Here is a 51,963-nt window from a genome sequence, read left to right as displayed (position 1 = left end):
TCTCTTGACGATTATTTCGTAAACCTGTCATCACCTTCTTTCGGTATCCTTTACACTTGTTACCTCGCATAGGCCCTTTACATCATCATGAAAAAGAAGCCTAGGTCTACACGTAAAAAATATCCCGAAAGGAAAATTACAAATCGTCAAGTTAAGAAAAAGATGCACGATAGTCTCGCTATTGCAAATCGCACACAATCAAAGTCACGCACCTCTGCGCCTATAATACAGATACCAGCGGTGAGTGAAATGGTAAACAATGTCGAAATTCATCGCAATCAATCACTCAATAGCTCATCTCACTTTCATAGGGATGAATGCCAAGTCATAACTTGCGACTTAAGTGAGATTGGGAATGCGAGCCAGCAACCCAAAATCTGTATTTCTGAAAAATGCACCGATATACCAGAAAGAGAGGAAGGGAATGCGAACCAGCAACCCAGACCTTTTAATTCTGAGTTATATAAGGAAGCATTAGACGAAATACTTGCGGAAATTTTCGAATCTACTTGGGACTGGAATGATTCGCTCCAGCACCAAGTAGAGGAAAATCACGCAACACTCACGATGCAAAATGACTTGACATCCGACATAGCCATTGCAAATAAAATCGCATTGGAAGAAGTGAGTGATGGTGTGATGGATTTAGACAATCGCGTAAGCAAACTCATAGATATTCAGGAAAATTTCGCGACAAATATTGACCACACTTCGGATATTCTGGAAAATCATACTAGCAGATTCGCGAAATATGATGAAAATTTCGTGTCCAAATCGGATTTCGAAAGTTTCAACCAGAATTATTCAAAGTATAAAGAAAACTCTGCTCTCGAACTTACGAAACGAGACAGTGGTATTCGTAAAATTTGTAACGAAATTCAAATCCTTAAACAGAAAACCGACAATCACACCTGTAATCAGGATGAAGGGTATGCAACCGTGCTAATCGATGCAGGCACAATTTATAATGCAGGCATCTATTTTTCCGATGATAAATCATACTTTCCACACCAATTTGTCACCGAGATCGAAGATTATTTTAAAGGCACCCGCATCCCCGAATCCCAAAAAATCTTAGGAATGCAAGGTGTGATTCTCACGTCAAATAGGTCTAAATTTTTCGAATTTTCATTCGATGCAAATACTTTCGAGGAGTTTAAAGCAAAATTCTTCGGATATTATTGGGATGTCAAAACACAAAATGAAGCTTGGAAAGCATTCTGTTTGACCTACACGTCGGCAGAAAGTATTCAAGATTTGGCTGTTCGTATGAAATATTGGATAAATAGCCTTCGTCATTTTCGAATGAATCCTGACAAGGAACTTATCCGTATTATCACTGCGAAAACACCACCAGAATATCGCTACATTCTTCATCATCCAGGACAAACATTAGATGAGTTCATTCAAAAATTGACTTACATCACGTCAATTCAAGAAGACCCTCTCAATGAAGTCCCAGTAGTGATTCGAGGTCCCAATAATACTCCGAATGAATGCAAATGTAAAATACGAAAAATTTCTGAGAAAAAACATAACCAATTTTTTCCGGATTGGCATGCCAAAGCTCAGAAGTTCAAAATCCGAAAACCCCTCGCTTGTACTCAAACTAATTTTAGACCGACGAAAAAACCTAATATTGACTTTTTACACACTGCTCCGAACTATCCTATCAGTAAAAACTTCAGCCCAGCCGTTCATATAAACGATAGAAACGAGCTGAAGTTAAACGATTTTAAGCCTAATATTCTCTCTCGTAAGTTAGATGCAAATGTGCATACGATCCATATAGACCCTCTCACTAACGAAATTTCGCTATTAGATGAGGAAGACGACCTTCGAGAACAGGAATATTTAGAATATTTGAACTCCGTGGTAGGTAGGGTAGGTCCTGGCAGTATGGCTGTAAACTCACTTTCAACCGAGTTACAAGGTTCAAAAATATTCCTAGATGAAAAACGAGGTTCATTGACTCCTCCTGGGGCAAATGACACTCGCGATTCACCTAGGAATATTTTTGAAGATTACATTTGGGTTGGCGATGGGATTGCTCACTTTCTCCGGAGAGGCGAGTCAACCTCGATTGCTGATGTACCCTCGTACCTACGAGACCAAATGTACCTTGAAAGCTTATTCGCTCGACTCAAAGACATACCTTTTCCAAAACACGCCAGATACATTCTCTCATTTGGATCTCTCGAAATAAATTATAGTAGGAAACCATTTCACGTAATAGAAAAACAGATGCAAAAAATTTTACGTCTGTTAATCGAAAAGAAAAAAGCGGACAGAATCATTCTTCTTTTTCCCATTATTAAACCTAAAATAGGAGACGAAAAAGGAGTTTCCCTGGCCCGCTATATACTATTTCGTAGGATGTTTATACGTTTATCGGTAGATCCGAGAATTGTTTTTAGACGTGAACCAGCTTTAATGTTCCTAAAGGCGGAAAGCCATTTTGATTCCGACAACAAAGAATTGTTTCGACCAATAACAGATCCTGAAAAGTTCGTAATTCCACTACAAAACAGATTTCGTTTTATACCAACAGTCCAACGCTATTTTCTTTCACTCAATATGTATTACGAGGTATATACCGCCGTCTGCATAATGGTTCATCAAACGGAACAGATATGGGAGAAATACGCCTGTTTAAACACGAAAACAGCAAATCCAGGTAAAATGAAATCTTTGTTCTATCCAAACAATTCGAATTATATCGATCCAGGTCCAATCACGAGGATGGAACTGGACAAATGTGACATTTTAGCTAATAATATCGATCCAGAAGACGATTACGAACCAGCTCCCCTTAGAACTAGCTTTATTCCTAAACAATATTATATGCCAACTGAAAATCTCGCGCCTGCACATCGCAAATACGTAATTGAGCGCGACTTAAATAATAGGCTTAAAGAAGACCCGATTTTAAAAGAAAAACTAAATATTTCTACTGCTCCTCTCGAAGAAGATAAAAAAGTCACTTTTCAATTTCCGCTTAAAGTATCCCGAAATTTGCAAAAGAAATTTACAAAGCGAGAAAGTAAGCGTCTTAGAATTGAACCAAAAGTTCACGCTATAGATGCTATTGATAACGCATCTGTGAAAATTGACAATTCTATGACGGATGTTTCTTCTCATTTTGTAACAGAAAATACTGATGATCCCACATGTGTAATACCTGTCTTGATCGGCGAACGCAAATTCGCATTACAGATAGACTCAGGTGCACTCCCGAACGTATTATCGAAAACCATTGTGGAAACCCTTTTACGAGAGTCGCCACAATGGCTAAAATTTGTTCGATTGCAGAAAAGAGTGCAACTGAGAATGGCTAACAATGACTTATCTTACGCAGGTACTCACATGGTGATTATCCAAATGCTCATAGGTGAAGAGTACATCAGAGCGCCTTTTTACATCATTGACGCTCCTGGTTGTACATTCATCATGGGCAGGATTTCGATGGATAAATTAAACATCAAATTGAACATTCGTAAAAGGCGAGCAAAATGCAAACCTGAATTTTGTGAAAAATTCGTCATTCCCTTTATGCATCCTGATGAATTCCAAGACTCTCTGACCGTTTTTGCTGTCAGAGAAGTAGATGGATTTGGAAACGAAATTCGTTACGCAATGCGCAATTATACCAAATTCTCCGAGGTAAATAAGGAAATTGAAGAAGAGAGGCGTAGGGCTATTAAAATCTTCAAGTCTAATCTTAAGAAAGATTTAGGAGAAGCTGTCGAGAATGGTTCAATAACACGTAGTCAGATGGATAAGGCCATCAGGGAGTTAGAAACTTTCGAAGATATATTTTCATTAAATCCAGGCAAATATGCTGGAGAACAAGTTTCGTTCAATTTTCAACCAGGTACTGATCATCTCAAACCATGGCGAGGTGAAAAATTTAGGCCAAGTAAAAAATTGCTCCCTGGATTACGTAAAGCCGTCACTAAAATGTTAGCATTAGGAATCATCCGTCCGTCTCACTCACCGTACATCAATACTTTAGCTCCTGTAGTTAAGAAAAATGGTGAGATCCGATTATGTCTTGATGCCGATGAACTTAATAAATTCCTAGTAAATGTACTCACCGAACCGAATACAATTTCCAGTATGCTGTTTGACAATGCGGGAGATAAATTTTTCTGTACGCTGGATTTCACTGCTGGATTTTGGCAACTCGTATTGGAGGAGCAATCTCGTAAATTTACTGCTTTTCAAATCGAAGGGCAAGTTTATGAGTTTTGCCGCCTCCCTTATGGCCTAAAAATTTCGAGCGGCGAGTTCGTTATGATGATAAACGAGGTCATCGATAACGAAGATGGAATTACTAAGTACGTCGACGACATCAAAATTTCAGGCACAACGTTTGAAGAAACGTTGGGTCATTTAGTTAAGGTCTTTTTACTGATACGTAAATTTGGTCTGAAGCTCAACCCCAATAAAACGCAATTCTTCAAGCGTCGAGCTGATCATCTCGGATTCGTGATTTCAGATGAGGGAATCGCCAAGCAGAGTGAAAAAATTAGAAAGCTTGACGATTTCGAAAAGAAACACACGAAACGAGGTAAATTTTCACTGAATAAGAAAAACGACATTTTAGCTCTTGTAGGGAATACTGGTCTCTATAGGGATTTCATTCCTGAGTATTCTCAAATAGTTAACCCAATTTACAAGCTGACAAAAGGTGAAGCTATAGTAGAATGGGAGGAAGCTCAGCAGAAAGCTTTCGAGAAATTAAAAACTGAGTTTCGAAAAGATTTCAAATTACAACCGCCTCCCAGAGAGGGCGATCTATTTTTGGATACTCAACTTTCTAGCGATGCTATGAATGGAGTTCTGTTTCATGTTAAAAATGGCGAGAAATGTATTATTATGTTTGTCTCCACTGCTTTCAAAGAACATCAAAAGAATTTCACTCTGTTTGATCGTGAGATAATGTGCTTAGTTAAGTGTATACAAAAACTACAGATGTGGCTTCATGGGCGCATTATTCACGTACGAGCCAATCTTCTTCCCATTATAAATCGATTTAGGGAATTAGCTCAAACGCATCGCAAGGCGGCACATTGGATCACTGTCCTAAATTGTTACGAGATAATTTATGACATGGTTCTTTCAAATAGGGCACTTTATAACGTAAAAGCGCCAGAATTAGAAATTAACAACTTCGAAACAAAAATCACACCTCTCGAAGTGCGATTTTTGCAAGAAAATGTGCCAGCTTTGCATCGAAAGTTAAAAAATCTTGAAATCTCTCAACAATCTGATCCTGCTTGTAAAAGGATAATTGCTATTCTCAAGGAAAGAGTCCCTGCGAATAACAAAAAGCAGCTTGACATACAAAAACAAAAAAGAGAGAAATTTGAGATTATTACCAACCACTTAGGAAAAGAAATTCTACATAGAAAACTGGAAAATGGGGCAAAGGTTCCATTTTTACCCGACGATCTTTTTTACGATACAGTAGAATACCTACATAGCTCTTATGGTCACTGTGGTGCCGTAAAATTGGATATGATTTTTCGACGCATTTTTTACCACAATAATTCTTTAGCCTACATACGAGACATATGTAACGTATGCATCGTGTGTAAAGTTAATAAGAATTATGCAATGCATAAACAATTAGAATATGCACAAGTCGAGGCGTATGCGTTAGGCGACGTCATTTCTGTCGATCTTTATGGACCCTTACCGGCCATGAAGAACAAACCGAAATATCTTCTTGTTGCTAAAGACGTCTTTTCAGGTAGGATATGGCTAAAGACCCTTTATCAAATCAAAAAGAAAGACGTTTGCGCGAAAATGAAAACAATTTTAGAAGACATTAGAAAATATGGTGTCGTGATAAAAAAGGTTATCACCGATAACGGCTCACAATTTATCTCCGAATCTTGGTACAACTTATTTGAGTCTTATGACATAAAGGTAGCCCATACAAATGTTTATAATCCCCAGTCTTCGTCAGTTGAACGCACGATGCGGTGTTTAGGTGACAAGATTCGGGTGAAAATAAACACTTACCATGATCCCTTCAGATCTCATCTAGGATGGCAAAATTTGATTTGCGACATCCAAAATGAGCTGAATAATACGCCTACGTCATTTGGCTTCAAACCGAACGAAGCATGGGGTATTTGGGATAAGACTGTGAACACCATTCCTCACGAAAATTTCAGGTTCAACTTTGTGCATGAATTATTGAAACTTCGTGAGAAAATGGCCAAGCAGGAACTCCCATCTACCACAAGCACTTACTGTCTAGAGAACAAATTAAATCACTTAACCGACTTAATATTTGATACAGACGGATACGTTAGGGTCACTGCGGATGGAGCTTGCTCCAAAAACGGTGATGAAAAAGCGATAGCAGGTATAGGTATTTGCTTCGCGCCTGAGTCAAAATCGAACGTCTCAGAACGTATTACGAGTTCGAATTATGCAATTTCAAATAACCTCGCGGAACTGATTGCTATAATCCAGGCTCTCGAGATTTTGAAATTTAACGAAATAAAAAAAGTGAAACTCCTAAGTGATAGCAATTATGCTATCAAAGCCTTAAACAACACTTGTTCTCTATGGCAAACTAACAACTGGAAAAATTCTCGTGGCAAACCTGTTCACCATGAACACCTTTTTAAGCAAATTTTGGAACTTAAAACGTGTTTTGAAAAAATCGAATTTATCCATGTCTATGCTCGTAAACACGAATATACGAACATAGTGGCGGATAGTCTAGCTAAAAAAGCGGTGTACACTGTTGAACAGGGGAGACAAAAGGTTAGTGAAATGACAAATAAACAGGTCATTGAAACTTACATTCGAGAACGTAGACGATTAAAAAGGATAGACGAGGAATATGCTTTTAATAAATCTCATCGTGATCCCACCTTGCTAAACGAGGGTGATTGGGTCCTTATGACGAATCATAAACAATCTAGCTTCGAGAAGAAAACATCAGGTAAATTGTATGAAAAGAAAACAGGTCCCTTCATTGTGCTTCAACGCAATGGACACAATTGCTATTTGTTACAACCAACAGATGGAACAACCATCAACAGGGTTGCTAACATACGTCAGCTTACTCTTTTCATCACGAAAGCCAATTTACAAAAACTCGAAAGCGAATCTTGTCTTAAGTCTCACTTAGACTCTCGTTCACTGCAAGATAGGATAAAGGAATTTCTATTGAAATATCAGGAAGAGATTTCTGACGAAAGTGACGACGATGTACGTCAATTAGGCAACACTAAGCAGAAAGATAGTCCTAATATTTCTAATAGCGATTTCAAAAAGGCTTCTAACGTCGTTCTGTCAAAAATAGTCGAGTCTACTCGTGAACAACGCGCTTTAATAAGGGAAAAGAATAAACAAAAAACTCAAAATGACTCCTGTAAACCATTCATCTTTACAGCAACTCTCCCCCCTTCCCCCCCGACTGGGGCAAGTGCGTCTAATATCATCAAACGAAGTAGAGGTCGACCACGTAAAGATAGATCCCATGAAGTGAATAATCTTATAGGGACAGATCCGATTCCGTCTACCAGTAAAGCGAACCTAACCACTGATCATATGCCACTTGTTAGTACTAATAACTCAACTAAGACAATAACTATCCTAACTAAAAATAAAAATAACGAAACCAAAAAACCTAACGTTACTAAAAATTCCAAAAAACTACAAAACAAGACCAGACGTTCAGAAAGAATTCGTGATCGCATATCTCGACTAGGGCAAGAGGCGATTCGCCTTAAAAACTCGAAACTTGAAGTTAATTGTATTACTTACGATTCGGATGGTGACGAGCCACCCTACGCGAGATTTTACGACATGGAATCTGATGAGCTGTCTGAGTCAGAACTTAGCAACGAAAATGACGAAACTCTTGGGTTCATTTCACCCTCTGATCACTCGGATCAGCGAGTGGGAGAAACCCAAGCGATTGGTAAAATTACATTGGCCATTAGTATTGTGAAAGATTGGTTTCACTCTGACAAAAACCAATGTAATCCACCAGTCAAATAACGAACCTAACTATAACAAATTGCTAGGGCATGAGATTGCATACCCGGTAAGGTGAAGGCGTTTCCCAATCTCAATGCAAATTGAGGGGCGGGGCGTGGTCACCTGCTCATGATATGCAATTTTTACCCGAACTGGCTATTTTTCCGATCCCATGCACCTGCGAAAAATGTTAGCATTTTCCGTGTGTGTATTGGAGTTGGAAAATTAACCCTGCAATATAACGAAACAAATCATTTTCTCGAGCCTCATACATGCAAAAAATTCATTTTTCGTGTGTATCAGAGTTGAGAAAAATGATCATAACTAACGAAACTATGCATCGGTCAAACTTTCAAAGGGATTATTTTTCCCGACCTCCTACACATATCACAAGTCTTTTCTTGCGCCTTGGTATGTGTGTGCGTGGCTCGGGAAAAATATTCCAATCATCGAAGCTATTTGGGCGATGTGATGTAAAAATCGCGTCGCCGAAAGAATTTCGAGAATTTGAAATTTGACTCGGAAGTGTATTCGGGTTGACTACCTGTGTAAAAATCTGAGATGAAAGCAAATACCTTAAGATTTTGTCACAGTTGGTCAACTCCGAATATACACTTCGTCGTATGCACAATAACTGCTTCCTCAATAAACAAATAACAGCCTAACAAAATATAGTCGAAAACGCCTACTCATTCATAGAAAAGAACGAAAAGATACATAATAGCGCTATGTTTTATTGCTCTCGTGTCGCGTTGAGTGAGAAATAACATCGTCGAATATGCCCTTTGCTTGCAACTGGTCCTCGACATGTTCCGCGAGCATGTGAATGTGACGTCACGACTCTGGAGTTGAAAACCTCTCGATGAATGTTATCACTACTCACCACTACAACAACGCGGGGCAATAAAATTTCGCCTATTATGTGTTTTTTTTTGAGTATTTTGTATGGTGGTCCTAGAACCAATCAGAACCAGCGATCGAAAATATCGGCTGATATCCTTGGCAAACAGGACGACGACATTTGACTTGTGTTCTTCTATGCGTCGAGGCAACTTCATTGCTATTATTCGTGCCGATTAACGTATCATTTCCGAGTATACTTTGCATCATTATCGCGTAATTTCATCATTTTTTGAAATACCTGTAACTTGTCGGGAGTGCGAATAATTTAGTTCAAATACTTGTGCTTAAAATAATAAAAATCGAGTGAAATGGCAGATAATATCAACAATAATGGCGAGAATATCAACGTAAACGACGACCCTCAAATGGTACCTCCACCACCGCCACCTTCACCTGAACCTCAGGCAGAGGACCCAAATCAGAATCTAAACGTACCTCTATTCGTGCCAGTTCCGCTCCCAGATTATTATAGAAATAATCTGGGCAATATCACATTCGAAACACGCCAAGATCCCGCTGGATCGGGATACACTCAGAGAAAGATAGAGTACCTGAGACCAGATGGAACACTCGATCACACCTGGGTCCTGGATTATTACATCCACATCTTCATGGACCTTATGAATGTCCCAAGAGAGGAGCGCCGGTTCTGAGATTCAACGAAATAAATAGGTATCATCTTCGATTTAATTTACGCATCGATCGTTCGTGTTGGTTTTATTGTTTTCCTGCATGTTGTTATTTTCTAGTTAGCTTACCTTTTACCTAGATTTAATTAGACACATTCCAGTAACAATTAACGCAATATCCGATTCATTTTTTTTTTATTATTCAAATTTTCGAATTTCAACTTTTCAATACTCAATATATGTCCGATTTTCTCACTATATGCCCTTGATAATTTTCATTCAAAGAATTTTCCATAGCTTTTTATCAACTCAATATGCCCTATAATTTTTTTTTTTTATCGAACTGCAATAGTAATCTAGACAGAATGTGTATAGTTTAAGTTTTGTGATTTTCTACAATTTGTACAAATTTCAACTTGTTACCTAAGTACTCGTGATTATTGATGTTTTAGTTATTGTTTCGATCTCTATTTCGTAATTTTCTGTTTCAATAACTCAAAAATTCAAACTGTTATTTTGTTTTTTGCATTTATTCCCTCTACATGTCCATTTTTTAGCATATAATTTTCTTTTACAATAGCCCAAACCAGTAACTTTTCAGCAATCTGTGTCATAGTTATCAAATTTCGTGATTATTGTGTTCAAAAACCCTTGTGATATCGTTAAGTTTTTCCTAATAGTTAAGTTCCTGATAAGTCTTAAGATGTTTCGTGACGAATTTTATTACAATAGTACCATAATATGCCCTACCTCTTATAATAGAATTTATACCTTGTTTTAATTTCAAAACCAATAGTCATACTCTAAAAAATCCATAGCATATACCAGTTTTTTCAATTTGTTACATTTTTTTTTACCTTCACGAAACATACCACTAGCCTATAAGTTGTTACTATTTTTTCTCTCGTTTGTTCTCCTATTTTCTATATTTTTTAAGAAAGAGATGATACCGTGTACATACGTTTTAATTGTCGTTACAATACATTTGTTTGAATCGTATTTATCATATGTGTCGTCTATTTATTGGTAGAAAATATGTAAAGATAAAATATTCGAACGTCTGAATAGGGCAACTTTGTTAGGGATTAACTAATATGATGCAACCGCCGCGCCATATCTACGACGAAGCGGCGGTGCATACAATCAATATCAAGTACACAAAGAACTGGTTCACGCTTGCTAGGGGTATTGTATTGAAGGATACATTGTATCCAATTTCGACGTAGTTAATGAATTCGCTGACGCCACACAGAGCCTTCCGTTTTAGATAAAATAATCTTTCTACAAAGTAAGGATTCTAAAACGAAAGGTTCGTGTTAGCCTTTTTTCTTGCTTTCTTGTCACTCGGCACAAGTAGGCAATAAAATTGTAAATACAAGCGGTTCTTTAATTTTTCTCTCTATAATACTACGATAATGTTACCATCAGCCTGACTCTCACGCATTCACTTCTGGGATTATTTTTCATCGTAGGTTTTATTATACCTCATACAAAGTAAGAAGACGCTAAAATCAACAAACATTTATCGAGCTAATAGAATGAGACGGATAGGGAGCAATTATATCATCCTGTCTTCTTTCTCTGTCTCTCTCATTACGACAAGTCATCGACCGATCGTCTTATTACTCGCAAATGTAGGTATCTTCAAGAGTAAAATAGTCACCAGATTTTGAAACCTCGAATTTGTCACCGTTTAGAAAAGCAAACAGCCTCTCTCGACTTGCTTGTTAATTCTCATCTGATGTCAATTATACATTTTACGACCAAAATGCAAGTAGGGATAATGCGTCTTTTCTAAAAATCTCAAGCCGAAGATGAGACAAAAATCATCAGTCTCTCATTTGTAAAGTAAAGTTCTCTCGACAAAGTCTCTACCTCTCTCAACTTGGTTTAGGCGGCAAGTGCGTCTCTCCATTGATGAAATTCGACACTCAAACCCAATTTTTTAGCATTGGGAGTTGAGGTTCGAATTTCACCAACAAGTTTAGCGGTATTGTTTGGTAAGTACGGCATAGCCGAATCTCTATTTACGATTTTTCCATATCGTCGTATATTTTTTTTTGGAAAAATCATAATTTGATTGCTTTTCATTATGTGCATATTTTTCGCATTAATTTTGTTCATGCATTTTTTATCAATCATTTGAGCTATTTCGTATCGCGTGTGCTACTTTCTTAAAAATACCACCAGTTTCGTTTCGTAATTTAGAGAATTAGGATCTCGTGATTTAGGCAGGTACTTGCTATTGGCAAAATTCAACCAGTTTAAACACTGCAATTTTCCAATAACAAGTTCAAATTTTCACTTATGCCCTCTATTTTTTTAGACATTTCGGTATTTTCGGAATGTTGAGTCAATTTATTCATTGATTTGATTTTTCGGGAATATTGAATTCTCAAAAATAGTCAGCCTTTCTTTCTGAAAATTTTAGGGTTGTTAAAAAATTCCAGAATTTTATCGCTCGTAACTTTCTCACGGTATTTCAATCTAGCAACTTTCGTGAAAATGGAGGTATTGTGCGAAATTTGCGAGAGACCAATTCTGAGTAAGGCAAATCTACGACTCGAAAATTCTGGCGATTTTCCGATTACAACTTCATGTGGGCACATGTACCATCAGTATTGTTTGTACATGACCTACATTGCGAGTTTAAGACGAGATCACCAGAATCGAAAAGTAATAGAATGCCGACATAGGGGTTGTTCTGCTCTACTACGTGGCGACGAATTTTGCAGGTTTCGTCCGGCAATGACGTCATATGGCGGTGTCTCTCCTCTCAGACGAGTTATTCAACCGAGTGTACCTCGGTTGCAGCCCAGTGAGAGCAGCTACATCGTTGATATGTGTCATTTTCTGAGGAAACAATGCGATATCATAAACCAACAATGTGAAATTATCCGCTCTCAACACAGTAACCTGTTTTGGCAGTATGATAGTCGGATTGCCGGCTATCCGGCTGTGTTGAGATGTGGACCACGAAATTTCGAGTATTCACCGCCCGTAACTAGAGCTGAATCTTCCCAGCCAATTTTGGAAAAATTAAGAAAGACTAGGATTACGAATCAATCGATTTCTCGAGGCAAAAAGACTGGAAACCTGAAAGTGAATTCGGAGGTCATTGATCTGACGATTGACGAGCCTAAAAAACTCGTCACGCGGCGGAAAAATAATCTTCCGAGTTTCATGACAGATCTTCCAGGAAAAACTACCACCCCCCGCAGTGCTCTCACTGAACAGGCGTCTAAAAAAGTAGACGAATTTTTCGATCGGAATATCGAGAATCCCAAGTCAGTGACCTCGCTCGGGGAAAATACGTCATCGCCTCCAAATTCTACGACGAACGCGATTAAAAAGACTCTCGAATCGCGCCCAAAGAAACTGAAAACGCTAATAGGGAAATCGCCCCTTTTACGAGAAAGTAGTCCGAAACTTCGTGTCACCAACGCATATTTAATACGTAATCTCAACATATTTCGTAAACGATATGGTTGCGAACCTAAATTTTTGGAGCCTTTTTACCCCATCAATTCCTATCCTTTCTTCTTTACCGTTGCTGCTCATGTTACCCCGACTGGAGACATGCCAAGCGCGATATTCGCGAATGACATCCTCCTTCTCGGTGACGGACACGCGGAAGGGATCGCTAGGAGGCTGATGCAGGGTAAAACGTTTTCGGAAACTTTAGACTCAAAATTGTATCGTAGAGACATGACCGTTCAAATGATAATCGATTATTTATCAAAATTTAAAAGTTTACCATCCAAAATAATGCTCGCGATAGGCACTTATGAAGCTCATATAGGCACTGATGGTGAAACTTTCGATAAAGCCATGCACAATTTATGCAAACTTTTGGCTAAACTTCAGGTCACCGATGTGTACTTTCTTCCTCTCATTTCGAATGCGACTCATCGCGCTCCAATCGGTAAAACGATAAATAGCGTGTATAATGACAGCGATTGGGATTTTGTGCACAAAGGCACAACCCATCGTCTCGACGAGTTTTTTAATATTCTTCCAGATATTAAACAGCAAACGAAGGAAGACGGTCCTTATTATGACCTGAAATTATATGTACCCATCATCAAAGCCCTGGCGAAATCGTACACTCTTGTTCCGAAATGTTCAATGAAGAAATCGAATTCCATCCGAGAGGACACTTCTTCCATAAGCGACTTATCGTTCGATGGTGTCGACATTACCGACGAAGTTCAACATTGCGACGACTCGCTATTGGACAAGAGTAACCAACCTAATACGCTAACCGCCGGAGAACTGGCAACTTCTATTTGCTCTGTTTCAGATAACGCAACGTGTACTGAGCCGGAGAAATTGCATATTCGTGATACACAGGCGCCTAACGATGAGCAAGATGTTATCAACCTCGCGCTGGACGTCCGCCGTTCACGAATACGCAAAAAGAAGGAAGAAGCGATTGCACGCGGTGAGGTGGCCTCGGCGCAGCTTTTGCGGCGAATTTGTGACGAAATTACCGCAGAAGATAACGCCTTGTTACCTCCTCGCTCGTGCTCTTTGCCTTCGTTTTCAGTGAGTGAAATAGCTGGTACGCGACCTTGCTCACCGAAATCCTTCGATTCTCCTCAACTCAGTGCTCAAACCTCAACGCAAGCACTCTATGACTCGATCACCATGGCCCCCGAAGAACCATGTGTAGTGTATCCCCTCATGCGACCCGTGTATGACTGGGATGATCCAGACCCATGGAGTGATAATGTTGAAGTTGTGTTGGCTCAAATGGAGAAAAGCAGACGCGCCGCGACGCTCAATGACTTGCCAGCCACTCCACACGTAGATATACCGCTCAACGACGACCCAATGGCCGACGAATAGAACACAAGAGCGATACCCGGATTTGACATAGCAATATTTGCTATAAAACAATCTCTCTATCACGTATGTGAAAAAGAGAGAAAGTCGTGAGTATAATCCCACGATAAGACTGTGTTTGCCTTTTCGTGTAATAACACTCTGTGCTATTTCACGAAAAAGCGATAAACAGAACCTTTTTCGAAAGCTCGTTTCAAAAAGAAGAAGTTTCGTCTTGAAATCACCTCTCAATGAATAGTAGAAAATTATCACGATTTTCGTTGAAGGTCATTGAGGGTGATTAATTGCGAAATCTTCATAAATGAACTTCGAAAAAGTGGATTGAATTTTGGAATTTTCGTCACAAAATTTCAAAATAAAATCCAGCCTCATTCCCCACTTATGGAATTTTAGAAAGTTTCTCAGATTGATTAATTGTCGTTGCAGGACATCTTCGGATGTATATTAGACAGTTGTCAATTTGGGATCCTCCTGGAATTTCAGGTTAAGGAGTTCGATCCATTTTTATGCTTGGATTTGACGACTTAACCCCCCTCCCTCCCCTTTTCTATTATTCTTATGTTATATTAGATATAAAACCTAGAATTACTCGCTTTATCGCATGTTAAAGCCCATTAGAATTAGATTAGCACCATAAGTTATATTTTAACTAATTGAAATTTTTCGATTTATTAAAGCATTATCACCTGGGAAGTACCGAAATGATATCTCTCGTACAATGACGATGTTATCCAGAGTATTCGAACTCGTGTCATTTTCCATTATCATCAACGTATGCTCGCAGCGAAAAATGATGTCTACTCTCATTATGCCCTATGGGATCCACTATATACAATCGCTGACGACATAAAAATCACCATCTACTCACCAGCAGCTGATAAATCGATAAAATTCTCAAATTATTTTTAGAAATCCTTTTTTTTTTGTTATCTTATACGAATACAAATACTTTTTTACACTTTTAATCACTTTGCACTTATTTTTAGTTGACGAATTCACACGAATTACTTTATTGTTAAGTTTGCACTATTTTTAAAGACTTCAAGGTATAAGCTAGCTTTAAATACTACTTTGTTATACATATCTACTATTCAAAACAATAGACCTATTTTTTCTTTCAATTTTCAATCGTACATGTAACGTAAAGCTCAATAACCACTCAATAGAACCATTTATCTGTAAATTTTCCATCATTGTCAAATTTACACCCGAAAAATTGTAACAAAAGACAGCACTTTGTACCACAAAACAAATGAAGAACGAAACAAATATGTATAGCTCATGATTTTCATTTTTATTTATAAGTTTCAACCTATGTCAAATGATTAGTATATTTATGCACTTATTTTTACGAACATCTAAATTTAATTAGAATTAATTCATTACCAGCGTAGGTTTTCTCACTTGAAAAAAGTTATCATTTCATTCAAGTCCCTTCAAAATGTATCGTACTTCACAAAATGATAATTTCGCACCCTTGTACAGTAACTTAGTCTTAAAACTTGTAAAAATCATTTTGTACAGTTCTTGTTTTTATCATGTTATGTCTGTAAATTTTGTAAATATTCCTTCATTTATGCATTCCAAATGTATGCAAATTGTGATACCTAAGTTTAATATGTGATATCTGTTGCATTTTTGACATGTTATGCATTTTGTGATATATTTTGATGCTTGCTTTGTACATTTCCCGCTATATGTTGCTTACGACCCCAGTAATAGGTTTTTCTAAATTCTTTTTACATATGTTCTAATTATTTTTTCTTTTTGGACGATTGTCCATTCAACTTAACGTAACGTAAATTTCATTTAATCAAAGGATGACCATCTTTGGACTTTAAAATCCGTTCAATAATCGTAATTTTCACGTATACCCTCCATATTTTTTCTTTTTATCAGTCATCCTAGTAATTTCAACAAACAACATAAGTACAAATTGACAATATCGTTGCTAGGGAATTTAAAACTCGAATAATGTAGTAGTAGGACGTATAAAATGTCTAAAAATCCAAAGCCTCTAAATGATTAGAATAATTCACGGATGAGCAAGTTCATGAGGATTTCTTCTTATCGGAATTTTAATCGTTAATTCGAATAATAAATCAATTTTAAAAGACGCGAATAAATAAATATAGAATACACGATAATTAAAATAATTAGATAGGAGCAAAATTTTGGCATCATCGAAATTTTATAAAAGGTCAAAAAACCTAAAAAGTTGCTTCCTTTTGATACACGCTTCTGATTTAAAAATTCTCCAGCAATGCTCATCTCTTTATTTTAATCCGTGGCAGCTGCTCTTTTACAATGGTTTCTTATTCTATTTCAACGTCTCTTAGCTCTTTAGCCGAACCATTTCGGATCCTTCAAAGAACCGTTCTCTTGATAGTTCTCGTGAAGAACTCGATATCTTCAAAACACCCTTGTTTGGATCCCAATACCACTGGATCAATTCGAGTTTTGACAATAATACTTGGATTCGTTTCTCGCGAAACTTTAAAGAACTTCAATATAAAGAAAAACATTTTCGAATTATCTATGGCTGAGAACAAAGTAGAGATCACTTCTTGAATAAGCGTAAACTTTCACAAACCTTAAAATTTCGATAAACCGCGATACAAACAAACAAAGATCCTCAATGTCTATGGAAATTTTCTTAAACGATTGCTCTCTTCGTGAATTCAAACAAATAGTCATTTATAATTATCCTAAATCCACAACTCAAACTGTCTATCCATCCTTTACCCTTTTCACATCCATTTTTCGATAAATCCACCACTTGTATTTTCTTGATCCTATTTCTGAGCGAGATTTGGTTGGTTACGATTTGTGAATTTCTTACGCTTCTCATAGTAAGCTGCAATTTTACACTGCGGCATTACTCTTGATTGGTATAAGTGTTCCTCAGGTGCCAAACTACTTTCGAACAGAAACAGGACCTCTTTGATATTTCCACTTAATCACTTAGATGAAAGTCCCAATTTACTTGGGAACAAGTTTTCGTGATCTGGAAATAATCCTCATTCCTATATCCTTCCTCTAAATATATCCTTCATCCACATCACAGTCCAATCCTGACATTTTGTAATCAGTTCTGATAGTACATTAATTCTCTGATAAAATCCGCGTGTAACAAATTGCACAAAGGTGTAATAAAATTGCTCCTCGTAATCGTTGTAACTCGTGATAAATATTAATACTCGATAAAATCGCGATTAAAATCCATGAATCAGTGTAGGACAAATTTCACATCATCACCCACGCACGACTTATCGAATATTGGAATCATTTTCCAGTCTCTTAGTCAGTATAATTTATCACTGTGATCGAATTGCCTTTCCATCTTCAGGACTTTTTTCTTGAATTAGGTCTTGTTCGCTGAGATTTAGTATACCTAGTTTATCGAACGTTAGCTTGATAATCACAGGAGACTCAGATCTCAATCCCAACTCTGGCATATTCTCGTTTCTACGTCATTCTCCAGCTTCTGTAGCGCCGTCACCCCTATAGTTAGGGAATCAGTCTCGTTTCAATTGACGTATCACTGTTCAATCTTTCATCTCGAGTTCTCCACCATGCACTTTTTTCCTTTTTTCCTCGTAACCTTACCTTTTTCCTTTCCTCTCCTCATAAGTAGTAAAAGATAGGCATATTTGAATCCATTGCCTCAGACTTCACAACTCTCACCAGTTACGAAGTACATTGTGACCATGACCCGCTTACAATTCTGATGAATTTTATCGGATCACTATTTAATTACAAGCTACGAAAAAGCGTCCAAAAAACAGCCAACGCAATAGCTTTTTTCAATTTTCCTTTCTCGTGTCTCCTTAACCTTTCTAATATTTCTGAGTATTTCTTTCGCTTATTTGTTTTCGGACTTGATGTGACATCGATGTATTCAACGTCAAAACTTGGCGGTGAGTCGTCAATGTTGCATCAACATGAAATCAGGTCAGTGAACTTACTCTGAATACGTGTCTAATCCTTACCTCACCTTCTGAATTCGAATTCTATGAATGGCTTTGCAGGTCATTAGTCTCCTAGTCTGATACACTAGGAGGTGGCACCTAATGATCTTGCAACCATTCTTGAATTTTTGGTATTCGTAATATTCGCATTTCATGAATCTCAACGCTTGCATTGAATGGGTAAACTTGGACATTTCTCCTTGTGAACCATGTTTGCACCCGCTTGTCGGATACAGTGCAATGAAGTGTGAATATTCGAACCCCTAAATTTCTCTGTATTCTTCAGCTCACCACAGCCGAAAGTACGGAGGGGCAGAGGGTCATCCCTCAGATAGGCTCACGTAGTGTTTCAAGCCATGATTCCTTTCTTCAGGACTTTTACATCCGTGCTTCCCCCTGCGGTTTGCTCCCTTGAGTGAACCAAGGAAGAGGGCATATGTGAAGGGACATCATGCCTTGCGACAGTACGTGTTGCCATATTTCCTATTCCCCTATCTGTCTATGTGTAGTATTTCTCCTATATGAGATTCCCCTACTTGAGGTGGGAACGATACGATTAATTAAGAGATGGCAAGATGTAGCATCGAGCGATCGAGATCGAGATGCTCTCATGACTTGTAAGTCTGACGTCTTATAATTCTGACTTCCAGACTTATAGTTCTATCATCTACTCTTGCTAAGGTGTATAGAACAGTCCGCGTCGTTGTGGGTGAGCTTGAATCTTATATTCTTGTTCACATGTCGAGCCTGATCATCTCGCGTTAAGCCCAGCTTCGATAATTTGTCAAAGTGTGTTTTTGTTGTTAAAAAGTAATTAAAATCGATTAAATTGCTAATACTACCCCTGGGTTATTAAACAATCGTTAATCGTTGTATTCGTGCATCGCAAGGTATAACACCAAAAGGTCGTAAGTAATCATCTTCTTCCTTAAATAATATGTCATATATGAATTTATTTACCTGTTAGCTTAAGATACAAATAATTAGCTTTACCAATTATTTGTGTTGTAATTATAAGGTGTGTATTGCAATTATATCGTATACACGGAGTATCCAACTAGGTGTTCTTATTCTCTTAATTTATTTATTTAGGCGCTTAATGAATAAATGTAGATAAATCAATTAGGAGAATTCTAACCCCTATTTAGGTACTAATACACCCCTATGATAGGTCTTCGGACAGATCATAGACGGAATTATGTAAGCTTGTCTCATCTATCAATGAACCCCGCTGCTGCTACCCGAGCATTATAATATCAACAGCTTTATAGGACTTTTGTAGGCATTTAGGCGAAAACTATTGTCTAGGTATTTATGAATAACCTATTTCCCTTACATTGGCAGACCGGACAAGTCCTTACAAATAATCCCCACAGCCCTCTCGAGGGCCCAGTGGGGAGGTTTCATTTTGCTTTAGCAATTTCCTGAAGTATTCCACTTCAGGGGCTCATAACTTTTCCGCTAGAAAACTTATTGACTCGAAAATAATTTCACAGTTCCAAATGGCATCCAAATTTGATTCAAAAACGTTCATGTAAAAGTTCATTAAAATTTTATAAAAGTTCAAAGTTGAACTTTCAGTGAAAGTTCAAATTTCAAAATGGCGCCGTAAGTGCGAGCTACGATTCAAAGTTACTCAAAAAATCACCATAGATGTAACTTTTTATGCTGTTTCGGAATATATTGTTTTCAAAATGGGCACTTTCAACTGGGGGGAAATTGCCCCCCTCAAATTTGGGTCCAAAATTCAAAGAAAGTATGGTCGTGTAGTATATCAACTGTCATGTTTTCAGAGGTGTTGAACACGAATATGACCTTGGTTTTTCGATTGAGCTTCATTTGAAGCCCCCAGCACCTCCTCCCCTTGTAAGGGTCAAATTCCAAAAAAATGGGCTGTGTTACGCACATGAAATAGCACGTTTTTGGAAGTGCTGAACACGAATATGACCTTCGTTTTTTGATTGGGACGCATTTGAGGTCCCATGCTCCCCCCCCCCTTGAGTCAAATTTTGAATAAAAATAAAATGGGGCACTGGGGGCTTTAGGTGACGTCCAATCTAAAAACAAGTCTGATATTCGTGTTTAGCACCTCCAAAAACGTGCAATTTCATGTATCGCGTTACCCAAAACATTTTTTTGGAATTTGACCCTTTCGAGGGGAGGGGGTACTGTGGGCTTCAGATGAAGCGCAATCGAAAAACTAAGGTCATATTCGTGTTCAGCACCTCCAAAAACGTGCTATTTCATGTATCGCATTACACAACCCATTTTTTGGAATTTGACCCTTTCAGGGTGAGGGGGTGCGGGGGCTTTAGATGAAGCGCAATCGAAAAACCAAGGTCATATTCGTGTTTAGCACCTCCGAAAACATAATAGTTGATATAGTACACGCCCATACTTTTTTTTTGAATTTTGGACCCAAATTTGAGGGGGGCAATTCCCCCCCCCCCCCAATTGAAAGTGCCCATTTTGAAAACAATATATTCCGAAACAACATAAAAAGTTACATATGTGGTGATTTTTTGCGTAATTTTGAATCATAGCTCGCACTTACGGCGCCATTTTGAAATTTTTGGACTTTTGAAAAACTTTATGAACGTTTTTGAATCAGCTTTGGATGCCCTTTCAAACTGTGAAATTAGTTTTGAGCCAAGTTTTATAGCGGCGAAGATTACCATAAATAAGTACCAAAGGGAAATATTTCGAAATTATTGGCATGCTTACTACCTATTGATTTTTCCAAAATTGATATTTTGGAGCTTCAAACGCCCCGGGACATAAAGTGTGAAGCATTGTTAGACAGGGGAGAGAGTGGAGATTGGGAATCTGTAAAAAAACAAAAATACGTATATTCTCAAAAACCTGCTATTCACCCCAAAAGTTTCGACCAAAATTTCCATTTTTTCCAACCCCCCTTTCAATGCCCCAAAAAGGGTTGATAGCTTCGGGTTTTCTTCAATGTACCTCAGTTTTTGAATTCTTTGAACTTTCGGCTTTTCAAAAAGTATAAAATCATCAATTTTGAACGAGCCGATGATTATTTATGAATTTTTTTCCAAAACCTCTATAAAATATTCAATCAATAGAAATCAAGAAGGTACCAGATGGGTTAATTAAACTATTTCAATGATCTGATATTCGCGTTGTGAAAGTTAATTTGATCAAATGAACTTATTTTTCTGAATAATTCGAGTATTGGATCCAATGGAGTAAGTCATATTTTCGAGTACACCGGCTAGGCTGGGACTAGATCCCATGCCAATTCCGGTCAGAATATAGGTCTTTCTTCATAATTAGGTTTCGAGATAGCCAAGGAAAATGGCTCAGTTGTAATCTGAATATGAATATCTCCAAGGTAATGGTTTAGTAATTAGATTCAAAATAAGATAGTCTAGTTAAGGACTCATAGGACCTAATTAATCAACTAAGATGATCTTGGTGTAGATTTATTATGACAGTACCATCTATTTTCTACCTTGAGTTTGAAATGTACGTAATTCTTAGATAATTACAATTCGAATTATATAATTAGGACATGTCCCAAACATGATTGTCGTTTTAGTAGGTGATGCCTACTTTGTAAATAATGTAATTTTCTCCCCTTTCTTTTGGTTTTTGGATTGTTAATTCGAATCTTATTCTCATTTTTTGATAGAGCTTAATTTTATGTTGATAGGTAGGTTTCCTTTCTTCCTATTTTACCCATCCCAATAATCCAAATACGTGAATCCTTTTATACCTACATCACTCACTACTTTCCCTAGTCTAAAAATATTCAGTAATTTCCTAATACCTATTCGACAATCGGCTGTTGGAATCAGTAAGTTATAATGTTAGGTGTGGGTAGGGTAACATCTTCTTCCCTCTCTGCAAACACTGAAAAAAATTCAAAACCAAGCCAGTCGCGAGTACCTATCCCTTATCCCAAGAGTTTAGGTCCCAATAAAACTATGTGCTCATTATGACAACATAAATTTATTCGACAGTTTGAATGCATTCAAAACATTGCTAATATTCTAAATTTATTCAGCGTTAGTTAAGGAAAGCAGGCGCGGTGGGAGGAAATGGAATCGTCATATTTACTTTATCGTCTTCATACAAAGTGTAACCGTTTTTAAATGTCTGAATTTTAAAATTATACGTATTGGAAGTGAGAGTCGTCCTGTCGTCATAAAGCAGATTAATAGGAGTTCTCCGAAGAATTGTTATATCATTGATGCGAATTTCCTTCTGACCGATAACTAACTCCACTTTGCCAGCTCTGAATTTGTCATCATTCGCTTTAAACACCCCATCGAGCTCTATACGGCCATTAGATCCTTTTATGATGTGTTCAGGTACTTCGTTAAGCAAAACACTCGTGCCAGGAATTGTAAGCGGCACATTATTTACTTTATCATCTTCATACAAAGTTAGACCGCTTTTAAATGTTTGAATTTTAAAATAATTCGTATGGGAGGTGAGATGGCCATTGTTGACATCACGCGAATCAGTAGGAGTTCTCCGAAGAATCGTTACATCATTGATGCGAATTTCCTTCTGACTGATAAATAACTCCACTTTGCCAGCTCTGAATTGGTCATCATTCGCTTTAAACACCCCATCGAGCTCTACAACGCCATTAGTTCCAATTATGGTGTGTTCAGGTACTTCATCTTTGTAATTGTTCCTGTTCGAAGGATCCGTTGCTCTGCTAGAGGTAATAATTCTATCCTCGGGTACACGTTTTGCTTCCTCTTGGTTTGGAAGTACAGCGTGCTGATGTTTGTAAATATTTGAAAAAAACATTAATTTGATTAGTAGGTAAAAACTGCGTACACAACAAAGTACTCTCTAAATTTGAAACAGTGAAATTTGACTGCTTCAAATTTAGAGAGTAATTAATTTGCTACTACGAATCAAGTAACTACATACCTGTGCGCTGACCGAGATGATTAAAACAATGGCGATTGTTTGCATCGTTGTTGTGGCGTGAAAATGAAGCACCTTTTTACTCGCGCACCGTGCACCGTCTAACAAACAACTAGATAAATTTCAATCTCGACTTCATTTATTTATAAGCGGATTGGAATTGCTTGGAGAAAAATAATTTCACAGCATATGACGCAAATAACCAAGCCGCCGATATTTCCAATCTTAATATTTCCCACGATTATGCAATATGATGTAAGTGCCTGCGGCCGGTGCCGGAGATCGCGATTATTGCATACCTAATACCTATTTCATATTTCGTTAAGCAATTCAACGCGCGCACCATTTTACCTGTCCGGTAGAGAATTAAATTTCCAATTTACATAATGTCGTTAGTTTTTTTCTATAGTGCTTAGATTTTGAGTTTTTCTCAAAAAACTAAAATTTCATTATTATGTAGTATGAGCAAATTCATTTTTCTGAAAAGAGATAAATTTAATTTTTTTTTCCATTTGGTACAAACCAATAAAAAATACACTTCTAGTGACTGCATTTATTTCTATCTGACAAACATTCAAAACAATCAAAACTGTTTTTTATCACTTTGTACATACGAAAATTTAGGTACTCAAAAAAGGCGGAGTTTCTTGAGATGTAGGTACCCTTATAACTCCAAATAACTTGCAATGTTGTTGAGATTTTGAGTTAAACCATTTGCGTTTTTACAAGATCTAGATAATGTACCCAACTCAAAGTGTTATTTTTGGTTGAAGGGGGCCATACAAACCCCAAAAATGTCAAAAATCTATATTTTTTTTTTTGAGATGTAACCTTAATACTCTCAAGGTGCGATATGTCCATTTCCCAGGGGTGAAGCGAACCAATTTTAGTAGGAGGGGAAAAAATCTTGAAAATGCCAACCCCAACATCGTAAATTTCCCAACAACTTAGCTATTTAGTGTGTACTTTTATAAGATAACCCCCACATATTTTCATGCCCTCCCAACATCATTGTACTTTGAAGCCGCTGTCACGTGATGTCTAGGTATATTAAGTGTAATTGAAAATTGAAATTTTTCATTAATGGAGTATAAATGTTTTTAAAATTTCTTGGGTTAATTTTTCCATTCTAGGAAATGTTCGAAAATTTGCGCAGCAGAATTCAAATCTGCCGGAGCAAAGCAAGGGCGAAAGCTGTGAAAAATTGATACCTAATTCAAAATGTAAAACAAAGTCATTTCTTATTCAAAAGTTAATTTTCATAGCTTCAAAATTTTCAAAAATTACGTACTTACTTACATTATCTATTATTTTTAAAAATAAGAGTACAAGCGAAGCTTTCAAAAATTCACAATTCCTCAGAAGTAAAACAGCATTATTTTTGATGCGAGGAGTCAATTTTTCTACTCTCCAACTTCGGCCAGAGAATGATCAAGCTCAAGCGAGGCGGGGCAAAAGCTTTGAAATACCTATGTAGTATTAGTATGAGGTGCAAAGTGCGAACTAATATGTACCATTCCTGATGATGTAGGTATAAACTTTGTTTTCATGGCTTCAAAATATTTTGTCTTTGGAAGAGCATATCTAATACCATAAAAGCCCGCGCGAAGCGATGGCTGATGCTTTTGAAAATTCTAAATTGTTCAATCTTCAAGAGTAAAACAACAGTATTAAGATGGGAGAAGTCAGTATTTCAAAGAGTAAAAATCAATGGTTCACGAGAAATTTTTTTAAAAATAACGTGTAATTAGCTGTTCATGTGATGTAAGAGACAAGAATGACTTTTTCGGGGAGAAGGGAAAAATTTTCCACTCCCCCCCCCCCGAAAAAATCAATTTGACGAGTTACTTTTCAAAAATTCATCTACACAGCACCCCTGTCATTTTAACAAAGAGAAAAATTACAACATGGGTACTTAACAGAACAAATACCCACTGGATAAAAAAAAACAATGCGTTCAGTAAAATGAACCAATTGAACCAATTGAAAGAAACGATGAGAAATAATTCATTACGAGACTTTATGTGGAAACACAATATTCGAAACCACATTGCGCATGAATTGGAAACTTCTTATTGATGACGTCAAAGCATTACATCCCATTGGTTTTTTTCAGAATTTTCATTTCAAAGTTTTTGGTAAGGTAGGTGTATATCTAGGCAGATAAATTCTTTTTGGACTTTTCCGTGGAAATAAGCAAATTTACGTGAATTTTAAGGAGGGGATTCTTCCCTCCCTCACGCCATTTATCCAAAATCGGTGTGTTCTGGTACAGAACCATTCATTTTGGAGTGTAATTGGTCAAGCGGGGTACTACATATATATAAAGCCCCAATCACAAGAAGTGTGCTAATGCGGTCTCGAGATGTCAGAAATAAGGTGTAAACTGAATTTCAGCTTTCACGTGCCAAACGACAGAGGAAAGGTGAATTTTTCAAATTTTCAAATATGAATTCTCTGGAGAAATAAACTATGGTTCCGAACTGGAAATAGACCTATTTTGAAAAAATGACAAAAACCTAATCGGCGAAGAGGGTCATCTAACAAGCACCAACCTCAAGCGTACCAGTTTCAGACAGATAATTTGAAGTGTTAATGGCGTTTTTTGGGAAACTGGAATTTCAAAAAAATCGCTGGAGGCTACAGAATGACTTGATACTCACCTGCAGTCGACTTAATCGCTTGTTGAAAATATAGAGTACACAGCAGTTGCTAATGTAGGACAGAGGGAGGATGTTCTGGACAAAAAATTTCAAATTCGATTTTTAACTCCCAGTAATGTGCAAAAAATGGATCAAGTGCGGTAAAAGATTCCTTTTGGTGGTATACACATCATATATTTTTTGCAACTACCTAAATACAAAACTGGCGGTGCTTGGGTGCCATGTTCAGGACAGGAGGGTGTTATGTTCTGGACAGCATATTAATTATAGGTAGGTACCTAACATCGACAATGCGGTATTCTAATCAAAGGAAAACTAATTGAAACATATTAAAAAACAGTTTATAAGTTGATTCAGAACATTTAGGGCATTCTACAACCTCTTGATCATTTTTGGTTAATCCAAGGAAAACATCATGCAAAAAAATGCCACATTTCAAACAAGGACTCACACTAACAAGGGAACCTCTTGAGGTGTCCGCCTCCGATTTGAACGGGACCGCGATTTTTTGAAAGAGTGTGATCTAAAACCACCAAATAAACCAAATTTTCATCTGCCCAACTTCATATGTCGATATTTGGCGAACGTTTGCAAATTCAAAATTGACTGTTTTTGGTGATATATACTTTTTTCAAAAAAGTACGTACATGATCAGTAAAAATGGTCAAAATAAATCCTAAAACTGATATTAATTCCCCAAATCATAATTTCGCCATTTCCAGCCATCCTGGAGCCTCCAGCGCTATTTTTCAATTTCTCCAAAATTTTTAATTTGCCCCAGAAGGCGTGAATATGAAGTTGAGCAGCTAATATTCGAGTTGTGTGTTATACTCGACCTGTTTAACGAATTTATCCACATTTTTATCCCATTCTGGAGCGTACACCTCAAGAATAGTTTTTTGGCCAGCTTTTTTTCAAAATAAAAATATTCAAAAATCAAAAATTTCCCGTTGCGAGAAAATGTTTGAAATTTGCGCGAATCGCAGTATTTTGTCATGAACTAGCCCCACAAAAGCAAATTTCGCCATTTCCAGCCTTTCTGGGGCTTCCCTTTAATTTTTGGATATTTTTATGAAAAAAGCTGGGCAAAAAACCACTTTTGAGGTGTCCCTTCCAAAATCGGCTCAAATGTGGATAAATTCGTTAAACAGTTCGAGTATAACATACAACTTGATTTTTAGCTGCCCAACTTCATATTCACGCCTTCTGGAGCAAATTTACAATTCTGGAGAAATTGAAAAATCGCGCTGGAGGCTCCAGAATGGCTAAAAATGGCGAGATTTGGATATGGGGAATTAATATCAGTTTTAGGATTTATTTTGATCATTTTTACTGATCATGTAGGTACGTACTTTTTTGAAAAAAGTATAAATCACCAAAAACAATCAATTTTGAATTTTCGAACGTTGGCCAAATATCGAGATTCGAGATATGAAGTTGGGCAGCTGAAAATTTGGTTTTGGAGGTTTTTGACCATGCTCTTTCAAAAAATCTAGGCCCCGTTCCAATCGGAGGCGGACACCTCAAGAGGTTCCCTTGTAAGTAATATTCACGCCAAACTAAGCTTCGTTTCTTTCTTGGTCATTTTTCGGATCTTTCGCGCATTTCTTCTGTTTTTAAAACAATAATTATGTGGGTACCTATGCAAAAAGTCATTAACAACAAAGTGTCGGAATCTAGTTATACGATTTTCGCGATCGAGGAGTGTTGAGTTCTCAATTTCACTTGTATAGAATGAATTCATTCTATACAATCTCGTCAACTTTTTCCGTATTTAAATGTTAGGTAGGTATTTCATTCATAAATTCCATAAGTTACATACGCAAGTGCAAAAAAAAACTTAGAACATTTTAACAAAGAAAAAAGTACAACATAAGAACTGAACACAAACTCGATAGAAAAAACAATACGTTCAGTAAAGTGAACCAATCAAAAGAAACGATGAGAAATAATTTATTACACAACTTTATGTAGAAAATATGAAGAGTCCATGGATAGAACCAGGTAAGTCACTTTTTTTCGAAAATGAGTTTAGGGTTGAATTAAATTCACACTGAGGAGTAGAAAAATGTAGTCTATTTAGATTTTGAAAAAAATCGAGTTATTCGCGGTTAACATGGTCTTTAAAAAAAAGAGGAGAGGAGAAAAATGAGCCGAGACCAAATGTGAGACGACAGGAAGAAAATTTCAACATTGTTAACTATTTAGAATACGAAAATTTTTCATTATGTCATCATAATAATCGATTTTCATCGAATTCAAGTTGTTGTGAAACACTGATTTTTCGATTTTTTGCTTGATTTTTTCACGAAAAGAGTGACTTTTCAGGTCGTGACTGGCGTCTCTTTTCATTTTTTTTCTACAATGCCTCAAGTTGTGTTTGTGGGATGTTGTGTGATGTATTTCCAATCATTACCTTGATGAAATTCAAATTCGCTACAAAATTGGAGAATTCTGATGCTTCAAAACGCTGTAACTCAAAAGTTTGAAAAAGTGACTTACCTGGTTCTTTCCGTGGACTCTTCATATACGAGTCATTCAAAATCATTTATTGCCACTGCCCCAGAATTGAAAACTTCTTATAGTTATTGATGACGTCATAGCACTATTCTTTTTAGTGGAAATTAGCGAATGTACGTAAATTTTGCGTGATGAGGACTTCTGTTAAATAAAATTAAATTTCTCATCGAATGATTCAATAATGTGTTGTTTTATTCATACAGAAACCACAATTTTATGAAGTATTCTCAATTCTCATTCAAGGTTTGCTATGTAAGTACACTTTGAAATGAAATAATTCCTCAAAATCCACATCTCCATGACTCGTCGGTACTTCGTAAGTGAACATTTACTTGGCGAGTTGTAATTATATAGTATATGAAGTAAGTAAATTTTACTTAACCAACTTCATTGGGTAAAATTGTCTTTCAAAAATGTGCTGGAGGCTGCAGAACTGCTCAAAACCGTTCGAAATCGATTCCAATCGATTCGGACATCGAAAATACATATAACATATTATTTAATCGAATTTCAGCAATCTGGTTGATTTGGTAAAATTTTGAAATTTTTAGTCGAAATTAAATTTTCAAAAATTCGTCAAAAATCGATAAATGTCCTTCAATGGCTGAAATATTTGCCAATCAGATACCTCATTCGTTGGGGGAAAATCAAGAAATATGGATTTTTTCCCGAATAAAAGTTTACCTCGCTTACCACGAAAAAATACCTAGAGCAAAATAAGCCAAAAAATGACACAGATATGTCATCCAGCCTATCGCTCATTTCGTACCGAGTGAGCCTTCTTCGTGCAATAAATGTCACGAACATTGTAAAATTATAAAATGTGATGATTCGTAGTAACTCATTTTGAATAGCACTTGGTCTCGGTGCAGTTTGAAAAATAGCTCGCTCGTAAACTGCTCAGCAATCTCGAGAAAGCAGTTGAAAGATACCTAAAACCGCGTATTGCACGATTCATACTCTTACAATGTACCTATACCTACTTACCTACCTACCTACCTACGTACTGGTAGCTACGTAGAATATGTAAAGATATCTTTATTTTTACCTTTATTGCACTCTTAAATAATCGTAAAAGTACACCAAGTCGCCCTATATTCAATCATCCGAACAAAAAAATTTCCCGCAGCTTTGAAATACCTCTACCTACTCGTATAATATTGTTGAAAGGTGACGCGTGTTTATAGGTTCTGGTTTCTCGTAAGTCATATTATAAGATGAGAATGGGTATGATTTTGATTGGATTTTCATCTCGATAAAAAGTATTACTCGACTGGTATCTCTAACTTAAATCGTCGTTGAGTCCTGTCTCGCGTGATATTTTTTTGTCGATCTTTATTTTATTTGCAACCAACAACGTCATTTTCATCGTTCTTCATCATGAGCCTATTACTCTATGTGTGTGAGATAGTTCGGTTCACGAGTATTCGTGAAAACAGTACCTACCTATCTAATTTTTAATTTAAATTCATAAAACGACCGGTGTACAGTATGGAGTGCGACTGTACATACGTACGTAGTAGGTATATTGACGAATCGTTTTCATTTCACGTATCAAAAACCTGCATGACGCTTTAGAGTATAAACAAACGTTCTGCATAAATATATATACGGTTAGGCGCTAGGTACGTATATGCGATGTGTATACTGTATTATCAGTAAAAGTAATTTACTTTACGCGTATTCCGTAAAATAATGTGAATTTTTACCTACGTAATGTGTACATGGGTGCCCAGAAATATCGTGAACTCCGAAGAAACTTTTTTTAATTAAAAATATAGATTGGCAACGTGAAATAGATGCATGATTGGTGCAATGTTATCACCTTAGTCGAACAACCAATCATGTGCTATCATTATTATCATTCAGTGTGTTCAACCGAAACATTTGGCAGAAAACTTTTTCAGGAGTTCACGATATTTCTGGGCACCCTGTATAATAGTCTGTATACCTACCTATCAATTAGGTAATGATTATATGTAAATGAAGAGTGATATTCCAAAACTCGCTTTGTCCATTTTTATCAAAGTTGGGTTTTCAGTGGTACCTGGTAGATGAAGTATTAACTCACATTCCTGCATCATCAACCTACCAAAATGAGGTGTTAAACTCACCTAAATAGCCAATTCACTAAAAAATTTTAAAAAAATAATGTTCCAAAACGCGCTTTGTCCATTTTTATTGAAATTTTTCTCAGCAGTATTTAGTGGATGAAATGTATACCTACACTCCTACATCATAAATCCACCCAAATAAAGTGCTAAACTCGCCTAAAAAGCCAATTTACCCGTTTAAAGGGAAACGGGTTTTCCTCTCTCCTGAAAAGTTGAGAAAATGGACAAAGCGAGTTTTGGAATATCACTCTTCAAATACAAAATGGGCAATTGAGCATACGTATAACAAGCGATCAGCGAATCGCTGAACTCAAGATAGTTGTTGCGTTTTGTGTTTCTTATTACGAGTGAAGTAGAATTATCCCTCAAATGTGCACTGCCACAGTGCTATTCAGAAAAGTAATTCTTCAAAATACCTCAGGCAGGGTGCACTGTGCAGGGAATGCGAATGCGATTGTTTTTAGCCAAATTTTTGTAAAAAATGATGGCTATTGCGGTAGGCTCAACTTTGGATAAAAAGGTCGAGGGTCAAAAATTTTGATACTTCTCGACGTTTTGAGCTCAATTACAAGGTTATTGTTATTACACCCGTAAAGTGGGATGTTCTGTTCAGTTATTTTTATGCCCATGTTGTATGTATGTAGTTTGTACAATATGATATATACCTATACATATTTTTATGAGCCCACTGATTACAAGTCTCACGTTTTTTTTGGTTGAGGCGTAGCTGGAGGAGTGGAGATATTTGACTTCAGCAATGAGGTCAGCGTTCTCTGATGAGTAAATTGATTGGTCACTCGCTTTTTTTCGAGTGAAAACTGAAAAGTGAAATGAAACGTATGAACTTTTTAATTCAACTTTTAGTGAACTTTTCATTGAAAGAAAAGTACTTTTCACTTTTCACACTGCACATCTCTAGCTCTTCTATATAATAGGTAGGTATTTCACCATGCAGATTGACAATTTGAAGCCAGTTTGTTCTTAAACTTCCGTTTGAAATTTTTAAATTTTGTGCAGAATTTTAAAAAATGGCACTTTTTCAACATTTCAGCCAGTAAATGTGGACTCGGAAGTTGAAGCTTGGAACACTAAGTGAGCCCTATTTGTGTTCGGCGTGAAATTCTAATGCTTTTCAACACCTTGTTAGCAATTTTCACCGCAACTCCTCTTCGGGGAGTGGCCGTCCGTCCCAAAAAGCTCCAAAAAAGGAGCCAGGGCATGAGCGAATATTTTGCAGATTTTGGATATGTGCTTACGTAGGTATCTACATCTTCTTTGATACAATGAGCCAGAAAAATCTTGCATGACATTTTTTTCTCTGTAATACGCCAAATCTCCTGCACCATCATTTCTACCCAATGTTGGATGCCTCAAGAGAAAAAAAAATATAGAATAAAATAACAACACCACCACAGAGGTAGGTAATTCATAAGAATCGTGTAATACATAGACTAAAACAGTTGAACACTTGGGAACCTTGACATGGCTGCAGGAGCTAACGCCCTCGCTGACATGTGACAAAATTTAGGGAAAATTTCGAATTAAACATTGGTTTATAACTACCTATAAAGTAACACTACGAGCAACTGATCAGTACGGGTTTCGTGAACTTACTTTTTATTGCTTCACGATAACTTAAAAATCCATTTCCATCCCGATCAGCGTTTTTGAAGTCCTTTACAAATTCCGCGGGATCGTAAGTAACACCTATTGCTTTGTAATAACGATCCACCTCCACAAACGAGAGTTGCCCATCATTATCAGTGTCTATCTTAGGGATGTTTTCTATGAAGCTACCTTTGAAGCGTTGTGAGGGGTGACGAGCCATAGAATTCGGAAACAAACTTGACACAATAACGGAAATACAAATGAAAAAACTTGTAAAGAAATGCATCTTGCTGTTTGGATTTTCTGTTTAAATGTAGGTAAATATGTATAGTAGGTAAGTAGGTAGATATAAGACAATACAAAACTGAACAACTGATGCAGATGTCACTATACGTCCCAAGCTCGTATCGTATACACGCATCTTTTATAGCCTATGTATGTAGTAAGAAAATACTCGAGTTTAGGTTTCCCTTAATTAACTACACAGAGTAATAAATCTCAATGAATCAAATAATTACCTCATTATAAAGGTGATCATAATTCAATTAGAACGAGTTCCCTTTGTGAGAAGTAGGATAATAAACATTTCTGATTAAGTTATCTATTCATATAAACTCTACTTCAAGGACAACCTTTGTTATTGAGGTTATCAAAACAAGATACCTAACTAATCTAAAGTTGAAATTTACAATAGGTACAGAAAATTAGCAGCTTTTTAAGTAATATCTGCATAGGTAGGTACTTCTACTTACTTCGTCGTGTACGAGTAGCTTCAGGATTCAAATGTTGGTGACCGAACGAGTTAGGCAACAGATGGATTATTTTTTTTACCAGCTCGAAAAGCTTGATACTAGGTACTTACCTATATTAAGTCACCTTTTTATCGCAAAAATTGAATTTTTTGATACTAATAACTACCTTTTTTTTGGTAAAAAATTGGCAAAATCGAAGAAATTAGTTCAAAAAATACAAAAATATTTCAACTTTTTGCACATTTTTGAAAAAAAAGAAATTGTTGAAAAAAGATCAGTTCAAGAAAACAAGACAGGAAAAACTGAAAAATACCAGATTTAGTTTTCATTTTTCAATTTTTGTTTCAGTTTTTTTTCCAATTTTTAGTTTCAGTTTTTTCTTTTCGTTCATTTTAGTTCAAGTTGTACATATATTTTAGGGAGGTATCTTGCTGGGTTTGAAAAAACTTTCATTTTGATATGTAACATGGTAGGATTTTATAGCACTTTTTTTGGCTTTTTTCTTACATTTTTATTGCTTTTTTATAGCCCTTACTCGTAAAAACGAGTTGGATGGCGCTTAAAAATCCTAGCCCTAGTAATTAGATTTCATGATATTATCATTGACCAAATTTTGTGATGATAAAACAAAGACTCAAAATAGGTCGCCAAATATCGAATGACTTGATAGTGATTTTTCTTCATTTTATAAACGGAAACAATACGAGGAAACGAATGTAGAGAAAGCTAATGATGATGTATGTTCTTGTAAACCTAGTTTTGCAAATTCAAGACCAAATTTTGTAATTATCAAAAAAGAAAGGAATAACGGAAACAATATTATACAGAACAGTATCCCTTTCGATATGTCTATAAATTCAGACGAAGTTCCCTTTTCCTAATTATAAGATTTAGGTTTATTAACCCATTTTTAAAATAGGTATAAGTTTTCAGAGATAAATTATTAACGTTATTCGAGATGAATCGATTGATTTTCAAGTTGTGAATAATTTTGAGTTTATTTGTTTTTCTTAAGTATGATTTGAATTAAAATTCCAAAATGAGATTCGATCTCATTTCCTTGTGGTTAATTTTCAAAGGTATTCTTCTAACACCATGTATAGTGATAGTGATGGGATATTATCGATGTTTCGGAATATCGATATCGTCAAAATATTGAAGGTCTCATATCGATATATATAATATGTACCTATAGGCATCGCGGCAGGCATATGAGCCAATTTTAGAAAATTTTGAAAATCATTTTTATTTTCTGTTTTAATTAACAAATCTCAATTTTAATTGCACAGTCACTGAAATATATAAATTTAATTATCTCTATCATGGGCAAAAATAACAATTTTTGGAGAAAATTTAGTCAAAAAAATTTGAAAATTTTTTGAACTAAATTGAATTTTTTAAAAATTGTTTCATTGCAAAAAAGTCTGACCCACAACAAAATTTTTGGTACCAAAAATATTCTCATAAAGCAATAAAATTCAGAAAAGTCATTTGTCAAATTCAACATCATGCATACCCAATTTTAACAGGGCTTCATCCCCACCCCTTGAACGCAGTATCATCCTCTTGGGTTGCACCAAAATGAAAAATCGATAGCATTTTTGAAATCAGCGCCCTCAAAAACCTACATTTTGATTTATACATGTCGATTTTTCGTGAAAAATGGACCCACCCCTCATATGGTGCTCCCTCCCCGTGGCTGGAATCGAAAAAATAATTGAAAATTTGGGTTCGGCGGTACGAAAAACATCGATACAAACATTATTATCACGATGGTAAGCAAATGTATACTTATATTAATTACATTACTTATTTCTAAAATTAATTCAACATTAGCAAGATGAGAGTCAAATTTGACCCCCTCTACTATCGTCCAGGAGGGGTGTAAAAAGTGCCTCTGAGCCTTATTCGATAGTATTTGATCTGTAGAATTCGAAAATCACCATTAGAACCTTCTTCCGCCAATTGTATCCGGTGCACAGTTCAAAAACCGTAGGTAATTTTAGTAAGAAAATGCCGAAAAACTGCCAATTTTTAACCCCTTTTGACCCCTCTGTGCACTCGCGGTAGAGGTATGCGAAAGTATTGATGGTCGATTCGCATTTGTAATTGACCTGTAGAATCCGAAAATGATCATAAAAATGCCGATGGAAGATCAGCGTGTTGTCTAGGGTTGAAAAACTGTAATTTTGGGGTATTTTTGAGAAAAATGCAAAAACTTTACTCAGAAAATATCAAATTTGAGGCATGCCTTTTCCTCAGATTTTGAAAGTAATGGTATTTTCGAACTCAGTGGAGCTCAATCATATGGAATTGATACCAATATCGCGCCCATAGCCCCATTTTGAAAAATGGTGGTTGAACCCACCCCCCCCAAATCATCCTCATTCCCTTCCTATGAGACTTGGCGATTGGCTCCCGGGCTCAAAAATTTCCTTTTGGTGTCCTTGTTCATCATAATACCTTTATCATGATTTGCCGTTTATTGCTTAAAAAATACAATTTGCCCCTGAACTATTATCTACATAGGTTGAAAAAGTAAAGAAATAATGCCTTACTTTGGATAATATGAAATACGAGGCATATTGGTACCTACTTAATAGCACGGAAGGAAATTTTTTTAAAAAGGAACTTGAACATTCATTTATGAAAATAAAAGAAAATGTTGGTAAATTAGAAAACAATTTATTCTGGTAAGTAAAGAATTTTAAGATGGAAAGTACACAATCATCTAAATTAATTAGATAGGTAAATAAAACTTATGATGTACGAGTAGGTATTATTCATTGTGGAGCATCAATCTCAGAAGGAATCAGAAATCCATCCTTATTGCGATCCAATTTGTTGAACTCCGCAACAAGAGTACTCTTTGGAACTCCCAATTTGGCGACTTTGGTCAAGTAGTCTATCGATTCATCCAAGTGGAGTCTACCATCGCGATCTTTGTCTGCGTTCTTCATTATGTAATCCATGGACAGGTTTTCTTTTTTGAGCGTGATTTCTCTTTTTTTTCTTCCCCCTGCGGAACAATCGCTATCGCATTTTCCTGTTCGGCAGTTTGTGGGACAATTGCAGCCGAAAATATTACAAGAGCCAAATGCACAATGAGGAGTACCATCTGTGCAGTCACCACATAGTCCATAACCCAGAAGACTTTTGGGAAACCAACTTGAACATACGGTTCCACAACAGTGACCATTGGTCCAATCGAAACATGAAAAAATTACAAAAATACAAATGAAAAAATGTTTATAAGGACACATTTTTACTCTTTGAAAATTCCAAATTGGTATGCACGATAGGTATGTACGTAACAAGAAATTGAAAAAGTGATTGAACAATTCACATTATATACCTAAGCACATGCCATTGAAATCATTGCCTATCTAATCAGCTTGCGTTCTATGTACTATTCGGTAGCTAATCAATTTTATGGAATGTAATAAAATTTTCAATTAGGTACCTATACAGCAGTGATCAACAAAAGCGATTTGAAGCAGCCTATTACGAGTATTATGAAAACTAAACATTCTCAACCATTACAATTGTGTGAACGACGTCCCTCGATGCTTAAATATTTTTCAATTCAGAGAAATAAAATTTTTAGACCCGAAGTGGATGGGTCACGTGTGCATTTTCTTATCCGTTGGTGGTGATTTTTTTGAACATTTGAAAAAATTTCCTTCCGCCGCAATTTGTCAACGAATTGACGAGAAATACCATTTTTCTGGCTGTGATTTTGCAAGTGATGGGTACATACTACTTACCTACTTATTGGAAAAATTTTGCCACTGTTTGAAACAAATGAAAAAAATACCATATTCATAAAACTCTTTCCTAGAGGTAAAACCGGGTCACGTGGAACGATTTTTACTTGACCAAAATGTGACTATGCTTTTTTCAACTTTGAGAAACCTGTAAATACTTTGTTGTTGTTGTGTAGTCTCATCCTTTGGCTACAAAATGACTCCTCATTTTTCTAATTTGGTCCAAAAAACTTGGGCTTCAGAATTTTTGTTCTTAACCAACTTTTTTCGTTCTACTTTACCCGATGATGTGTTCAAGTGGAACAGACGGGTGGGTCAAGTGAGTCAAGTGGAACGAAGAGTTTCCCACAACAAAATAATGGAAAATTAACTCTGAATTGTTGATATGTTCTTCGGCATTGAACCGATATGAGTCCAGTTGTGTACAGTGATCTAAATAAGCATGTTATTTCGGAATACATATAGTGCCATTTTTACAAAAATCATTTTTGACCTCCTTTTTTCTTAATTGGAAACTTTCTTTCCCCCTCAACCCATCCACCACCACCCATAAAATGTTTTCGTTGTACCGTGGAAAAGGGTCATTTACATCGCATAATTGCTGTTACATTACAAAATTTTAAGGAAATTGGTTCATTTGAAGAGGCTGTAGCCTTGTCGACGGAAATTTCAGCATGATAATCCGTGCTCAATTCGTTGACAAATTCCGAGGGAAGGAAATTTTTTTCAAATGTTCGTCTACACATTGGTAAAATATCTCAAAAATGCAAAATTTTAATTTTTTAGGGTTCTGATGGTATTTCTGTAATATTAGTGCCAAACTTGTAATTTTTTTCTCAAAAATGAACAAAAATACCAGTCCAACTTTTTGATTTATGTTATTCATCTACATAAAAATAACTAAAACTGAGAATTTTTTCAGAATTTTTACTGACAAAATTGGTATTTTTTTCTGTACATACTGATTGGCAAATTTTCAGTCACTCTCTCCCGCCTCTAAAAACCATCTACGTAGTTTTATTCCAGGCAGTTGAATGAAAAATATCTGGTAATCTTTTAACTCTCTGCATGCTCCTGCCTACAATAATGCTATTTTCATTTATTGAATTAAACATTTCATCACAACATACAAAAAAAAAATACTGATAACCTCCAAAAAAAACTCCTTAAAAAAGAATTGCACCCCGACCTCTCCACAGTTCCTAATTGAACTTGCTCAGTGAACAAGAGGTAAAAATATTTCAATAAGAAAATTGTTATGATATAATGGTGGAATCCGCCCTTAAGAAAAAATACCTACCACTTCACTAGATGGTATGAGACAAACTATGAATCAGTTTTGGTACCTAATGCAAACATCCTCCAGACAAGTACGAATTGGAGACAGAGAAATACGTAATAAATATCGGTTGGCTGCATTTCATGTAAACAAAAAATGAGCCAAAAATTTGGTTGCTGACATATCTTCCAGACTCTGGTTAGATTGTCAAACTTATTTGAGGGATCTGTCAGCCCCCGAATTTTTGGCTAATTTTTTGTTTTCATGAAATGTGTTTGCATTAGGTACCAAAACTGTTTCATAGTTTGTCTCATATGTACCATCTCGTGAAATGGTAGGTATTTTTTCTTAAGGGCGGATTCCACCATTATATCATAATAATTTTCTTACTGAAATATTTTTACCACATGTTCACTGTGCAAGTTCATTAGGAACCGTGGAGAGGTCGGGGTGTAATTCTTTTTTGAAGAGTTTTTTTGGAGGATATTTTAATTTTAAGAGAAACAAACTGGCCCTGGCGAACCAAGGGTAAAAGCATCTCAAAAATCAGTACTTCGAGAGGCATCAAAATTATTATTTTTTGTATGATAAATTACATAAGAAGTTCATTATTTTGCTTGAAAATTAGATGCTTTAAACCGCAGGTGTTTATTATGATTATTACGAATGAATGAAATCAGATAGTTGAATGTGATAATTGAACTCTGTAAACGTTCTATATTCACATGCGTGCAATTATCACACACGTTCAATTGTATCGATGCAATTTCGCTCGTGCAATTTTTCACGTGCAATTTCATACGTGCAATTTTCACCAACCCCATCGAGAGGGGAGGCAAACTGTCCCGTTTGCCACAGCCTTTTGCTTTTTTAAGGGCCCGGCAAAATAAGGGCCTATGATGAAAGAAAAACAGTATTTTTTACTTCTCGAAACACAAATTTTCAAAAGCCTTTGCTCTCACTTCGCTGGGGCTTGTTTCATTTTCTTTTTTCAAGATGAAGATGGAAATTTCTAGAAAAAAAAACATGTTTTAAAGCTAAAAAATGGACTCCTCACAAAAAAAATTGTTTTCATGCCCTCGAAATATTAATTTTTCAGAGCTTTCGTCCTCACTTGGGCTGTTGTCTTCTCTTTCAAAATTAACTTCATTCTTCATTCAAAAAAATATAATTTAAATTCTACAGTTTTAAAAGCCAAAAAAAAAAAAACACTTTTTAGGCATCTCGAAACAAAAATTTTCAAAAGCTCGTGCCCAGTCTTTCCTTCCCTTTTCTAGGGCGAATTCACTTCTTATTTCAGAATAAACAAATTTTAAATTTGAGATCTCCAAAAATAAAAAATTAAATTAAATTAAAATTTTTATAAGACATATTTTCTCCCACAACTGTGATCAAATTTTAAGTCGACACCCCCACTCTTAAAAACTTCAATTTAGCTTCTGCTTTAGAAAATGGGGCCCAACATGATATTTTCCCCGGGCTCACATTGGTTATCGACAGCCCTGCCGATGTGTTTGTGAAAATGAGGGTGGCGAATGGGGCCCTCACAAAATAATCCTTTAGATGATGCGGTTGCGAGACAAATTCGTTATTGGAATCAATATATTTCGAAAATCATTTCTAGGTAGGAATTTGGTTTTAAGAAATGGAGCGCCTAAATGCGGTAACGTTTTTACCCTTCGCGGCATTCTTTGTTGCGCTTGCGATGCATAATTTTCATGCATTTGCGCTTGCGATGTGTTTTTTGTTAGGTAATAGCGCTTGCGATCTAGGCCCGTTTTGAATGATTTGTGTTTCTACATGAAGTCTCGTAATAAATTATTTCTCATCGCTTTTTTTGATTTATTCATTTTACTGAATGTACCTATTGTTTTTTCTATCGAGTATGTGTTCAGTTCAATATGTTGTACTTTTTTCTTCGTTAAAATGTTGCAAGTTTTTTCTGCTCTTGTGTACGTAATTTATGGAATTTATGAAATACCTAACATTTAAATGCGGAAAAAGTTGAGTAGTCAACTTCATTCTATGTACAAGTGAAATTGAGAATTTAACACTCTCGATCGCGATAATAATATAACTATATTCCGATTTCCTGAAAAACAGTGATGGGTAGCCTAATAATGTGTAGTTACAGTTTTGTTTCAATTTTTGCGTTTATTTTGGCGTTTTACGTTTCTACTGGTAAGAATTTATCTTGTGTAGGTACTTATTTGATGAAATGCAACATATATTGCGAGTGAACAAATAGCTACTAGTTACGCCAATACCTATCACCTAAATGTACCTACCTATTGAATTACATAGTTAGTTTGTTCGCGTAAAAATCACGTTCTAATCGTTAATTTTTTAATGTAGGAAACGCTGATACGCAGGTAATTTGTTACGAGTGTAGAAGTCATCATGCGAGTCCAAACCCGGACTGTATAAATGTGAATTCAAGAACCGGTACAACTGCAGTAAAGGAATACTTTCAGCGGCAAGCATGCATATACGTGAGAATGCCCATAGGTAGGCAGTAAAATAGCACTCATGAAAAAAAAAACTGCAATTTACCTTCATTTGTGACACTATAGTCAAACTTACTATAAGTGTAGCGATTGAAAGTACTATACTTGTAGTAAAAAATGATATAATTATAGTAAATAATACTATAAATGAATTGGAAGTACTACAAGTATAGTTCTTTTAACTATGATGCCACAAATGAAGCCAATGAAGGTGATTTGCTACAACTATAGCACTTTATACATAAATTTTTCTCCGTGAACAAAAAACAGTTCAATTTTCAAACTACATAGGTACATAGGTACATAACGCGCATAATGCATTAAGTACATGAGAACATAAATCCACCATTTGGTAAGGTAAAAAATTACATTGAACTCGAAGTACGAGATGATTGATATGAGAACACCTTCAAAAGACAGATAAAACAAATCAGCAGTCGGCACGAACATCGCCGAATAGAAACGAATAATTAAGGTACTCATTAATTATTACCCCAACAAGTACTACTCGTATGTTGGAAATACTATGTACCAGCAAGTGAAATTACTACCCGTATCATTTCACATTTCACAACTAGGTACACCTTCAGGGACGTAGCGAAGTGGTTTTGCTGGGGGGGGGGCAAAGATCCTAAGATTCCCAACTTATTCGACTGAAAATTCCCAAGTTGAATGAAAAAAGAGGTATTCAAGTTACAAGTAGTGAGGGGATTGTATCACGACATTTTGTAGCCAAAAAATTGTAACTTTGCCGACTATAACCAAAATTTTAACGTGCTGAACACTGGTATTAAACAATTTTGAAAAGCTAGTGGTTCTATTCTGAAAGAAAATAGAAATGAAAATTTTGATTTTTTTATAAGCTTTGAATATTTTGAGTACTTCTGGAATTTTTCTGTTCAATTTTCATATTCTTAAAATTTTTTAAAGGAGCATTTTGAATGGCCCGAGCGAAGCGAGGGCAAAAGTTTTGGAAAATCTATGATTTGAAAAGTAGAATAACATCAATTTTAATGAAAGAATTAGGTTTTTCTAATCTCAACATTTTTCAAATTTAATCATAGATTTTTAAAAATATTGTAACGTTGTAGATGAGAATCAATTTGGGCCGAGCGAAGCGAGGCCGAAAGCTTTAATTTGAAGTTCGCAAAGTAGAACAACATAAATTTTAGTGTAAGAATTCGGTTTTTCTGATCTCAACTTTCTTTCAATTTTATCAGTGGTTTTGTGAAATTCTTGGTGTGAAAAAAGAACTAAATTGGCCCGAGTGAAGCAATGGCAAAAGTTTTGGAAAATATGTGACTTGAAATGGAAAAGTAGAACATCAATTTTAATAAAAGAATCCAGTTTTTCTGGTCTCAAATATTTTTCAAATTCAATCATACGTTTCTTGAAATTGTAACTTAGTAGAAGAGAATCAAATTGGCCCGAGCGAATCGAGGCTAAAAGCTTTGGAAAAATTGTAATTCAAAAAGTAGAACAATAATCAAATTTAATGAAAAAATTCAGTTTTTCTGATCTCAAATAGGAATACTTTTTGTCGAAAAAAGCAAACAATCAAACAAAAAGTCTGGTTTTTTAACTGAAAAATTGAATAAAAAAGTACCAGTCTCAACGGAAATTGCGAAAAAGTAATTTCCTGACAATGATTGCAGAAAAAGTCTTCTGTTTTGTTAAAATTGTCAAAATTCTTGACTTTTTGCAAAAAGTTCTAACAAGACCTACTTTATTCCAAAATTGTTCAAAGATCTTGCATTTTGTCAAAAAAAAAGTCCATCTTTTAAGCTTTTGTTTTTTTTTTTACTTAAAATCGCCAAAAAATTCTCACTTTTTTGAAAAAAATTACGAAAAAGTGTAATTTTTTTTGCCAATAATTCCCAAAATTGCCACATTTTTGCTTAAGCCTCGCTCATTTTTCTGAAATTGGAGAAAAGTACCTACATACCTGCTTTTTGCTAAAATTGTCATTCTTGCTTTTTGCCAACAATTTTCCACCTTTTTATAATTATGTAGGTACAGTATACAATTTCAATAAATCGCCTTTTTTTAAATTTTTTGCTTATTGGAATAATTCGGTTAACAGAATAGCAACCACTCCGTCCCAACCCGATCACATTAAGCGGCGCTTACTGTACTTACTTCGCCAGTACCTAGTAGGTATTCCGCAAAAAGGTGTTAGCTCAACAGTAGATTACGATTAATATTTTAGAAGTATGTACTTACAACACTAGTGTTTGAAAAACCAACTATTTTTCCAAAACAATTGTTACTAGAATGGAGCAAGAGCGAAAACTTTTCAAGAAATTTATTCAAAATTACATACTTAATTTCAAAATTTTTTGATTTCAAATTTCTTACATTACCTATTTTTTTCTATTTACATTTGAAAGCTCAAGAGATCATTTTAAATTCTTCTTAGTAGATAAATAGGTACAACGTAAAGATGATAATTCAATTTTAAGTAATTTTTCATTTTACTTATTAGGTATTATTTGACTTGAATACTACTATGTAATTAATTTTTTTGATTTGGTCATCTCGGATTTTTTAAATGATATCGTAGCTGTTACTTTTTAAATACCTACCTATTAAAAAAATTGCAATGCAAAGAATTGAATGGAAAATGAAAAATCTCGTTGCCAATTGTCACATCGGTAGGAGCATATACAAATTCGGCACATTCTCACTTCTTGCATACAAACTCAGCACAATGCTAGAAATCGTTCCCAAGTAGGTACCTAGTTTAGGTACGTACTCTAATACGGATAATAAGGATGGATGTAAATCTAAGTTTAATTCTATGTTCCTAAACAAGGGAGGTGCCCCAGGTGACATTCACCGATTTCAACGAATCTTGCACCATTCGATAAAGGACATCGAATGTAGCCTAACCATAATTAATTTTCAGGTGCTGAAGTTGATATTACGATTTTTGAGAGCGATTCTTCGATTTTCACATAATTTTTCACATGGCAATTTTGAAAAATTGATCAAAAATAGTCGGCGCAGGTCGCATATTGAAACCTTCCATATTATTTGGGAATTTTAACACATATGATGAGACTATCCCACAGTGAAATTTTCTGCTGCTGAAGTTGATATTTCGGCCGTGCAGGGCGATTTTTCGATTTTCACATCGCAATTTTGAAATAAAAATTGGTCGTAAATCGAAAAATCGCCCTAGTATTGCTGAGATATCAACTTCAGCAGCTGAAAATTTTGGGTATTTCACCACGGGCTGGTCTCATCATATGTATTAAAAAGCCCGAATAATATGAGAGGATTTGGTATGCGACCTGGGCCGACTATTTCTGGACAATTTTTCAAAATTGCCATGTGAAAATCAAAAAATCTCCCAGGATTGCTGAAATATCAATTTCAGCAGCTGAAAATTTGCGGTTAGGCTATGTCCCTATCCAATGGTGCAAGAATCGTTGAAACGGGTGAATGTCACCTGGGGCACCTCCCTTGTAAGTATTGTAAGTGCATGAATTAGCAGAGTACCTAATTGATTATTTTCTAGCGTGTCGAATTAGTAAGTATGTCCTCTTTTCGATTTTGTTCATTTTTTCTAATGTGCCGAATTTGTGTTTGTTCTTTTCGATTTCATTCGCTCATTCTAATGTGCCCAATTTGAATGTGTTACTTTTGTTCTTTTTACTTTCCGAACAGCGCGAAGCGATATATAGGAAAGTATTGTTTTCGGCCGGAAAATGAACTTTGTAATTTACACTCGAATTTGAATTTCGACGTTACACAAGTTTGTTTTGAGAAATTTTGAGATGATGTGTGTATGTGTCAAAAAATGTCTGTACACGCGATAAAAAATGACCTAATATGTACTTAATGATATCTCATTGAAATGGTCAGAAGTATGGTAAAGACAGCACAGTAAGAATTTGGAGTTTGTAAGTGCCATAGAAAAAAATTTTATGAGCCTTTAAATGTGAAAAATGAACGTATAGGCAACCCCAACATTTGTCAATACTTAGTTAGTCTTTACATGGTAAACATCACACATGTTTAGTTCACCTGCAGTAGAAACGCATAAGGCGCGGTCCGAATTGGTACGCTTTATTTTAAAGTGATTATTTTATGAATACGCCGCATCGCCATGGCGGGATGGGTGTTTCTCATTTTTACGATTTTTCGATACCTACTTTATGTTCGGAAAGTTTGTGATGCGTAGCATCAGATTTTTTTCTCATGTGCCGAGTTTGTATGTGTCATTACTGACCCCCTGGTGTGCTTACTTATCTTGTGCCGAAATTGTATACTTATGCCCATCGGTGGGCAGATATTTTGAAAAAAATCCCCACTATAAAATTAGTTATACAGTTGATAAGATTATGTGTAAGCAGAGAATTATTACCAGGGCTCGGATATTTTTTCTCTAAAAAACCCAAAATAAGCGCTTAAGCATTCCCCAACGATTTGCGTGTTGTTTAACACTACAAGGAAAATCAATTCCATGACGATTTTACTAATATTGTTATGTAATTACCAAGAATTCACGAAGAAAAATGCAAAACGGAGCATTTTATTTCCTTATAAAGCTGACTATTAGGTACCTATGTAGGTATGTACTAAATTCAAAAAAAAAAAAAAAATTGCAAAAATTCATCAAAAATGAAAACGCAGTAATAAATCATCGTTTTTGTTAATCCCGGTTCGAATACATATCAAAAAAGTGAAAAAAAAATCGACAATCATTTTTTTTTTGGTCAACTTTACGATTCCACTGCAAACCCTTAGGTAATATTTATAGTTGACTTCGAGCGGTGCGATCAGGTCGAAATTCTAACTGAAAGGCGGGGCTTGTCTCAAAAGTTACTATATACATACCTCAGTAAAAGCTTGAAAGCTCACAATTTTTCTGAACTTTCAACTGAGAAAACTGATGGCTCAAATTGGTGCCTAAATAAGTAAAGAATGATTTTTCGCAATTTCAACTTTGACCAGCTGTTATTCCCCTTCTAATGGACCAATATGGATCAAATTCATTATGTAGGTTTCCATAAGGGTTCTTAACTCATGGTGAAAATTTGAGCGCGATTGACACAGTAGCTTTCACTCAGTGGAATAAAATATAAACTGTCCTGACTTACCCCAATTGGGGGAAGTCAGAACAGGCTAAACTTTGCAGAGGCGTAGATCACAAACCGAGCGTCCTAGAAAAATTGCACAATCACAAAATGGTAGAGAATTTAATTTTCTTTGAGATCACTCTCATCAGATTTTCACTAGGACGCACGGTTCGTCCGCTATAAGTATGCGAAAAACTAAGAAATAGAAAATCTGTATTTTAGAGCAAATTCAAAACAAGTTCAAAACAACAACAAAATACAATTGAACCAAAAACATCTAAAATGAAACTGAATCGAGAAAATTTTTACGCCGTGATGAAGTAGGGGTAGTACCCTCAAGTCACCTTTAGTGGCACTTCGCCAGATATAAACCACTAGGCGCTAGAGCAAGTTTTCTAACTTACCCCGAATTCCAACTTCCCCCGGTGCACCTTATAACATTTTTTATAACATTTTTTCCAGCTGAATGAAAATTATGAAAAATTTTCTCACCTAAAAATCATCTCAGCCTTAGAGCATTTCGTTGGACTGCTTAAAAATAATGTTCAACCCGCTTTATATGACTACAAATCGCTTCTTAGGAATAATAAGGTTACATCTCAAAAAAGTGAAATTTCACAGGAGAGTGATTTTCTTTTTTTAAAAAAACTTGATTCATTATTTTCATCAATTTATACCTAATTATGTAATAGTGAGGAATGAATAGCACCTTATTTTAAAGATCAGGTACGTATCATACCCTCATTTAGCATAAGAACACTTTGAAAAAAAAATCTTAAAGAGGAAAAATTTCAATGTTTGGAAAATAACCTTTCATCAAAATTCATCTGGAGGCGAAAGGAAGCATCCAAAAAGTTTTATGTTAACAAAGTAGCAGAGAATTAAATTTCAAATCGACATAATGTTGTCAGTTCTTTTCTAGAGTGCTTAGTTTTTGAGTTTTTCCCAAAAAAACTAAAATTTCACCTATGAGCAAATTCATTTTTCATGAAAAGTTACCAATTTAAAGTTTCTTTTCCATTTGGTACAAACCAATAAAAATACACTTCTTGTGACTATTTCTATGTGATAAACATTCAAAACAATCAAAACTGTTTTTTACACTTTGTGAGAATGTGCGAAATTTACTCAAAAAAAGTGGCGTTTTTTGAGATGTACCCTTATAACTCCAAACAACTTGCGATGTTGTTTGGAATTTAGAGTTATACCATTTGCGTTTTTATAAGATCTAGATAATGTACCCAACTCGGAAAGTTATTTTTAGTTGCGGGGGGGGGGGTCTTACAAATCCCAAAAATTTTTAAATGTCAAAATCGATTTTTTTTTTTGTTTTGAGATGTAACCTTATTACTCCTAAGGTGCAAAATCTTAGCGAAAGGTTTGCCAATAAAACATGAAATTTGCCAAATTCACTCCTCCCTTGACACAGTCGGTGGGTGGGGCGCTTTGGCAGCACTTAAGGGTCAGCAGACCTTTTTAAGCAGATTCAACGCGAAAAATGATATATTTAGACAACAATTTGAGCCATCAGTTTTCTCGACTGATAGTTCAGAAAAATTGTGAGCTTTCAAGCTTTCACTGAGTTTTAAAGTAGCAGCTGTGGATCAGCAGACCTAGTGATTTCAAAATAGGGGTACGTATACTAACTTTTGAGACTAGCCCCCGCTTTCAGTTATTTTGGCCGGATTGCAGTAGGTACAGCTCTCAGGCTGTTTTTGTTAAGTATTTATAGAGATGTGGCATTCACAAAAATAATTCTGCGGGTGCCACAAGATTGTCTTTCAACGTAAATACATTTGCCTTTTTGTGATTCCATTTTTAGTAGAAACTTTTCTGCTCTTCATTTCAGCATTTAATAAACACATAGGTACCTAGTATGAATCATTGTAATCTACAACAAACAAAATATTCTAAGCTAATGTAAATATTGGCCTTTTCAGAAGGCGGATATGATATAGTACGACACGCCATCCTGTATAAAGATTATGACACCTATTGTGAAGAACCGACGATTCCAGCACGATCAGAATGCAGAGTTTGTAATGATAATTTATGTAATTCTTGGTCTGGTAGCCAGCCACTTCCAACAGCATCATCACCAAAGGCGAAAGAATTCACATGGGATGGCATTCACTACCTCTGTTATCCAAGGGTGTAAACCTCAACTACAGATAACCGAAAACAGTAACAAAACGAACAACCACCATACCATGATTCTCATCAGCTCCAACCATGTGATCACCTACTTACAATCACATCTCTACCTGCAGAGATGGAACAAATCAAAATCTGGATTAAGGGTAATTCGTTACCTCTGTTATCATCAGTAACGATTTTTAATGAAAACTGTGAACTTTGGACAGGGATTTTGCAAAAACTAACTATTGGATGGATTTTCGTGGAGTTTGGTTCATTCTATTCATTTTAAGTACCTACAAATAAAAATTGAAAAATTATAATACCTTTGACTATTTCCCAGCAAAAAATATAACAATAGGTAATGAAACCAAGGATCTCTTTCTATCAGTGTAGGTATAGTTATTGTTATTATTAACAGTGTTTTTTAGTAACCAACTATATTGGCAACAGTGACGTCGCGAATGGGTTTCTCCAGGGGGGGGGGCGAGTACACGAATTGGACGATTGAAGTATTGATGTACAGGACAGCTGAAATATGGAAAATCAGGGCTGCCCAGAAAAAATCTGTCACCGGATGGGGAAGGCGAAGAAAAGACAAGTTATGCTATTTGAGAGGATGGGTGCATCGTCCTTTTACCGACGAAAAATTGTAATTTTGCCACAATAATCAAAAGTTTAACGTGCTGAGCACTGTGGTATCAAAAAAATCAAAAAAATCTAATGGTTCTGTTCCGAAAAAGTGAACAAATTGTATTTTTCATACGCTTCGAGTATTCTGAGTATTTTTGGAATGTACTTATTGTGTTTAATTATTATATTCTTAACATTTGTAGAAGTAGGATCATGATTGGCCCGAGCAAAGCGAGGGTAAAAGCTTTGGAAAATTTGTGATTTGAATACTTAGTAGAAAACAACAAAAATTTTAATGAAAGAATTCGGTTTTTCGGATCTCAACAATTTTCAAATTTATCATAATTTTCTCGATGTTGGCACTTTGTAGAAGAGAATCAAATTGACTCAAAGCTTGGTTCTGTTCTTAAAAAATGAAAAACTTTCATTTTTCATACGCTTTGAATATTATGGGTATTTCTGCAATTTTTATCCGAAAGGACAGTTTTTCAACCACCGACATTTTTAAAACAATGAACAAAAATACTTTCCAAGCGCAATTACCTACATATTAATAATTTATGAAATAGGAAATAACAAATTAGCCCGAGCGAAGCGAGGGCAAACGCTTTTGAAAAAATAACAATTTTGAAAATAGATTAGTGATTTATTCGGCAAATAAACGGGTTTGCCGACGAATTCCGACGACACGGAGTCGACTTGGACGACTGAGACGAATAGGACGACTTGGACGACTGAATTTTTGACTGCAGGGGCAACTCTCCGCCTTCGCAACGTCACTGATTGGCATTTATGCTCTCCGAAGAAAGTTTTGTTCTATGAATGTATGTAGGTACACAAAGAAGGAACAAATTTCGCAGCAGAAAATAATTGTTCATTCAAACAGTTCTTATTTTTTCCGAAAACTGGTAGGACTAGAAAGAAGCGATTTGAGATGTCGAATCGAATGGTGCAATTGGTTTTTTGATTTAATCTCCGCTAACTTTACCAACGAGCGCTTGAAAAGTCACAAATCGGCATTTTTTTGCTATTTTAATTGAAAATACGATCTATTTAGACGTCAAAAATGCTATTTTATGACTGATTATTACGTTTCACATTGAAATAAGTAAATTTAGTTCCCATTCCGATCCCTACCCCTCCTCCTTCTCCGATGCGCACCCCCCTTCAACATCTCAAACTTCCTTACCGCCTTGAATAGTCTCTATAAGAAAAATCATGGAATAAAAGTTGTTCCTTGAAAAATTTGCTACATTTTGATTCTTACAAAAATTTCATTTGGTGCCCCCCGCCCTCTCCCGGCCACAAATTCTTAAAAACCATTTCCAAAAAGATCAAAATTGCTTTTTTTACATTTTTACGAAAAATTTCTGGTCAGGAAATGTGCTCAAAACTAATTACTACTAGAAAACCCGTTAAAACCGCGCATACTGCGCGGTTCTCCTAGAGCGTGGAAGTATAAAATTTGAAAATATATGAGAAATGTGATTGTGTGTTTAGCAATATCAAGCTGATTGAGCATTTTGATATTCTTTTAAAAAGTAGTTTTTACCAAAAAATTAAAGCTTTGAGATTTAAAATGTTGTTTAGAGATCAACAATTAATAAAAGTAGTGTCAAGCTTTTTGAGCTGGTAAAATTAGGAGTTGAACTCAAGATCAATAATTTGTCCGTCGCCTTAACCTGTTCGGCCACCAACCCTGATGGACTACTTGCTAAATGCCGCGTTGTGATTGGCCGAATTGTTTCTCGGCCTTTTTGAGTTTTTTGGCCAACTTTTAAAACTTTCAAGAATACCTTGCAAATCTACGCTTCACAAGCTTTCTATTGAGTGATCTTTTATGAAAATCGGTTGAGTACTTACTGAAATCTCATAGAATCAAAAAACTTTGCTGAATGCAGCGTTGTAATTGGCCGAAATGGTTTCTTGAAGGTGTGAAAAAATGAAAAATTCAAATGCGTTCCTTTTTCTCAATCTTCATTTCGTAGAAAAGAGCTCATTTGTTGACTTTTTTAGAGCTTGAATTACACATTTTTGAGAGCTATTTGCTCTTCTCCCTGCATGAAGAAACTTTTATTATTACTCGTACTTCTCAAAACATGAATTTTTGAAAGCTTTTTACCCCCGCTTTGCTCAGGCTCATTTTTTTTTTCAATTTCTAGGTTTTTAAAATCCCTCTCAAAATACTGATTTTTGAGGGTTTTTTTGCCCTCGCTTCGTCAGGGCCGGTTTGTTTCTCTTATCCGCAATTGAAAAATTCCAGACTTAAAGGAGAAATCGAAATTTTTATACCTACGTTGTATGAATATTTGGAAAAATTGTACCTTTCAAATGACAAAATTGTTATTTCATCTCCTACTTATTTTACTTTAAAACTCGCCGTTTCATTTCGAATAATTGGCATATTTTCCCCCCTAAATGTCGTTAAAGTTTTCCATAAATTTTTTGTAAGTATGCAATATGCATGTATATTTTTTGAAAAATTTTTACGTTGAAAAAAGTTTTTTATTCGCCCCGTTTTATTACATTAGCACGAACCTTAAAGTTGAAAATAAAATCATAAATTGAAATGATAAAATTATATTTTTGATACCCGCTTGCTTGAGAAAAATCTTGGGATGTTTGAAGACATTGGAAAAGTAAACAATTTTAATGTAAAATTTTGCCCCCTCTCCTCGGCTCCTTTTTCTTATAAAATCGTAAGTGTTTAAAAAATGTCCTGCTTGAGTCCTGTTTTTTGTTTTGAAATTTTGTAAGACACCTTGTCTTATAACATTGTTCATTTTGTATTATTTTTTAAAATTATTTTGATTGAAATTAAAAAATACGTTGTATACAAATTTTCTTCCAATTCCAATTTTCTTCGTTTTTTTTTGGGGGGGGGGGGGGTTCGAATGGATGGCTTTCTGAAAATTTGGTTGATAAAAGACAGTGAAAAAAGTAGTGAAAAATTATTGATTTTTCAACCAAAAAAAATCCGTTAGATATACCATGTGTGAACCGGAATCAGAATTGGATACAAAACAAAAATGAAGCGTGAAAATTGAATCCTATTCGCAACTGTATCTGAATCACAGCGTCACAATTCATTTTTTTTTTTTGCAATTCACCAATTCTTCCATTTTTTCTCTTCAAGGAGTGTTTTTGATACAAATGTCATTAATTTTTTTGAGCACTGAGCACCGTTCATTTCGATAATTGAAAACACAAATTCGCAGCTATAGGTACCTTACTACCTACTATAGCATGAAGTCTACTGCAGGTAGTTTTCAAATCGTTTTTGAGCCTCTAGCAACCTTTTGGAAATTACTGGAGTCTCCAGCAGATTTTTCAGTGCTCGAAAATTTCCATAAAATTTTTACCAAACAGAGATGGAAATCCAAAATTCACTCTGCACTCCAAATTAAACGCGTTATCAAGTCTACTGTAGGTGAGTTCAAGTCATTTTGGATCCTCCAGCAACTTTTTGAAAATTCCCAAAGCCTCCGGCAAAATTTCGTCAAATGGTGTTCTGTAACCGAAATTCGCTCTGTAACATAATTTCAACACGCCATGAAGTCTACTGCAGGCGGATTTCAAGTCGTTTTGAAACATTCAGATACTTTTTTGGATTTTAATAGCA

At 35.7% G+C, this 51,963-nt stretch overlaps 2 long non-coding RNA genes across 2 annotated transcripts; one reads left to right on the top strand and one right to left on the bottom strand.

Moving 5' to 3' along the window:
- Nucleotides 1-22,320: 22,320 nt before the first annotated feature.
- LOC135844601 (uncharacterized) lies at nucleotides 22,321-23,508 on the bottom strand. The gene is made up of 2 exons (XR_010558577.1): nucleotides 23,279-23,508; nucleotides 22,321-23,122 (listed from the first exon to the last, which is right to left on the bottom strand). It is a non-coding gene; the product is annotated as an uncharacterized LOC135844601 (long non-coding RNA).
- A 16,343-nt stretch (nucleotides 23,509-39,851) lies between these two features.
- Nucleotides 39,852-48,031, top strand: LOC135844584 (uncharacterized). The gene is made up of 3 exons (XR_010558574.1): nucleotides 39,852-40,159; nucleotides 40,334-40,486; nucleotides 47,513-48,031. It is a non-coding gene; the product is annotated as an uncharacterized LOC135844584 (long non-coding RNA).
- The last annotated feature ends 3,932 nt before the right edge of the window (nucleotides 48,032-51,963 follow it).

Source organism: Planococcus citri, chromosome 1 (genome assembly GCF_950023065.1).
Source record: "Planococcus citri chromosome 1, ihPlaCitr1.1, whole genome shotgun sequence".
NCBI lineage: Eukaryota > Metazoa > Arthropoda > Insecta > Hemiptera > Pseudococcidae > Planococcus > Planococcus citri.
The sequence above is the reverse complement of the archived record's forward strand: the minus strand, read 5'-3'. Positions and strand labels throughout refer to the sequence as shown.